This window comes from Dysidea avara, chromosome 4 (genome assembly GCF_963678975.1).
Source record: "Dysidea avara chromosome 4, odDysAvar1.4, whole genome shotgun sequence".
NCBI classification, from domain to species: Eukaryota; Metazoa; Porifera; class Demospongiae; order Dictyoceratida; family Dysideidae; genus Dysidea; species Dysidea avara.
In genome coordinates this window covers 11,101,231-11,164,835 of record NC_089275.1, presented here as the reverse complement: position 1 = coordinate 11,164,835, position 63,605 = coordinate 11,101,231, and the positions used below count along the sequence as shown (strand labels likewise).

The following is a 63,605-nucleotide window of genomic DNA, read 5'->3' as shown; positions in this document are numbered from 1 at the left end:
CAATAAGCATGTGTCCGAATCGCATGACGTTTTGGCGAAAAGTATGGATTTTCGGACTGCAGCTCACAAAGCACAATAAATGCACGGATTTGAATGAAATTTGGCATGAAGCTAGGGTAATCACGCAAGGTTCAGCCCACCAAGTTTCAGCTTATAAATCGATTCTACGCCTCAGTAATTATTAAATCTGTAGGCGCATGTAGGTGTATCGAATATCGGACTTTTATTTCCGCGAAAACTACAACTGCTGATTAAACTTTTGAGCAAATTCACATGATTTCAGCTTCTACACACTATAAAGAGCAAACAAATCACAACTGATTGTTATTTGAGAGCTCATGTATCTTGTGACAGTCTGCAACTGCTCAGCTGACAAACCAGCTATGCACAGAGAGCCTTAAACATCTGCTGCATAGCCACAGCAAACTGTAAAATCTTTATTGGGAATGAGAAATGATACAGCATGCAAGAATTGTGAAGAGATTTTTACTGTGTCTAGGTGACTGTTCTATTAGAGTAGTTCATTTTGCCTGATTGCTTTATTAGAGTATCTTCTCTTTATATTTATAATATGATCAGGATAATCTAATAAAGGTCATATGAGAAACTATAGATTGTTTAACCAACATGAAGTATTCTATTATTTACATTTTAACGTTGTACAGAACTTTACATATGCTACATGCAATGCAGGCCTGAGGCTATACAGCAAAATAATAATTACAATATTATTATAGTCCTGAAGGTGCAGTGTCTATAGCACTGGTAGCCATAAGATAATTTTATTTATAAATTACAATTACCTAACTACAAGTAAAATTATAAGGGGTAGAAAGGAATAAAGGATACAAGTTAAAGAATGGGATAGTTCGTAGGAGCAGGAATCTTGGAGCACTTGAAGTAGGGATCTCAGAGTACTTGAAGAAGGGACAGATGTAGTGGTAAGTGCAAAAATTATTGTTGTCAAAGTTATTAATAAAATGTTCACAAAAATTAGATTGTTGCAAGGGAATAGGATAATTCTGTTTCATAGTGGATCCTTCATTTTGGAAGTTGAAGTCTAATGTCTATTCCAAGTATATAGCTATAGCTATTATTATTATTATAGTGCATATATACATATTAAATTTGAAGAGGTTCCTGAAATTATTACCCTTGAACTAAATGAAATAAGTATGTCCGTCACACTCAGCTATAATTATTATAGATCTTCTCTTTTCTATAAGTAAAACGGAGTTGCTTGTAATCTTATAAGCATTGTTAGATATCAAGGCAAAATAATTTTATACCATCTTCCAGTCCTGGATCCTACTGATTTGAAGGAACCACTTAATGTCCTTTATACTATAACTTTTATAAAGTCATTTTATTTTAAATGTTGATTGAATGATATTAATCATTTTTACCTTGTTAAAGATATTTAATCCAAAACAGCCAAGCTGTAAAAAAAGTGTGCGGCCCTCAAAAAGGCTATGGTGAAAAAAGATGTGAAATCCAAGATGGCGGCCAAGAAATGGCTGTGATGGTAGGTTAATGGTAAAAATTTTAATAACGACAATTCAGGTGAATTTTGGTGCCGCTTGGTCAATTGGCACAAAATTCACCTGAATTGTCGTTATTAAAATTTTTACCATTAACCTACCATCACAGCCATTTCTTGGCCGCCACCTTGGATTTCACATCTTTTTTCACCATAGCCTTTTTGAGGGCCGCACTGTTTTTTTACAGCTTGGCTGTTTTGGATTAGATTTCACTTCTTTTTGTATTTGTATGCCCCAAAGCCGGCCTATGGCCTGCTTTGGGACTTTTTAAACCTATTTTTTTTTCTTTATCACAGGAAGAAGAAAAGGTGAAGCAGATGTACCTTAAATATTTCTGATTTTATTATTAGTAAATGTACAAATTATATATATAATTCATATATTTATTACAGAACTGTCCATGGTGGTTTCTTTGTAACTGAACACTCTTCAAGGTAACTTCTTCTAGCTGTTCTCTCTACAGGGTGATTTGTTTGTAGCTGAATTCTGTACAGGTGATTTTTTTGCTCCTGAGCTCTTTACAGAATGGTTTCTTTGTAGCTGAACTCTCTACAAGGTAACTTCTTCTAACTGATCTCTCTACAGGGAGATTTGTTTGTAGCTGAACTCTCTACAGGTGATTTGTTTGCAGCTGAGCTATCTAGATGATGGTTTCTTTGTAGCTGAACTCTCTACAACGTAATTTCTTCTAGCTGAACTCTCTACATGGTGGTTTCTTTGTAGCTGAACTCTCTACAAGATAACTTCTTCTAACTGATCTTTCTACAGGGCAATTTGTTTGTGACAGAATTTTCTACAGGGTGATTTCTTTGCAGCTGAACTCTCTACATGGTGGTTTCTTTGTACTGTAGCTGAACTCTATACAAGGTAATTTCTTCCAGCTGATCTCTCTAAAGGATGATTTGTTTGTAGCTGAATTCTATACAGGTGATTTGTTTGCAGCTGAGCACTTTACAGAATGGTTTCTTTGTAGCTGAACTCTCTACAAGGTAACTTCTTCTAACTGAACTCTCTACAGGGAGATTTGTTTGCAGCTGAACTCTCTTCATGATGGTTTCTTTGTAGCTGAATTCTCTACAAGGTAACTTCTTCTAGCTGATCTCTCTACAGGGTGATTTGTTTGTAGCTGAACTATCAACAAAGTAACTTCTTCTAGCTAATCTCTCTACAGGGTGATTTATTTGTAGCTGAATTCTGTACAGGTGATTTGTTTGCAGCTGATCTCTTTACAGAATGGTTTCTATGCAGCTGAACTCTTTACAAGGTAACTTCTTCTAGCTGATGTCTCTACAGGGTGATTTGTTTGTAGCTGAATTCTGTACAGGTGATTTGTTTGCAGCTGAGCTCTTTACAGAATGGTTTCTATGTAGCTGAACACTTTACAAGGTAACTTCTTCTAGCTGATGTCTCTACAGGGTCACTAGTTTGTAAATGAATTCTCTACATGGTGGTTTCTTTGTAACTGAACTCTCTACAAGGTAACTTCTTCTAGCTGATCTCTCTACAGGGAGATTTGTTTGTAGCTGAACTCTCTACTGGTGATTTGTTTGAAGCTGAACTCTCTAAATGATGGTTTCTTTGTAGCTGAACTCTACAAGGTGATTTCTTCTAGCTGAATTATCTCTTTCTATAGTTGCATGAATTCTCTACAAGGTAACTTCTTCTAGCTGATCTCTCTACAGGGCGATTTGTTTGTAGCTGAACTCTCTACATTGTGGTTTCTTTGTAGCTGAACTCTACAAGGTGATTTCTTCTAGCTGAATTATCTCTTTCTATAGTTGCATGAATTCTCTACAAGGTAACTTCTTCTAGCTGATCTCTCTACAGGGTGAATTGTTTGTGGCTGATCTCTCTACAGGGTGACTTGTTTGTAGCTGATCTCTATACAGGTTACTTGTTTCTAGCTGATCTCTTGAATTCTCTTCAGGTGACTGCTCTATTAGGATGACTGCTCTATTAGGATGACTGCTCTATTAGAGTATCTCGATCTCGCACTTGCTACACCAAGTTGGATTTCGTGTCATAACTCCGTGGCTTTAAGTCTGATTCTTCTACACCATTGAAGAGCCTTTCTAAGATGATAACTCCATCTCTACAGCGATTTTCAAAGCATTACCCCAAGCGGTTTATCTGGTAGGCGTGGGAAGCAGTCGTTTTTATTAGCTAATCTCGATTGCATAATTGTTACACACTGTTGGTTTTTTCGCTGTATCTTCCTGGTTTTTAGCTCGATGTCTTTCAAACCACAAAAGGTTTGAGGTTCAATAGTTAACCTATTCACCCACCGATTTTCAGCTTCTTCCCATACGCGGTTTACCCTGTAGGCGTGACAACATATTGGTGTTATTTTTCGTGAATAATCGCTCATAACTCTTTGCCTGTTTATCGTATTCCAGCCAACGTTGGTACAGAGATGCACCTTTATACCCCCCCTTTTGTGTGCCAAATTTCAAGGTGATCGGATATGGCGTTCGCGTTTTATAGCAGTTTTTTAAGTGTGCGAAAAGAGGAAGAAGAAAAAACGAAGAAACTAAGCCAATTTTTGAAGTCCCATATCTCGGGAACGCTAGAAACGATTTCGCTCAAATTTGGAATGTGGAGTGCTGAAGTTAGAGGGAGTGTCCACAGCAAAAATCGTCTTGTTTCATCGAGGCAGCACAGAGCTACGGAGGTGCGAAAATTTCGTTTTCTTTCTTCCTGTCAATATACTCACGGGTGTTAAGCGCCGGCTTCTTGGGCCGCACGACACACTACCGTGTGTCTTGCTAATAATGCATGTACATGCAACCATTATTGCACGTGCAAATTTTTGCATTGAATTGCTATTGTGTAATTTTTTTTTAGGTGCATGTGTACATTGTGCTTCCCTGAAAGAAGAATCATTATTGGAATGTGATAATCATTAATTTGTCAGTCAAGTAACCAATAAAGCTGCTTTCATCATATGCATGATGTAATTATAACAAAGCTGCACTGTAAGGTTTTAATTGTACAGTAAGTGTGACAAGCATAAATGACTGCTCAATTGTTTAATGGGCACTTAATGGAGGAAAAGATAAATCTGTATAGATTGATTCTCTCATGAAAGCTATAAATGAATCATCCCTAGCATGTTGCCATTCTCAGTCTTCCTGGCATTGTGTATATCCTAGAAGATTAACTGGCCAATTAAACCATGACATGTCACACATTATTATTCTGCATGGAACTGTAACCAAACATTTTATTGCTGTTGTAAAAGCAGTTTACCCTCTCATATTTATGCTAATACATGCAGGATTTTTTAGCAGGTGTACGACCAAAGGCGAGCTGCATTGTGGAACTACTTTCTACGGGATGTAGTTCAACACTGACAACAATCAACATTGCATGCTCTTCAAACTATACACTTCACATTACATCTCAATCAAATTTTTTAGCTAAATAATTTGGAGTGAATTTATTCATTGCATTTCTGCACTTGTATACATATGCAAACTTATCCTCTTTGAAATAAATGGATAAGGAAAACCAAAATCAGAGTAGTTGAATAGCAATAGAACTATATGTTATATATTGCCATCTTTTCACTGTGTTATATATTGTCAAGCTATATTTTTTATGAGATCTAACCTTGCAATTGTCAAGCGTCTATATATAAAATCTGGAAAATGCCACACATTTATAGGTGCTGGAATGACGAAAGGCATATACCTAATTACTTAGGTGTACATCTATTGTAGTTGCCATGTACATGACTTTATACGGAAGAGTAGCACATAAAAATTCATCAGTTCAGAGCATAACTATACCTAGTTTTAAGTGATTTCATTACCCCTTTCAAATTTATTTAAGTTATATATAGCTACTTACATGGAGCAAGAAAGTATCAAGACCTCAAGTTCCAAAGTCAAGGATCTACCATAAATAGAACACTAGCTCTACAAACTTTAATCTTAGTTGTAAATAGCTAGGTTTCTCCAATGATATACTATTATTTAGTGGCTCCCGTAATTTAAATAAAAGATAAGATATTCTAATAAAGCAGTCAGGAAAAATGAACTACTCTGATAGAACAGTCACCTAGACACAGTAAAAATCTCTTCACAATTCTTGCATGCTGTATCATTTCTCATGTGAGAACATTCCCAATAAAGATTTTACAGTTTGCTGTGGCTGTGCAGCAGGTGTTTAAGGCTCTCTGTGCATACATAGCTGGTTTGTCAGCTGAGCAGTTGCATACTGTCACAAGATACATGACACTGCTTGAAGGTTCTTAGTTTACTAATTTGTTAAGATGCCTTACTGTAGTTATACTGATAGTAAAGTGTCAGTAAACTTAAGTATATGGAACATAATTATTTTACTAAGTTTTAAACTCTTAGTAAAACATCAGTGAACGCGGGTTTACTGAAAAACTACTAAAATAACAAACAATTAACTGTTCCATATACTGGGGATATACTACTGTAGTAAACTAAGATACTTCAAGCAGTGTGAGCTCTCAAATAACAATCAGTTGTGATTTGTTTGCTCTTTATAGTGTGTAGAAGCTGAAATCATGTGAATTTGCTCAAAAGTTTAATCAGCAGTTGTAGTTTTCGCGGAAATAAATGTCCTATATTCGATACACCTACATGCGCCTACAGATTTAATAATTACTGAGGCGTAGAATCGATTTATAAGCTGAAACTTGGTGGGCTGAACCTTGAGTGATTACCCTAGCTTCATGCCAAATTTCATTCAAATCCATGCATATATTGTGCTTTGTGAGCTGCAGTCCGAAAATCCATACTTTTCGCCAAAACGTCATGCGATTCGGACACATGCTTATTGGCTCGCCAAACACACATTCCTTGAAGAAATCCCAAGAAACTTGGTGGGCTAAATGGTGAGGGTCTAAGGTAATAGCAATGCAAAATGCAAGAGAATACGTTGCATAGTTTCTGCGTACGAGTGTCCGAAAATCCCGGGATTCGCTAAGTTCACTCGATTGGATGCCCCGGTATGTCACATCACATTTATAAAATACAAAAGAAGGGAATCAAGGGAGCTAGCAGCGGTAGCATAATCGGTAGCACACTGGACCATCACACTGGGATCCTGGGTTCGATCCCCCTCAAGTCAATATTGCACTTTTTTTTTTTCGCCTTTTTGGTTCACCGTCGGTTTTTTGTCTAAGTTCTGTAGGGTTATGAAATAGGGTGAAAAGAGTGATACCCTGGTGACATGGAATCGAGTGAGCTTAGTAAATCCCGAAAATTCCTGGTGGCCGAACATCGGTGGCTTACTCTATCTAGATCCCACGATTTTACACTTGCTCGGTTTTTGCTTTATAACTTTGTAGCTGTAAGACTTTTGCTGTTCTAACCACCAAAAGGCACTCCTACGATGATCAGCCTATGTACACACGAATTTTCAAGTTATTTTTCGATCTATTCGGTTTATCCTGTAGCCGTGACAAAAGTTTCATCCTTTTTTTACGTGAATATAAACGCTCATAACTCCTTGGATATTTATCAGATTCGTAGCATACTTGGTACGCGAATGTACCTTTATATGCTCTTTACTTGTGCCAAACATCGATACAATGGAGTTACAAGTTTGTGTATTTTTGCAAAGCGTGCGAAAAAAAAATCGGAGTCCCCGTAGCCCCCCTACGGCGAAGAAAAAAACCTAAGAAATTAAAACGAAACTTTGGCCACTCGTATCTCAGAAACGGCTACAGAGATTTCCTTCAAATTTGGTATGTCGCATGGCCTACCTGGCGGGCACCTCTGTAGTGAAACTAGTTCCGATCGGATAAGGGATCATGGAGATACAAAGGTGTGAAGATCGCGTTTTCTTCCTTCCTGTAAATATACTCACGGTGTGGCACGCTGGCTTCTTGGGCCGCACGACACACTACCGTGTGTCTTGATATGTATGTATGTATGTATTATCTATAATATATGTGACCAGATTTTACAAAACCGATCCAAATCGCACATCAGGCAAAATCAAACTAACACCTCCAGTGCATGGATAGCTATACTATTGTACTAGTAGTTTTGACATTCAGTACCACTCAAACTACCCAAGGCTGTTTCAACAGACGTCTTTTCTGGGTGGTCAGCTGGACTGGGAATCACTTGAAAATAGATGAACAAATTTAATCTGTTTTGTTTGAAGTGAAGCATGTGAAATGTTACACTTAAGAAATCCTAGGATTCTTAGGTAGTATGTAATTAATGTGAGCGTTCCATTTCAGGTCTGACTAGATACATTGAAATTACACATGCATCTTGGTCCAAATCATGTTTGCCTGGTGGCTATGGGCATGGTTTCACATGCATAGAAATCTTATAATTGAGATTTGGTTGATCTTGGAGATTTGGCATATAGCCTGATTCAAGGCTAGCAGTCAGACACATCCTTGAATTTGTGCAACAGAAAAAAATCAGCTCACTATTGAACACAGCATTAGTCCGCTGCACCGGCTGCTAATAACTTCATACACTTCAGTGATGTTTGCAGAATATAGCCTCCTTGTGGTCTGCCAAAATATTTGCTCCTCACACACTGCACAAAATTCTTCAAGTTTTAATTCAGCTGGCTCTTTCCTGTTACCAGTCACAGTTCCTGCTTGCTTTATTTGTACACTGACGTATGACTTGAAAAGCCAGCCCAGACTGTTTTCTAACGTCAAAATAAACAAAACAGCTCACATAAAGTGCCCTTCTTGATATATCCGTAGATGAACCATGGATGAACATCACTGATACAGCTCATCCCACAATTAATACTTCGTTACTAATGGCAACCAACAAGAACCCACAATCGATCCTTTAATTCTTTTTATGTTATGTTTAATCACCCACTGGAGGTGCCACTAATGACTTGTAAGGGCAGTTTCAGCAATGGTAAGTTGCAAGCCAGCGTTGAAACCGGGTCGGGTCATCCGGGTCACATTTTCTCCGGGTCATCCGGGTCTGACCCGGTTTACAAATTATCCGGGTCTGACCGTCGGCCCGGATTGGATCACGTGAGAAACGAAATTGTTAGTTTGACGAGGGGGAAACTTATAAACGCTATCGCGTAGCTCTTTCGTGAGCCACGCCCACTTATCGCGATGTAAACATACGCTCAGCCACGCCCACTTATCGCGATGTAAGCACACGCTCAGCCACGCCCATTTATTAGTAAGTGCAGTATGTAGCACGAAAACTGAGGGTATCTATGGTGAGGGTAGCTATTGTTAGTAGGTGATGACTTTTTTTTTTTTTTTTTTGGTCTTCAACCTACAGCTAGACTGAAGTTGCTTCTGGATCCACCCCTGTTTACTCAACACGAATCGAACGCTCAAAAAGGTAGTCTCGCTCGAGACTAGCCGAAACATAGCTTTTGTCGCACGCCTCAACTTTAATTAATCCGGGTCAACCCCGGGTCACATCCGGGTCAGTCGGTCATCCGGGTCAGCAGTAGTGACCCGGTTTCAACGTTGTTGCAAGCTTCAATTGAAGAAAGCGTTCCGTTCCGTTCCGTAGAATAGACCCCACCCTTATTGGCTCGCCAAACACACAGTCCTTGAAGAAATCCTACGAAACTTGGTGGGCTAAATAGTGAGGGTCTAAGGTAATAGCAATGCAAAATGCAAGGGAACACGTTGCATAGTTTCTGCGTACGAGTGTCGCTGTCCGAAAATTCCTGGTGGCCGAACATCGGTGGCTTACTCTACGTTATGTCGAAGCGATCGTACGTGATCGATTTTTCTTCAAGAATTTCGCCTTTGTATGCAGTAAAGAAAGGTGAATAAAGGGAAAACTTACCCAATAATTGATCCCCCTGTTCATGGCGAACACGATGGTGAAAATTGTAGCCCCGTACCTTAACCCGTTGGTAAGTTACAACAGTTTTTGTAAGTGCCTGTAATTTATATTCCCTATACTTGCTGTACAAATCGATTTTTCTGTTGTTGCTACTTTGTAGGGCTGTAACTCCCAAAGTTTAACTCCCAAAGTTATTGGCAAATGAAGCTGAAACTTTGCCAGTGGGTACACTTGGCTAAGTAGATAAAAAATATTTAATAAACAGGAATTCGAAAAAAATGTGATTATATATGTTCTGTTTTCACAGATCGCTATAGCTATATCATTAATCTTTATGTATTCAATTATAGCTTCTCAATTATTAGCTATAAAAACATGTTTTCTTGAAGCCATAGAAGCTTTCTAAGGAAACCATGTCTTGTTTGAAGCCATATCTTAACTTACATAATTGCTGTATACTATAAAAGGACTTGTTGGAGAGCAGAATGCAACATACACACTGGAGAGATTTCTGATAACGTCATTGCTGACTGACTACTTCTACTACTAGCCAGTGGTACTCTGTCTTGCTGATCTGAAGGTATGAACTAGCTATAGTAATAGCATAATTACAGTTAGATCACTATAGAGTTAGTTAGCATCTAGTACATATTCTTTATACAGTTCAACAATGAGATATTATCAGTGCCTAATTCTTGCACTGATCTTTGGCTGTGTCACATTCCAAGATGTTTCTGGTGTTGCAAGAGTTAAAAGATCTGCTGATGAAAATTTACGTGACCCAGGAACTTACATTGTCCGCTTTGAGGACAGTACAACTGATGCACAGTTACATCACTTTGTTAAACAGCTGAATAGGTCTGATAGAAAAGCAAAGTTTGCAGCAAAGATAATAGCAGAGTATCCTAACATCAAATGCTTAACAGCAAGGCTGTCAGAAAGAGCTTTAAAATGGGTGAGAATAAATAGTTATATCGCAGTTATATTAAATAATTTGTTTCAGTACTATATAATATGTTTACTGTAACAACAGTACAAATATAACACTCAAACACGTGTTCCATTGCTAATACATTAGATGGTGTTTTTGGTTGTGTATAACATTATGAAATTGTGTGCAGGTTACAGATTACAAATTGATTTCAGAAGTAAAGAAAAACAAATATTTTATGTTTGTCTCTGAAGTTGATTCTCTCGCATCTACCAATCCAGGATGGCACTTGGATAGAGTAGACCAACAGGCATTGCCACTGGATCAGAAATATACTGCTAGCCAATACACTGGGAAATCAGTTGATGTATATGTACTGAACACTGGTATTCACTATAATCACGGTGTATTCAATGGTAGAGCTCACTATCCAGGCTGTGACCCAATTGACAAGATAGACAGTGAAACACGTAAGGGAGAAGACTGCAATGGCCATGGAACCCATGTAGCTGGTCTTGTTGGTGGAAATGGTACTGGACTAGCCACTAGTGTGACTTTGTTTTCTGTTAGAGTAGCAAACTGTAGAGGCCGAGCTTCTGAGGCATCTCTTCTTGATGGACTAATGTGTGTACATGAACACAGGAAAGGCAGAAATGGAACCAGAACAATTATCCATATATCTCTTGCTGAAACTGAAAGAATGAATTGTGTTGAAAAGTTTGTTAAAGAATTAATAGCTGATGGTGTAGTAGTCACAGCTTCTGCTGGAAATGGGAATCGTGATGACTTTAGGAGAGTAAATTATGACTCCTGTAGAGTTTATCCAGCAAGTTACATGGGTGTTATCAATGTAGCTGCTACTGACATGAATGATAATGCATTGATGGCTGAATTTAAAGGTAGAAGTTTAATCACCAACATGGGATCATGTGTGGATGTGTTTGCTCCCGGTTATAGCATTCTCAGCAGTGACATATGTATCTTTAACAGCTCCTGCTACAACTCTACAGGAGATAAATGTAGTTCATACACATGTCAGAGGTTTCGAACAGGCACTTCACAGAGTTCAGCATTAGTAGCTGGAGCTGTTGCGTTACTACTGGAGAAGTGTCCAAATATAACAAATACAGAAATTAGAAACACACTAAGAATTTCTCTATCCAAAGGCAGAGTCCGATTCTGTAAGGCATACAGATTTCTGAGTGTAAACACTACTCTGATAGCTGCCATAGATGTTGTTGGTACTACACTTAATCGTTTACTGTTCATAGGAAATTTATCTACTACTAATTGTGAAAAGTTTCATGGCCAGCCATTAATTACATCAATCAATTATTAATAATTTTTGTATTTACACTACTTCTGACATCACATCTTTACATGTGTACAAACACTAGTACTTTTTATATTACACACAATTATTACCTCCGATATAAACTGCTGATCAATAATAATTGAGTTGTGGGATTTTGAATAGTCCTATAACACAATTAATTAGTAAGCAATTCTAAGGTATTGATGATTTCTTTTTCAACAACATACCAATGACATGTAGTAGAGTTTTGTACAGCTTCCTCCCTTAGTTTATATGAGTCACTAATAATATCCCATCATCAGGGTGTATACACTAGCTCATTACACTTTAAGTACATTGCCATAGTTATAAACTCACTTAAGCCATGCCATACAAGTATGTAACCAGCTCTGCAAAAACAAGTTTTATAGCCTTTCTGACACCACAGTGTAACTGTAGATTGAACTTTATTTACCTAAAAAGAACTTTTACATACATACATACATACATACATCTATATATACACACATCTCCTATAGATATGATGCATGTTTACTATTCGATCAGTAGACCATGCAAAGTGGAAAATCTAAACTTTGAAAGTCAGACTTTTGGAAAAGCTATAAGACCAGTTTTTGCAGAGATGGTTACATATCAAACTATATACACATTATGAAGCTGCTGAATGGGTAAGGGGCAAGGGTGAATGTGCTAAACATTTCCAGTTAATAATATGTACTGCTGTTGAAATCATAATCAGAATTTCTGTCTTTGTGTTTTGTGTACATAGCACAACTGATGGAGGGAAGGAGACATAAATATGCTGTGCCACTTTGTTTTACAGTGAAGTAACCACTCATTGACTATAACTGCAATCAATAATGTAATATTCATACAGTACTTTCATCTGAAATCAAAACTAAAGTTGCATGATATAATGATGAACATGAATTCAATAAAACGTAACCAAAGGGGACTTAGGTTGATTCATGCCTACAGATCGGAAGATCCTATTTTGTCAACCTGGTCACATATGTATATACATGCCATTGTGTACACATGTCAACTTTCTGACCATGTTATACCACAGATATGATAATGATGATCATGTTAGCTAATATGTGGTTGTTAGTTAATCACAATGTTTCAATTAATGCCCACACTGATAAGATTGTCTTAATCAGTTAAGACTAATGTGATAATTGCATAGTTTACAATGTTAAAAACCTAAACAAGATGTATGTCTGATAACAAGAGAAGATTCTTGAGTATCATCTGCTGGACTGCTTACCTGAAGAGCTACAAGGATGATGAAATACATGAATTCCAGTGAGTAATTTAATTTAATTAACCCTCTCACTGCCAAATTTGTAGAGGCTCTAATCTACTGCTTTTAAACTGTTATAACTTATAAATCATACAATGTAATCATATACCAAATCTAGTCACACAATAGTGGCCAAGTACAGCCAGTGCGGGCACCAACAGACAAGTCTGTATTACACAGCAACCAAGAAAAATGCTGTTTTCACACCTTTGTAGCTCGATAGTGCCTGACTGGAAATTAACTATGTTTACTGTGAAACTCCCTCAGGGTGGGGCATCTACTGTTCAAATTTGAGCTGAATCTGCCAAGCCATCACTGAGACATGCGACTTCAAAATTTGTCTTAGTTTTTTCGTATTCTTCTTTTCACAACACTTAAAAAAATTACTATAACTCGCAGGTGCTTTAGTCTATTTTCTTCAAACTTGGAGGACAGTAAGAATGTAATGCAGCATGTGTACAGTACAAATTTCATATACTGTACATCAGATAAACAACAAGAGAGTTAAACATGTTTTTAAAAACTATGATGGCATTTTTTGTCATGGCTACAGGGTAAACTGCTTAAAGGAAGGACTTGAAAATTGGTCTGTACATGGAGTAACCATCATAATGCAAACCTTTTGTATTTTGAAAAGCAATAGAGTTACAGCTACAAAGTTATAAAGTAAAAACCAAACAAGTGTAAAATCTTGGGATCGAGATACTTTAATAGAGTAGTCACCGCAGGGTAAAAAAGATGCACACAAATGTCACAAAAAACTTACCAAAGATCAAACCAGGGGCCTCCATACCTAACACTTGCATCCTTAACCACTAAACCACTGCTATCTTGGCCAATCACCTCACTTAATTTCTACTTTATAAATGAAAATTCTAGTGATCAAGTTTATAACTTCATAGATCTACCAATGGAAGTACTAGAATATTCTATGTGTGTTCTATAAGAAGTCATCAAAAGTGCATTCTATTAGAGTAGTAGAATAATCTAATCAAAAACAGCCAAATTGTGAAAAAAGAGTATGGCCCTCAAAAGAAATACAGGGTGAAAAAAGATGTGAAATCAAAGGTGGTGGCCAAGAAATGACTGTGATGGTAGCTAGGTTAACAATGTTGGAGCAATTACTTTTCAATAGTAACTAGTTACAAGTTACATATTACTTGCAACTGAGCTATTTAGTTACAGTTACATATTACCCATATAATAAAGTAACTGTAATAATATTATATTACTTTGTGTCCACAACCTTAAGCTGTCACGTGTGAAACTACCACATTATCACGTGACATGATTGCATTGTTGGACAATATGCAAATCTCGGTTATAAGTGAATAAGCAGTGTTGGGCAAGTTACTTTTTAAAGTAACTAGTTACATTTTAAAAGTAACTATAGTTACATATTACTTGTAACTGAACTATTTAGTTACAGTTTCATATTACCCATAAAATAGAGTAACTATAATAGTATTACATATTATATTACTTTGTGTCCACAAACTTAAGCTGTCACGTGTGAAACTACCACTTTATCACGTGACATGATTGCGTTGTTGGACAATGTGCAAATCTTGGTTATAAGTAAGAAGTTGGTAAATAAGCTTCATTCAGTACACTTCATTACTTATAGTAATAATATTATGTAATATTAAATTCGTTACAGTAACTATATTACTTAGGTAACGTGCTACATTTAAGTAAAGTAACTTGAGTTATATTACCTGTTTTTATAGCGTATTTCGTTGTATTACTTAGTTACCACAAAAATAATATTACGTAATGCATTACATAAGTAACGCGTTACTCTCAACACTGTGAATAAGCTTCATTCAGTAGGCTTCATTACTTGAGTCTTCGTTGTGGCTAGGCGTTACTCAGTGGATTACTAACGAGATTTGTAACTTTGTTACTTGTATTATGTAATATTAGACTTGATAACGCGTTACATTTGTAAGTAAAGTAACTTGAGTTATATTACCTGTTTTTTAGCGTATTTCGTTTGCGTTACTTATGTAATGCGTTACATAAAAATTATTACTTTTGTGGTAACAAAGTTACCCTCAACACTGTAGGTTAATGGCAAAAATTTTAATAACACAACAATTCAGGTGAATTTGTGTTGCCTTCTCCAAGTTTTGGCACCAAATTCACCTGAATTGTTGTTATTAACGGCCACTGCTGCCATATGGCGGCATGGCATCATAACTCGCTCGTAGAATAAACTTTAGACTCGCATAACTTGTAAAACGCATTTCGTAGCAAGATGCGCTAGTACTGAAACGGACACACCCATAGAGGTTCCGTTTCTGGGATAACTAGATCCTTCCCGGACTAGCGCACGCAAGGGGTAACCAGCGCCCACGCAAAAACCCAACACGGCATACAAGAGTCCCAATGTTTAAGTATTTCAAAACGCATTTCTGCATTATTTCAATAAATATTTCATGTATTTATATGTATTTATAATTGGATTTCTCAGATAGTGTACAAGAGTCCCAAGGCGTTAGCTATCCCTCGAGCGAGCGTTTATTATGTAACAGCGTAAAGTGTAACCTGTTATAATTAAATTGTTCTTCGACATTAAATCTACTAGCTGATAACAAAGAAAGTGTTATACATCGATGGAGACAGGTAAAGTCGACAGTCGGCTGCTTTATCCCAGACGTGGCATGGTGGACATGAGTGCAGATACGCATGTGCAATAGCAGAAATGGGACAAATTCAAGGACAAATTACGAAGAAACCCGCAGTGCAATGGATCGCACTGTAAGTAAACCGCAAAATAAACTGTATACAATAGTTCTTTGGAGTGTAATACACCTTAGCAAATAGCTAGTTGGGATTCCGTTGTTTGTTCGGGCTGGTTTTTACAGAAATTTAGCATTGGTTGTCTAATAAATAAATAAAATAATAACTTCGTTGTGGTTACTGTTATGTAAGCAAAAACAACACAGTCAACCTCCTTAGTTTAAAGCGACTATTTGGATATATGGTTACTAAGTAGTTCTGTGTACTGGACGGTTAATACGGTGCAATTCAGCAAGGGGTCCTGACGAATTTGGCTGTCAATGGTAGGGTCTGCAACGCGAAAAATCGATATCTTCCAATCAACTACCTAATCACTATTGTCATTATTATTATTATTATTTAATTATTTATGGATGCACATACATAATAATTCAAAAGTAAAGGTTTAGGTTCCAGGCCTTTGTTCATATCCATGTCCTGTAGCTAACTTCCCAGAACTCATCAAGTTTTTGTTTAAATGAAGATATAGTAGGTGCTGAGACTCATAGGCAGCGGAAAGGGGGGCTAAGGGGCTGAAGCCTCCCTCGGTCTGCTGAGGGTATCACACCGAAATTATCTTTCTTGGAGTGGGGCTGAAAACCGTGATAAAGATCGAGATACTCTAATAGAGCAGTCACTCTAATAAAGTATTCAGTGTGTAGCGAGCTATGTAAGGATTTTTATGTAGTTTATCAGCCAGAAATGGTAGCTGGTGAGGTGGTAAGCTCTTGTCAGTTGGTTATGACCTTTTTTTAAAATTTATTTTAAAAAAAATTTTTTTTTAATTTTTTTTGGTCTCATCTTACCAAACTATAGAAATAAGTCTGGGTCAGCTTCCCCTCATATCAACTAGTTCCTCTGCCGCTGCTGAGACTACATTGTATGGTAAGGAATTCCACTCACTAACAACTCTCTGACTAAAGAAGTTTGCTCTCAATTGCAGTCTGGTTGGTTTTTTTAAAAGTTTCAAATAATGGCCTCTTGTGTGGTGTACAGTGCTTAGTGTAAAGAAATTAGACCAGTCAATATTGTAGTAGCTGTTCAATAGTTTATAAGTTTCAATGAGGTCTCCACGTTTCCTTCGATAATACAGGGAGTAGATTCTAAGTTCTCTTAATCTGGAGTCATGTGTTAGGCTAAGTGTAACTTGAATAATACCAACGTGGCAGCCAAGTTTGTCACTTTCTTCCGGTAGAAAACGATACAAATGTCTTAAAATCACGTGATTTTTTGTTGCAGCAGTTCGTAGGGTTCTTCGTATGTTACGATACTGCACTCTCAATATTGTTCAAGTAGTCTATCATCAAGTCAAAGTATTGGTGGTTTGATTTTATTGGTCAGTTTCCGGTGGCAGCACGATCTGTGCAGCTTTTTGGCGACAGACAAAATGTATTTGAAACATTCAAACTTTACGCTGACCTTCCAGGTTATCTTGCTAGTTCCAGCCCCCTAGCACCATCCCAACCAATCTTTCCTCCACCCTCAGCAGGCCTGACTTGGTGTTGGTTGCTAATTTGTTTGTTTGAATTGACAGTACCAACTAATACCCAGCAACATCTTCTTGCTGCTAGAGCTAGAAAGGAAGATCGATATAGCTCCTTGCAATATGCATGACCTCCAGCTTTCTGGGTTAATTGTCAACCTTGTTTCCATTGAAATTGGTTGTTTAGGCCACTTTTCGTCAGAAACAATATATTGCTCAAGTGGCTACTGCTTGTGAAGTGCCAAAGAAAACTGTAAGATCCTTGTTTGAGCAGGCAGCTCGCATTGCTGTGTACTGTTCTTACAGGATTTTTAATTCTAGAGCCTCCCCAGACTGGGATCTATTAGACCACCTTAGGTAAACTTTAAGTATTACATATATATATAGATAGATATTCTTTGGTGCATTGTAATTTAATTTTAGTTAATGTAAGTCTTGCCAGGGCTCCTGTACTGATCCATCAGTACATCGTACCCCTGTATGCTTGTAATGTATTTTGTTTTAATCATTAATACGTTTATTCTCCTCTCTTGCTCTGGAGCACAGGACAAGCAGAGCAGCAACTGCGCCGAGAGTCAGCAATGACCAGTACTAGGTAAAGTACCTGCATTCGGAATATGGTTATAATTGAAGCTTGTTAGCCATCTGGCTGAGCCATCTATATGCTGAAACTCGATCGACCAAAATGACACGATTTTTGCAAACAAATACCAGAATGGTTGATACATCAGTGAGACAGTTTCCAACAGCAAGGATGCAAAGCTTATAAACACCTAACAATACAGCTATCTCGCCCAGTAAACGCATAGCTGCATAGAACAATCAAATGCATGAAATAGACGCTCACGTGATCAACATTCAAATCGCGGAAATACACATGAAATCACCGGCTTTCATTTCTGAATAAGAACCATGCAGCGTGCTCCTTTTGTAAATATTTGTTTTAATTGTTCACTCAGGCGTGTGGTCTGGGCCAGTGCGGGTGTGTTTTATGCTGTGATGGCATCATAGGAAGAGTCTCAGGCTGGTGGGCTAATCGAGATGCTGAACCTAATGCACACAAACTGATTGTTACTTGATTCCAAGTGATTTTAATGTCATTGGAATAGATCATGATTGTATTTCCGAGATTTCAATATTGATCACGTGAGTGCCTATTTCATGCATTGGATTGCTCTATGCGTTTAGCTACTGGGTGAGATAGCCGTATTGTTAGTAGGGCTGAGCGATAGTGAATTTTTCACTGTCCGAACAATATTAAGACACTGTTCACGATAGACGATAGTAAAACGATAGTGATAATTCACCTATTTCCTATTAGTTGCCTTCAAAGAGAGTTGTAAGGAGAGATGTACCCATGCATGTATTTTGCATAAGATATTAAACAGCCTTTTAGGCTGATTCTTGTTCCAAAAAGTGATTATTTTAAAATATTTTGCAGATATTTCTCCGTATTTTACTTGTTCGATAGTAAATTTTCAAGCGATATAAGCGATACCGATAGTGATGCTATCCCGATATTCCGATATGCACATACTATCCCCCAGAGTTAGGTGTTTATAAGCTTCGTATCCTTGCTGTTGGAGACTGTCTCACTGATGTATCAACCATTCTGGTATTTGTTTGCAAAAATTGCGTCATTCATTACCAAACAACTCTGTATAAATATGGACATGTGCATTTGTATGCGAAACACCCTAATATAGTGCACACCATTACAGTCTGATTTGTTTGTACTCTGCCATTATCTTTAACTTTGTATATCCAACCTAAGTTACATTCCATAGCATAGCTAAAACTTTGTGGCTAACCATGTTAATTAACCACAGGCTATTAACACTATTAAAGCACTATAAGTAGCAAGCACAGTGTGAGTGTGAATGTGTGTGTGTGTGTGTGTGTGTGTGTGTGTGTGTGTGTGTGTGTGTGTGTGTGTGTGTGTGTGTGTGTGTGTGTGTGTGTGTGTGTGTGTGTGTGTGTGTGTGTGTGTGTGTGTGTGTGTGTGTGTGTGGCCGAGTTTCAGCATATAGATGGCTCAGCCTCTATCGCTATAATTTCAAAACTACACACCACAGAAGGCTGAAACTTTGGTGGTCCATTCCTTGGACACCGCTGATAATGCTGGGTGAATAAAAAAATTTTTTTATTGTGCAAACAAGTCGGGTCTTTACTGAGACGGTCACAAATCACCCTACCTTGTTGGAGAGTTCAGCTATGAAAAAGTCACCTTGTAGACAGCTCAGCTACAACAAATCAGTCTGAAGAGAGTACAGCCACATTGGAAGTGACTCTGTAGAGAGTTCAGCTACAAACAAATTACCTTGTAAAGATTTCTGGTCTACATGTAGGAGAGAGGACATGTGATAATTTTCAAACAGTATTAAATTTAGTAAAAAATAAACAAAACATTACTATAAAAACATCCATATAATTCAGCTCTTGATGTCTTCCTCCTTTCTGCAGTAAAGAAAAAGACAAGTAAAAGAAATGCCAAAGCTGGCCATAGGCTGGCTTTGGAGTACACAAATACAAAAGTGATATTTAATCAAAAGCAGCCAAGCTGTTAAAAAAGGGTGTGGCCCCCCAAAAAAGCCAGGGTGAAAAAAGATGTGAAATCCAAGGTGGCAGCCAAGAAATGACTGTGATGGTAGGTTAACCCATTGATAGAGTCCGCAACGCAAAAAATCGATATCCTCCAATCAACTACCTAACTATTGTCATGTGTTAGGCTAAGTGTAATTTGAATAACACCAGCATGGCAGCCAAGTTTGTCACTTCTGGTAGAAAACGATACAAATATCATAAAATCACGTGATTTTTCGTTGCAGCAGTTCGTAGCCCGCAAACCGAAAAATCGATATCTTCAAATCGACTTACAAACTACAGTCATGTGTAGGGGTAGGTCTAATCAAGAAAGCACTAGAGTGGCAGCAAATTTCATCCATCTCTTCTAGTGAAAATAACGCGAAACACCTTGAATTCGATCGATTTTTAGCCGTCGTAATTTGCAATGTTATTCTTTTGGGCCAAAACTCTCTCCCAAGCTTTAAGAGGTTGTCCACTCTTACTATGGAGTATAAGTAGTTTATTATAATTAATTAATATTTGGTGGTGGCGTCACGCACATCGCCAATCGGCGAAAAAACAAGACGTTTCGTGATCTGGAGCACAGCAGACTTGCAGGAAATACTGCAACATTTACTGCAGCGATCACCTCCAAGTCAAGCATCTGTGTGCAGAATATGGTGTGGATTAAACTTTGTTGACCATCTGGCTGAGACCAGCCTCACCCGATTTAGCGAAAAATTCCTCCATGATCCAACAAATACTGCAGTCTCGTGCAAATTAACACCTTTAGGTGTGCTGAAGTATGGAAATGATTGCTCAGAGCAAGTATAAACTTACAGAGATGGCTTGATTACTGACGGTAAATTTTACAGTTAGCCAATAACGAAATTTATTGTGCAAAACTAAACCTCTTGTAATGAAAGTTTTTCGGCACTCAGCATAATATTGCTGACTTGATAGGATTATAAAACACTGTAAGATGATCATTTCTGTAGCAAGGATGGAGTCCAGAGGTCTTGAGTACATGGCCAGATATAGCTATAGCTATAGATAGCTATGTACATGCAGGTCATGTAGCATAGTCATAATCATGCACACCTTTTGATATTTAAATCAGAGCTTATAATTATCTGATCATCTATTTTCATGTGATACTCAGATGCAGTAGCATGCAAGGTCAGATGGTATGCTCCCCAGATGAGTTTTTACATGCCTTGAAATCACATCTGCATGAAAAACTATCACACAAAGCCGTGATATTTCCTGGTAGCTAATTTTGTACTAAAGTATCAACTTATTCAGTCTCAATCATATCTATAGTAGCTATTATCATATCCTGTGCAAGACATTAAAACATATATTATAGTATTACCAAGAGTTCATAATATAAAGTAGTAAATATTGTATATTATAAACTCTTGGTATTACTTCCATGACACAAAATCTCTAAAAATGAAGTTTAGTTATTTGGAAGAAATTTAATTTGATTTTAATTGTTATAATGAGATGCCAATCAGATGATTTGCTGGAACTTGAAAATTGACATAGTTATAAATTAGATCAAACATTTAATAAGAACAGTAGTCACATATCACTGAATTTAAAGTAAATATCATGATGACTTTGTTGTATTAATATTCTTCACAAAATTCAAATAGTTGAAAATTTGTCCTACACTGGGTCCTGATTTTGAAGAGTATGAGGCAAAATTTTAATAGTTTGAAAATTACATGGAATGTATAAGAGTGGCCCACACTGATATAGGATACACAAAAAGTACATACGTTAAACTGTTGACTTGAAGATTGCTTTCAGGTGTATATCTCAACTTTTGATTTTATTTTACTTTTCCTCACAGTAGTTGGCAGAACCACTTTTCCCTACCATCAACTGAATTGGAGCAAACCCTTGGTTTCTGCTTTTGATAGCTACTATAATTATTGCTAATACTTTCCCCATGCATATAAGTGGGCTCAGCATATATACATACCAAATAGTACATTGCATATCAAAATGAAAATGCTATGTCTAGACTATACCTTTTAGCCCTGTTGAGTATGAGGAAGATATTTTTCAGAAAAAGGCACTATGATTTTACTATATAGCATGTAATATACCAACAGTAAATTATATAGGTCAATTTATACCAATGCAACATAGCTATACTATGTATAACTTGAAGGAAACTCTCCAATAGAGCAGTCAGATATTCTTATAGAACCGTCAGAAATTATAATGTTGATACTTTTAAATCTTTACTATTATAGTTACATGTAATTAAGTTTATTAACGTTTAGTTTGTTAACTAATCATGTACATTATACTCGTGATTTAGGTTTGTACATTATACAATAATAATTGATTTTTCATACATAACGTCACTGAAATTGATCAACAAATTGCAAAAATGATTATTTAACTGCGCTCAGAGTAGTTGTCAAGTGTATTCCACAATATATTTTGTAAAATTATATATTAGCTATGAGAGGCTTGGTTTTGTGCAATAAATCGCTTTTCGCATGCCGTAATCGATTAAAGTGTTCGTAATCTAGCAGTCGATGGAAGTTTATACTTGTGCTGTGTAATCATTTTCATAATTCAACACACTTAAAGGTACTTATGTGTACTAGACTGCAGTATTTGTTGGATCATGGAGGAATCTCTAAATCTTGCGAGGCTGGTCTCAACCAGATGGTCAACAAACTTCAATCAACACCATATTCTGCATACAGGTACTTGACTTGGAGGTGATCACTGCAGTAAATGTTGCAGTATTTCCTGCAAGTCTGCTATGCTCCAGATCATGAAATGTCTTTTTTTTTGCCGATCGGAAATGTGCGCGATGCCACTACCAAATATTGATTAATTATATTAAACTACCTATACTCCATAGTAAGAGTGGACAACCTCTTAAAGCTTGAGAGAGAGTTTTGGCCCCAAAAAATAACATTGCAAATTACGACAGCTAAAAATCGATCGAATTCAAGGTATTTCACGTTATTTTCACTAGAAGAGATGGATGAAATTTGCTGCCACTCTAGTGTTTTCTTGATTAGACCTACCCCTACACATGACTATAGTTTGTAAGTCGATTTGAAGATATCAATTTTTTGGTTTGTGGACCCTATGACGTAGGGTTCTTCGTATGCCACGATATTCACTCTCAACATTGTTCAAGTAGTCTATCATCACGTCAAAGTATTGGTGGTTTGATTTTATTGGTCAATTTCCGGTGGCAGCATGATCTGTGTAGCTACATTTGGTGACAGACAAAATGTTTCTTGCTCTGGAGCACAGGACAAGCAGAGCAGCAACTGCGCCGTGGGTCAGCAATGACCAGTACTAGGTAAAGTACCTGCATGCGGAATATGGTTATAATTGAAGTTTGTTAGCCATCTCAGTAGCAGTAACTGTTAGTAAAGCAAGAAGACGTCTGGGTCTAATTAGTAAGTGCTTTATTAACTTAAGTCCTCAAACCTTTTCTTACTTATACAAGTCTATTGTAAGACCATGTCTTGAGTATGGCAACATCATATGGGGTCCTAATTACAATACAAAGTAGACAAAGATGCAATCGAAAAGGTCCAACATCTACCTTATGAAGAACGTCTAAAATTCCTCAAATTACCTACTTTAAAGTATCGGAGACTTCGTGGGGACATGATTATGACCTACAACATATTAAATGGACATCTAAATGTGAATGAAACTACTTTTTTACAAGAGCATGGACAGCAATTAGAGGGCACTCTTGCAAACTGTTCAAGCAATTTGCTTTTAGAGAGGTTCGACAGAATTATTTTTCTCACCGTGTAGTGAACAACTGGAACTCCCTTCCTAGTGGTAGCTACTGTGGAGGCTCAATCAACTGATGAATTCAAGAAGTTGTTTGACAACTTGAACAATGACATTATGTTTAGCATAGATTTATTGTAACATAGGATCAGAATTTACAGGCTTTGCTTTTTTAATTCCTGTATAATAATAACAATAATAAGAGCAAGGTAATCGATTTGTACAGTGACTATATACTGAACATAAACTACAGGTACTTACATTCGCAGCCATAACTTCCGTTTGGATTAGTCTACAATGTTGCAATTTGGCTTAAAACGTTCACCATGGATCAGGACATCAGCCAAGGTATAGTATTAGCCCTGTAGGCACTTGCGAATATGGATATGAAGGTGGTTTGTTAGAAGAAACAATGACAATCTTGTTGACGTTTATCGTATCGTAAACAAACGCACGTGACACACATACCGTTGGAGCTAGAGAAGCGAAACAAAGATTTTTCGAACTGTCTATGAACAGGCGAATAAGATGGTATATAGTTTTAAATAATTTGAGTCTTCCTTCTTTGAGTACTGGCCCGATAAAAACTTGCATAGTTTTTTTTGTAGCATGCGTAATTTTACGAATTATTTTTAAATTTCAATTTTCTCAATCGCATGCTTGTGCGAACAAGTCGAGTTTTTCAGTTGCTGAGACAATCACATTTGTTTGCAGCTAAACTCTCTACCGGGCGATTTGTTTGTAGCTGAACTTTCTACAGGGTGACTTTGTTGTAGCTGAAATCTCTTCAGGGTGAATACTGAATTCTCCATGGGTTTGTAGCTGAACAGGGTGACTTGTTGGTAGCAGAACACTCTACAGGGTGACTTGTTTAATAATACTGAACTTTCCATACAAAGTTTGTTTGTAGCTAAACTGTCTACAGGGTGACTTGTTTGTAGCTGAACTCTCTGAGAAGTGACTTTTTCTGTAGCTGAAAGCTCTCCAGGGTGACTTGTTTAATACTGAATAGTTTTGCAGGCTGATTAGTTGGTTATATATATATCTCTACAGGGTGACTTGTTTGCAGGGCAGGGGTGACGTGTTTGTAGGGATGACTCGTTTGTGGCTGAACCTTCCAAATGGGAATTTATCTGTAGCTGAGCTCTCTACAGGGTGATTTTTTGAAGCTGAACTTTCCACGTAGTGATTTATTTGTAGCTGAACTCTTTAACTGGTGACTTGTTTCTAGCGGAATACTCTACAGGATGACATGTTTGTGGCTGAACTCTACAGGGTGACTTGCACTGAACTCTCTCTTGGTTGACTTTTTAAAGCTGCATTCTACAGGTGATTTGCTTGTGGCTGAACTCTCCAGAGGGCGATTTATTTGTAGCTGAACTCTTTACACTGTGACTTGTTTATTACTGAACTCTTTACAAGGTGATTTGTTTGTAGCTGAACTCTCTACACAGTGACTTGTTTGTGGCTGACCTCTCACAGGATGACCTGTTTGTAGCTGAACTCTCCACAGGGTAATTTTTTTGCAGCTTATCTCTCTTCAGGGTGACTTGTTTGTAACTGAACTCTCTACAGGGTGACTTGATTGTATAGATGAACTCTCTATTGGGTGAATTGTTGTTAGCTGAACTCTACATGGTGACTTGACTGTAGCTGAATGTTCTAATAGAGTGGCTTATTATGGAGCTGAATGTTCTATTAGGGTGACTGCACTATTAGAGTATCTCGATTGCGCACTTGTTAGACCTACAGCTAGTTCATTTTCGTGGTGACTGTAACTCAGTGGTTTTAATCTGATTCCTTGTAAACCACTAAAAGATTGTTCTAAACTATATTAATCTACCTCTCTACCTATTTTCAGCTGATTCCATTTACTAGTTTGTCTGGTACGGATGGCAAGTAATGTTTTTTTATTAGCAAAACTAAATCGTGCGCTTTTACATATGGTTGGTGTTTTTATTATTATAACTCCATGACTGTTTGACTACTTCTTTCAAGCCGGCCTTAAAAGGTTTGCACTAGCTATACGCTGTTCACTTCATTTACAGACCGATTTTCAAGTCATATTCTTTCAAGCGGTTTACCCTGTGGCCATGACAAAAGCTACTATCGCATTTTTCGAAAATCGCTTATAACTCCCTGCATGGTTATTCATCCGATGTGTACGAAATTTGGACTGTAAATGTGCTGTATTACGTTCGTACTGCCCTCCAAATTTGAAGAAAATTGATGCCCGAGTTATAGCATAGATAAGGCCACTCCAAATAAACTTTCCCGTCCTGGAGTCAAGCATATTTGCATGCGGGCGGGCGGTCCATTTCCATTATTTCATTATAAGATTGGCAGCTCTTTCAAGCCAGTATTTGCCTGGCACAACCATAAAAGCATGCTTATTAATAAGCTTGTTCCTTCCTTTTTAAATTGCAAAAATAACACAAACGTGAATCATAGCACTGCTGACATGTGAGCTTTACTGAGCCTGTCAGTATGCAAGAATAACCGGAAAATAATAGAAGAATACGGAATAATGGAATAGTTAGAGCTGACAGTAACCAGATGCGGGCGGTGGACAGGAAACAGAGAATTTATTTGGAGTGGCCTAATATGTAAGGTATATATTATCTATGGTAACAGTTACCATCACAGGTAGGAAGGGTAGCTATACCCAACACACATAGCGTGGGTACTGACACACAAGTACACACCTTCTTAATCAATGTTATCCACATTCGTACTGTTACCAGCGGTGTTTGCTGTATCATCACCTTCGCCATCGTTGCTTCTGTAAACTTTATAACTGGAATATGTTATTATTATTACTATCAATTTTATCTAAAGAAAGGGTACACAAAAGGCTTGTAGCCTGTACAAGGCGGGTGGTCCCCAAAACACATACACAGTACAAAAAGCAATACAGAAACATTGACTAAAAAAATTGACTATCCACAAGCAAACAAAAACAACAAACGAGCAAACAAAAGCAACTATACAAAAAGTAATACTAAGTGAGAGACATCAGTTAAACAAGTAACATTGGAGCCGTGATCTAAATAAGCATGATGGTAAGGACAAAATTTCATATGGGATTGAGTTACAAACAAATGGTGTGTTCACGTAGAAGGAATATCTAAATGCATTGATGGAAGAAGATCGAGTCTGCAGTCAGTGGATGAGATTGTGTAGAGTTAGTGTTAAGATTAAATGTTAAGATTAAAGTGGTGACAGGAATTGATTGGAGTTTGTTTATGCATAATGGAGTGCACCATAATGACACTCTGGTATTGTCGTCGCGATGCCAGCGTAGGCCACTTCAGTTCCTTCAAGCAGTCATCAGTGTTCTTACTCCACCTGTACAAAGTGGAGTCATATCTACTCTTAATCCATCGAGCAGCTCTACGTTGAACAGACTCTAACAAGTTGATATTCTTGGTGGTATGGGGGGACCACACAGTGTAGCCATATTCCAGACTGGGTCTCACTAAAGCCTTGTATGCCAACGATTTTGCAGCATCAGTGCAGCCATACATAGCACGACGCAGCCTATTTAAAACATAGTGAGGCTTTCTGAACAATTTTCTGACAATGATCTGTCCAGTTCAATTTAGAGTTGATCAAAACCCCCAAATACTTTATCTTAGTGACCCACCTAATGGATTGCAGTCCAATAGAATATGTAAAGGAAACTGGTGTTCTCTTATTTGTGATATTAATAGCTTCACATTTATGAGGGTTAAGATTTAATTGCCAATGAAGAGACCAGTTGTAAATGCGGGACAAATCATCTTGGAGCTTTAAACAACCGTCCTGTGTAGATACTTTAGCGTAAAGTGAAACATCATCAGCAAATACTCTAATAGAAGAAGACTGAACCACAGATGTGATATCATTTATATATACGATGAACAACAGTGGCCCCAAGATGGAGCCCTGGGGAACACCAGATAAGACTGGAAGCCATTCAGAAAACTTGCCATTGATAACAACTCTTTGAAAACGAGAGGTTAGAAATTGATCTATCCATTGTAATAAATCACCAGTGATGCTTATGCTCTCCAGCTTTAGTAATAGATGTTGATGTGGTACACTGTCAAAAGCTTTGACAAAGTCTAACAGTAAACAGTGACAACTGTCACAACAGTCTAGTGTTTCTGCCCAATCATTAGCAGCTTCAATAAGCAGATGGGATGTAGAGTGACCCTTGCGAAAACCATATTGGTTGGAATTAAGTAACCCACTTTTAGTTAAGATGTCTGTTAAACTCGACAAAATAATTTGTTCCATTGTCTTTATAACTAATGATGTTAAACTAATCGGGCGATAATTAGAAACAATATTCTTCTTGTTACGCTTGAAAACTGTAACAACATTACCTGTTACCCAGTCTTGTGGTAATTTTCCAGTGCGCACGGACAAATTGAACAGGTAGGCTAAAGGGGTAGCAATGAACTCTGCACAATGTTTCAATAAAAAACCTGGTAAAAAATCAGGCACACAAGCCTTAGAGGCATTGATATTACATAGATGGTCATAAACAGTAGCTGGTGAAAAATTGACGGAGTCAATAATAGAAGGTGAAAAATCAATAGATGACTTCACTGTGTTAAAGTGAGTCATACTGTATCTTCTTTAGTAAACATTGAATAAAAATATTTGTTAAAAACTTCAGCCTTTTCAGCATCGTCAGTGATGGTAGCATTATGATCAGTTAGAGCAGGAATAGGGTCATGCCTACCTTTGCTGGAGTTTACCCAATTCAAGAACTTCCTCGAGTCATTGGAATAGTTTTTGCACAGTGACTCAGTAAAATGTTTAGTATCCATTCTAGTTTTACTCCGTACCTGATTACTGACACGTCGATACTTACAGATCAAGAACTGGGAAGGAGAGGGTGACGACTTAATTTTAGAATATAATCAACGCTTCTGTCTGATTAGGTGAACAGTGTCATATGAAAACCAGTGCTTTAACTTTTTGCGTCACCATTTCAATTGCGGCACAGCAACATCTACAGCCCCAAAAAACAAATCTTTAAACAACATCCAGGATTCTTCAACAGTATCACATTGTTCAATAAGATTCCATGGAATATGAGATAATGTTTTGTTCAACAATACTAGATTGGCCTTTTTATAATTGTAGAGACTTCTGCTACAAGGTTCTTGTGGTGTAGAAAGGATGTTAAGGTTAAAATGTATTGCATCATGATCAGTAGATGGTAAATTGTCAACTACCTCTGTGTTAACAACAAGGTCAGGACAGTTGGTAAAAACAAGGTCAAGGATGTTATCCTGACGAGTAGGATCTGATACTAACTGATACAAAAAGTTGTCTCTAACAAACTGACACAGACTGTTAGCCACCAGGGTGGAAACTGTTGGTGACACTAAAGCCCAGGCAATATTAGGAACATTGAAGTCTCCACAGAGAATGATTGGAGAATTTGGCACTGATAGTAAACAGTTGCTTAAGGCATTCACACTCTCAACAGTAGCAGAAGGTGGTCTGTAATAGACTCCAAAGAGAAAGGAATTGTTGGATCCAGAAATTTCAATCAACAAGAGTTCATCACAAAGTTGATTCAAGTCATCTCTACACAAAACCTTCAGATGGTTTTGAACAATAATAAGTACACCTCCTCCATGTCAAGTACGATCCTTGCGAAAAATCACATAAAACCTTTTGGACACACCTCAGTATCTGAGATTGAGGAATCCAAAAATGTTTCTGTTATAGCAAGTATGTCAACACTGATAGAACATATAAGGGCAAATAAGTCATGCCGTTTTGGTAAAATACTTCTGGCATTAAGACATAAACATGAAAGGCCGTGGTGCTTAGTGGAGCACTCACTGGAATAGACATTATTCATACATGCTGTGCAAAACCAAGCGTTTTTTAGGGACATCTGAATCATCTCATCATAAAGTGAGTCGGACAAAGATGGATCACACGAGTCATGAACCCACTTGTCGCACGAGTCACAGCAGACAGCTTTATCATTATCCAAAACATTTATCCCACAAACGGAACAGGGAAAATCAATAGTGGGTCCAGGATTCAGCTGTACATCACCGCAGAGTAGCAATAAATACAGGTGAAATGATTTATGATTCCGTTTAATCATCACAACGCGAACAGAATTTGAAAAATCTACAAATAGCAGTTGTTGAAGCAAACCAAGCGGATCTCCATCACAATATACGCCTTGAGTTTCTGTATTAATAACAGTAAACCGAAGAAAGACAAAATTCATCACTAGAGCAAAAACTAAGAAAACGGCATTTTCTTAGTCCTGTAAAACACACACTTGTCTGTTACACGCCTAGCTACACTGGCTGTACTTGGCCGCAAGACACACTATCATGGGTCTTGATATTACCAAATATTGAAGTAAACCATGCAATAGATCGGTCAATGGAAGTTCTAGATGTTCTAGTACATTCTTTGTATGTGTGTTCTATTAGAAGTCCTCAAAAAAATGTGCACTCTAATAGAGTACTACAATAATATTACCAAATATTGTAATAAAACATACAATACATTTTTATAAGTCTGTGTTCAATCCCCAGCTGGTTACAGATCTTAAGATTTTAACGGTTCAACAGTGTCAGATTGGTGAGAAATAAAAATTTCAACCATGCTGTTATACTGTTAATGTACAGGGCACTGCAAATTATCACAATTGGGGTGTAGGAAGACTGCTCAAGAAGCTGGCATAGAATTGGCAGTGCATTTTCCAGGTTAGGTTGAGTTGTCATGTATTGGTTACTCCATGTTCTATATAGGTATCCATGCAAAGGAACAATATAGAATACACTTGTATAACATTCTTTAATGTATTATTCAGTACACATTGTTCTAATTTAGTTGGAATATACATACATTTAAGTAGAGCCAGGACAGCTATTAAGGGGTATAACTAGAAGGTAATAGAATATACATACATTTAAGTAGAGCCAGGACAGCTATTAAGCGGTATAACTAGAAGGTAATAGGATTATGGGCCTCTTGTGGTGCTCAAAACAGATCATAAATGGAGCCTGATGGGCATGCCTGGACAGGCTTGTGATAGAGGTCTCCTCTGATATGCAGGCATGTCGTGTTTGTGATTTCAAGCTCCAATAATTCCTGTCAACTACTGAGAGTTCCAGAGACATTTTGGGGATAACCCAACTGTAATGTTCTTATCGTCATATAATCAACCCAACACAACACATTTACAACAAGCTGTACAGCAATCAAGCATGAAAAGATTCAGGTCTACAAGAATGTGCTAGCACGTGATACAAGAACTAACAATGTGATGTAATGCATAATGGTGTATGCATCAATTACTACATTCCTCCCCAACTAGTTTTGGACATTGTCACTGTGATGAGGATTTGGCTTTCTGAGCCGAGATGAACGACGAAGTGGAACAATTTGTTCTGTCTCTGAAACTGAAGTTGGAGAGTTAGTAGTTTCTGTAATATCAGGTGATAGAGTAGTAAGTGGAACAATGTCATCAGAGTCTGTGTCTGGATATGTCTCTTGTACTGTCCTGATTCTAATGTGGTCTACATGTCTGCACCAGGTACGGCCATCACTTAGTTTCACTACATATGATACCGGGCCAGTCTGTTTTTCAATTGTACCAGCTAACCACTCTGGATGACCATTATTGTTATAGACATACACTGACATACCCACCTGCAATTCACGTTGCTTGGAGTGAACATCATGGTTCTCTTTCTGCTTGGCTTGTTTACAATGTACCCTACTAGCCATGTCTGGTCTTAAGAGGTCAAATGGTGTCCGTAACTTCCTTCCAAACAAAAGCTCTGCAGGTGAAACCTTAGTTGTTGACTGGGGTGTCATTCTGTAGCGAGAAAGAAGTCGAACTACCCTTGACTCAATAGTACCACCAGTAATGTTCTTCAAGCCATCCTCCACTATCTGAACATACCGTTCTGCTAACCCATTAGAAGCTGGATGGTAAGCAGTGGTCCTGATATGTTTGATACCATTTTGTTTAACAAAAGCTTGGAATTCTTGACTTGTAAATGCAGATCCATTGTCACTGACAATTACTTCAGATATGCCTAGCATCGCAAAAGTCACTTGTAGCTTGTCAATAGTCACAGCTGAGGTCGATGAAGTAGTGACATGGACATCTAACCATTTTGAATGGCTGTCTACCATAACTAAGAACATACGTCCTTCAAGCGGTCCGGAATAGTCAATGTGGATTCTAGACCACGGTCTATCTGGCTATTCCCAAGGGTGCAATGGTGCTAAGGGTGGCTTCTTCTGGTTTGTCTGACATGGATCACAATGCTTTACTTTCTGTTCAATCTCAGCATCCAACCCAGGCCACAAAAAGTAACTGCAGGCCAAGCTCTTCATTCTCTCCATTCCTGGGTGTGCCACGTGCAATTCATCAAGTAACTGTTTTCTTCCCTGTGGTGGAATGACTACCCGGTTAACCCATAATATACAATTCTCCTCAACACTCAACTCTTTAGAGCGGTTCTGGAATGGTTTAAGTTCAGCAAGTACTTGTTTAGGCCAACCATGTAACACATACTGCATTACCTTAGACAACACTGGGTCAAACTGTGTCCAGATTTTAATTTGTTTAGCAGAAACTGGTGTACTGGCTAACTGTTCCATTACTAAGATAGTCTCGGCAGGTTGTGGTACTGATGTAGGCATATCTGGAAGTGGTAGTCTGCTACAAGCATTTGCATTAGCCTGTTCAGGACCAGGTCGGTACTGTATCTTGTAGTCATATGAACTCAACATTAAAGACCAATGCTGTAGACGTGCTGAAGCCATTGTTGGTATAGCCTTGTAAGCATTAAAAATATGCATTAGTGGTTTGTGGTCAGAGTAGATCACAAAATGTCTACCATGATATTGATGAAAATGTTTAAGTCCAAAGATTATTGCCAATGCTTCTTTGTCTAGCTGTGAGTAACGTCGCTCTGCTGGGGCTAATGTTCTGGATGCGAACGCGATTGGTCTTTCTATGCCTTGTGCAAGACGATGAGACAACACTGCACCAACTCCGTATGGAGAGGCATCACAACTGAGCAGCAGTTCACAGTCAGGGTCATAATGGACTAATAGTGCATCAGACGTTATCTGTTTCTTTACTGATTGAAAGCAGGGGCGGATCCAGGGGGGTTCCAAGGGTTCCATGGAATCCCCCTTTTGAAAGAGCCTCTCTTACTCGAGATACTCTAATAGACCAGTCAAATCGATATACTCTAATAGAACAGTCACAGTAGTCTTTTGAGGGGCAGTGTAGCAAGTTATGAATCTAGATATAAATAAGGAAATATAGTTGGTAAAGGTATCTATGGTGAGGGACAGCTGTTGTCAGCAGGTGATGACCTTTTTTTTGGGTCTTCAACTTACACTAGTCTAAAATTGCAATTCCAAAAATGGAACCCCCCTTTTTAATAGTCTGGATCCGCCCCTGGAAAGGATTTCTTTTGTTCAGCTCCCCAGTTCCAATTGGTGTTTTGTTGAGCAAACTGTACAAGGGTGCCAAGGTGGTAGCCAGACTACTCAGAAATTTACCATAATAATTAACTAGCCCTAGAAAGGCTTTCAATTCTGACAATGATTTTGGGGGTGGGGCATCTAGGATTGCTCTGACTTTGGAAGTTGTGGGTTTCAAGCCATCAGGTGTTATGTGGGTGACTCAAATATTCAATTTCAGTTAGGAGGAATGCACATTTTTGACGTTTCAATTTTAAACCAGCTGATTCTAGTCTAGTCAGGACTTCACTAAGATGTTCTAGGTGTTCTGTATCATTCTGTTTTACCAGTCACCAATATGTCATCAAGGTATACGCTTACATTAGGTACTCCCTGCAGTAAAGTCTCAATTGTTCTCTGAAAAATAGCCGGTACGGCAAAGATACCAAAAGGTAAACGGTTAGACCTATAGAGCCCTTTGTATGTGTTAATAGTTGTCAACGTTTTAGACTCATCATCCAATAGCAATTGCTGATATGCTTGTGATAGGTCCAATTTTGTAAAAGCTTTCCATCCAGACAATGCAGAAAACAATTCTTCAATTTTGAGTAACGGATAAACATCAGGTTTTTTATTAACGGTGAGCTTATAGTCCCCACATAATCATATGGACCCATCCTGTTTAAGAACAGGGACTATAGGGACAGCCCATTCAGAAAATGTGACCTTTTCAATCACCCCAGAAGCTTCAAGGCGATCTAACTCAGCTGCTGCCTTTTTCTGCATTGCCAGGGGTACAGGTCGTGCTTTACAGAGCTTAGCTTGTACACTAGCATCTACTTGCAATGTAACCTTTGTACCCTGAAGAGTGCCCAACTCATCAGAAAACAACATGCTGTGTTTATGTAACATGTCTGAAAGGGTTTGGTTAACCTTCACATTGTAAATGGTTTGCCAATCTAATTTTAAATGGCTTAGCCAATCCCTTCCCAGTAGGTTAGGGCCATCACCTGAGACCACAATTAAAGTAAGCTGTTTGTTCTGATTGTGGTGAGACACTGTGACTTCAATAGCACCCAAAATGGAAATTCTTTTACCAGTGTAGGTCTGTAAGGCCCCTATTCGGTGATTATTAGTTTCTCATCCAGCCTTTCTAATTATTATGATGCGGGCAGGAGGGTATTACCATTATGCCATTATTGTATAATATTAACACACTGATGTAGAGACCTTGTCCAAATTGTCTTTCTTTCTTACTACAAACATTTCCTTCACCAGCTGATTCTACTTTTCGTGATTGCCAACTGTTTTTCGACAGTCAACTGAAAGCCTGCTTTGATGAAGTCGATAGAGCACGATTGCAACTGGCACTGCAGCAATTTGCTAAGGAAACAACAGTTCTCCTGGTGATATATAGCGAATTGTAGTGTTCATCAACAAAAAATAACGGTTTGGTATCACGTGTTCTTCTGAGCATGCGCAGAGTAAATAATGGCTTACCATACGGTAGCTTAAGAAGGATGCAGGCGGTGGATGAGAAACTAATAATCACCAAATAGGGGCCTAACTGAACATTAGTGGATTTCATGGGAGGTCTTTTCTCACCATTCCACACAGTTTTGTAGGTGTTCTCACTTATTAGTGAAACAGAAGCACCACACTGTTAAAATGAAGAGTAACCACAAATCTCAAGGAGTTTACCAGTGTAGGGAGGATTTAACACTCCTGGAGAGTAACCATTACTCTAAAGGAGTAACTGGGGAGTAACACATGCTCTGAAGGTGGTGTCACTTACTCTTCAGAATAATGGTTATTCTCTTCAGAGTGTTGGTTACTCTCCATGGGGTGTTAAATCCTCCCTACACTGGGAACTCTTCAGAGTGGTGGTAACTCTTTATTTTTAACAGTGCAGTATCCACCTCCATGGTCAAATCACTACCATGCACATTTACACTCACTTTAAATGGATCTGTTCCTGAATGCTGGGTGTTGCTCAGATTAAACAATGTATACTCTTCCAGTTGTGATTGATCTTGCTGATTCTGTTGATTTCCCTCACTTTTAGTTTCCAACTCGGGTTCAATTGCTGTGACTTGGTTCGTTGGTTTAGGTGGTTTGCTTGTACCAGTTTTGCTGTTACTCTGTGTTGTATGTTTAGTGACCTTCTTACGGCTTTTCAGTACAAGCTTTGGCAATGTGGCCCTTCTTTGAGCACTTGTGACATGTCGCCTCTTTGTAAGGGCAACTAGCAGCTAAATGTGTTCCGCCACAACGATAACAGGTAACACTTGTTAACAAGACATTGTTAGGTGTGCCCTGAGGAATCATAGATTTGGAGTCCTTCTCCGCGGTTTCAGAGGCTTGAGCTATCTGCACTGCTTTAGCAAAGGTCAAATTCGGTTCTGCCAATAGCCTGCGTTGAAGTCGGATGTCCCCTATTCCACAAACAAGTCTGTCTCTCAGGAGATCTTCGAGCATATAGATCGCCGTAAGCACAATGTCAGTGAATGAGTTGAAAGAGCACGCAACTCTGCTACATAAGCTGCAACGGTCTCGCCTTGCTGACGGATTCGAGTGTTAGGACTCGAGTGTTAAACTTGTAACCGCGCTGGCCAATGGTCGAAGGAGTAGGAGCAAAATGTGCTTTCGCTTTGGCTAACAGGTCCTTGTAGTCCACTTCATTGGGCTTTGTAGGTGCCACCAAACTGCGAATTAACTTGTAAGTAGCCGCTCCACTTTCACTCAAGAGAATTGCCCTCTTTTTCTCGGCCTCCTTCCGGCACGTCGTGTGCTATACAATAGTTCTCGAGATAGTCGACGTAGTCTTCCCATTCCGTTGGTTCGCCAGAGAATGTTCCAATGCCCATTCTTGCAGCCATCATTCCAGTTTTTGAATCCTTGTCGCTAGTGGCGGAGGAAGTAGTTGATATGAGGGGGGGCTCCGCTGAGCTGACCCAGACTTATTTCTATAGTTTGGTAAGGTGAGACCCCCCCCCCCAAAAAAAAAGGTCACAACCAACTGACAAGAGCTTTCCACCTCACCAGCTACCATTTGTAGCTGATAAACTACATAAAGATCCTTTCATAGCTCGCTACACACTGACTACTCTATTAGAGTGACTGCTCTATTAGAGTATCTCGATCTTTATCACGGTTTTCAGCCCCACTCCAACAAAGATAATTTCGGTGTGATATCATTCTGAGGGGGGCCTAAGCCCCCCCTCAGCAGACCGAGGGGGGGGGGGGGGGGGGGGCTTTAGCCCCCTAGCCCCCCCCTTTCCGCCGCCTATGCTTGTCGCCAAATGTAATCAGTTCTTATCGTCATATAATCAACCCAACACAACACATTTACAACAAGCTGTACAGCAATCAAGCATGAAAAGATTCAGGTCTACAAGAATGTGCTAGCACGTGATACAAGAACTAATAATGTGATGTAATGCATACAGTCTATTTCAGGTTGGTTGTCCACGTAAGCCAAATGCAAAAATATCACGTGAATAGAAATAACCAATGAAATTTCACGCCAGGCGGACGGCGCTAGTTTAAACTGAAGGCTACTGATCTCATTGGCTACTTTCAAGCACGTGACTTTTAACACTTCGTTTCTCTAGTCAACCAACCGGAAATAGACTGTAATGGTGTATGCATCAATTACTACGCCAACCACCCTTCGGAAGGAAGAAATACGTATACATAGTGAACACTGTCCATGTCACATTAACCCGAAGTTAATGGAGAGATGCTGGCACTTTTTTGGGGTTGCTTTGAAGTGAGTGCATAAACGTTTAGAATGCTACCAAGGGGGGTAGCTAGTCAGTGGTGGACTGTTGTATTAGAGCATTAGATTTTTGCTACAAGTAGTGACCAATAATAATAGGACGTGGCACCCCTTCCAAAAATGGTCAACAGACCTTCAGAAAAAATTGGTGTTTGTTATCTGCTTCATAATGATTTCTTCAAAATTTGATACTCAGCTACCCTACTATCATGATTTAATATAACTTATATCAACCATGTACATGTAGTACAAGTACATGCACATGTGTGCATGCAGCATGCCAATTCCTCCTTCCCCAGCATGCACACACACACACACACACACACACACACACACACACACACACACACACGCACAACATCCTTCCCACACCCAAGCAAAAACAGCAGTATGATTAATTTTAATATCATTCAAGTGGTGTTACACTGCATCCCAGATTGTAGCAATTAAACAATTATACAGTTTTGCAGTATCATGTATAACCTTTTAATCAGGACACTTGAAAATGAGGACATTTACATAGCACTAATCTGGACACTTGGTAGTGGTTCCAAAGTGTGTATATATTATATTATATTCAATTAGCTTCTCAAGTATTAGCACTTTGCTATAAAAACATGTTTTCTTGAAGCCATAGAAGCTTTCTAAGGAAACCATGTCTCTGTGAAGCCATATCTTAACTTACATAATTGTTGTATACTATAAAAGAACTTGTTGGAGAGCAGAATGCATCATACACACTGAAGAGATTTCTGATAATGTCATTGCTGATTGACTGCCTCTACTACTAATCAGTGGTACTATTTTGCTGATCTGAAGGTATGAACTATTAACATGCAGTTTATATAGATAGATCACAATAGAGTTAACTGGCATCTAGTACATATTCTTTATACAGTTCAACAATGAGATATTATCAGTGCCTAATTCTTGCACTGATCTTTGGCTGTGTCGTATTCCAAGATGTTTCTGGTGTTGCAAGAGTTAAAAGATCTGCTGATGAAAATTTACGTGACCCAGGAACTTACATTGTCCACTTTGAGGACAGTACAACTGATGCACAGTTACATCACTTTGTTAAACAGCTGAATAGGTCTGATAGAAAAGCAAAGTTTGCAGCAAAGATAATAGCAGAGTATCCTAACATCAAATGCTTAACAGCAAGGCTGTCAGAAAGAGCTTTAAAATGGGTGAGAATAAATAGTTATATCGCAGTTATATTAAATAATTTGTTTCAGTACTATATAATAATAATATTATGTTTACTGTAACAACAGTACAAATATAACACTCAAACACGTGTTCCATTGCTAATACATTAGATGGTGTATTTGGTTGTGTATAACATTATGAAATTGTGTGCAGGTTACACATCGCAAATTGGTTTCGGAAGTAAAGGAAAATGAATATGTTATATTTGTATCTGAAGTTTATTCTTTTGCATCTGTCAAGCCAGGATGGCACTTGGATAGAGTAGACCAACAAGTATTACCACTGGATCAGAAATATACTGCTAGCCAATGCACTGGGAAATCAGTTGATGTATATGTACTGGACACTGGTATTCACTATAATCACAGTGTATTCAATGGTAGAGCTCACTATCCAGGCTGTGATCCAATTGACAAGATATACAATGAAACACGTGAAGGAGAAGACTGCAATGGCCACGGAACTCATGTAGCTGGTCTTGTTGGTGGAAATGGTACTGGACTAGCCACTAGTGTGACTTTGTTTTCTGTTAGAGTAGCAAACTGCAGAGGGTATGCTTCTGAGGCATCACTCCTTGATGGACTAATATGTGTATGTGAACACAGGAAAGGCAGAAATGGAACCAGAGCAATTATTAATATATCTCTTGCCGGAACTGAAAAAATGTATAGTGTTAGCAAATGTGTCCAAGAATTAATAGCTGATGGTGTAGTAGTCACAGCTTCTGCTGGAAATGGGGATCGTGATGACTTTAAGGAAGTAAATTATGACTCCTGTGAAGTTTATCCAGCAGGTTACGATGGTGTTATCAATGTAGCTGCCACTGGCATGGAGGATCATGCATTGATGGGTGAATTTGATAACAAAAGTTTAACGTTTAACTTGGGACCATGTGTGGATGTGTTTGCTCCAGGCTACAGCATTCTCAGCAGTGACATATGTATCTCTAACAGCTCCTGCTACAACTCTACAGGAGATAAATGTAACTCATACACATGTCAGAGGTTTCGAACAGGCACTTCACAGAGTTCAGCATTAGTAGCTGGAGCTGTTGCCTTACTACTAGAGAAGTGTCCAAATATAACAAATACAGAAATTAGAAACATGCTAAGAACTTTTCTATCCAGAGGCAGAGTCCGATTCTGTAAAGCATACAAATTTCTGAGTGAAGACACTACTCTGACAGCTGTCAATGATGTTGTTGGTACTACACTTAATCGTTTACTATTCATAGGATTTTTACCTTATAATATTATACATTGTGAAATGTTTCATGGCCAGCCATTAATTACATCAATCAATTATTAACAAATTTTGTATTTACACTACTTCATACAGGCTAATCACATCTTTACATGTGTACAAACGCTAGTACTTTTTATATTACACACAATTATTGCCTCAGATGTAAACCACTGATCAATAATAATCGAGGTGTGAGATTTTGAATAGTCCTATAACGCAATTAATTAGTAAGCAATTCTAAGGTATTGATGATCTCTTTTTCAACAACATACCAATGACACGTAGTCAAGTTTTGTACAGCTTCCTCCCTTAGTTTATATGAGTCACTAATAATATCCCATCATCAGGTTGTGTATACTAGCTCATTACACTTTAAACTTAGTACTTCAAATTGTTTAATTTGTTAGTAAATTGAAGCCATGCCATACAATTATGTAACAAGCTCAGCAAAAACAAGTTTTATAGCCTTTCTGACACCACAGTGTAACTTTAGATCGAAAATATATTTACCTAAAACAGCTTTTACATATATATGCACATCTGCTATATATGATGCATGTTTAGTATTCGATCAGTAGACCATGCAAAACGTAAAATCTAAACTTTGAAAGTCAGACTTTTGGTAAAGCTATAAGACCAGTTTTTGCAAAAACAGTTACATATCAAGCTATATACACATTATGAAGCTGCTGAATGGGTAAGGGGCAAGGGTGATTTGTACTCAGTAACAGACTTAAACAACTTTATTAGCAAAGTTATAGTATTAGACTGTAGATATTTTATTTAATTATGTACTTTATATGCGCACACACACGCACACCCTCAGTTTGAGGCTTGTGCATAATCAAACATTAAATTAAGGGTGAATGTTCTAAACATTTCTAGTTAATAATGTGCACTGCTGTTGAAATCATAATCATAATTTCTGTCTTGATATTTGTGTTTTGTGTACCTAACACAATTGATGGAGGGAAGGAGACATAATATGTGACCGGGCCTGTGAAAACAGGGCATGTGGGCACAAACTACACCCCATCACTCTACAGATCATATTTTGGTAATGGAAAATTATATTTGCATTCTGTAACTTGCATCATAAAGCCAATTAAATACTTACTAATAGCTGAAAAGTGCAATGCCATAGCATAATGTGCCAAAACGTTATGAGTAATGAAAGTGTGCAAAAGTAGGCAAAAATCGTGTGCCCACATGCCCTATTATCGCAGGCCCAGTCACATATGCTGCACCACTTTGTTTGACAATCAAGTAAACAACTCATTGACTACAATCACAATCAATAATGTAATATTCATACAGTGCATTCATCTGAAATCAAAACTAAAGTTGCATGATGTAATAATGAGCATGAATTCAATAAAACGTAATCAGAGGGGACTTGTACCACCTTGGGTGATACATGCCAACTTTCTGACTATGTTATGCCACAAATATAATAATGATGATCATGTTTGGTAATATGTGGTTGTTAGTTAATCACAATGTTTCAATTAATGCCCACACTGATAAGATTGTCTTAATCAATTAAGACTAATGTCATAATGACATAAGTTACAATGTTAAAAACCTAAACAAGATAATATATGTCTGAAGATTCTTGAGTATCATCTGCTGGACTGCTTACTTGAAGAGCTACAAAGATGATGAAATACATGAATTCCAGTGAGTAATTTAATTTAATTAATTAACCCTCTCACTGCCAAATTTGTAGAGGCTCCAATCTACTGTATTTAAACTGTTATAACTTATAAACCATACAATGTAATCATATATCAAATCTAGACACCTGGTAGTGCATTGTGTGGCCAAGTATAGCCAGTGCAGGCACCGACAGACAAATCTGTATTATACAGCAACCAAGAAAATATTTTAACGCATTCGTAGCTCGATAGTACCTGACCGGAAATTAACCATTTTTGCTGTGCAGACTCTTCCCTCGGGGTGGGGCACCTCCGCCTGACCTCCTGTTTCAAATTTGAGCTGAATCTGCCAAGCCATCACTGAGACATGTGACTTCAAAATTTGTCTTAGTTTTTTGTATCCTTCTTTTGCAACACTTAGAAAAATTGCTATAACTTTAGTCGATTTTCTTCAAATTTGGAGGACAGTAAAAAATTAATGCAGCATGTGTACAGTACAATTTCATACACATCAAATAAAGAACAAGGTAGTTATACACGTTTTCAAAAAAATGTGATAGCGATATTTTGTCATAGTTATACGGTAAACTGCTTGAAGGAATGAGTTGAAAATTGGTCTGTACATGGAGTAACCATCGTAGTGCAAACCTTTTATGGTTTTAAAGGCAATAGAGTTACAGCTACAAAGTTACGTATAAAGCAAAAACCAAACAAACAAGTGTAAAATCTCGGGATCGAGATACTTCACTAGAGCGGTCACCACGGGGCACAAAAATGTCACAAAAGAAACTTACCAAAGATCAAACCAGGGACCTCCATACCTAACACCAGCATCCTTAACCACTAAACCACTGCTACCTTGGCTGATGACCTCACTTATTTCTACTTTATAAATGAAAATTCTAGTGATTAAATTTATAACTTCATAGATCTACCTATAGAAGTACTACAATATTCTGTGTGTTCTATAAGTCCTCAAAAAATGCACTCTACTAGAGTAGTAGAATAATCTAATCAAAATCAGCCAAGTTGTGAAAAAGGGTGCAACCCCCAAAAAATCCAGGGTGAAAAAAGATGTGAAAATTTTTAATAACAACAATTCAGGTGAATTTGTGTTGCCTTCTCCAAGTTTTGGCACCAAATTCACCTGAATTGCTGTTATTTAAAATTTTTGTCACTAACCTACCATCACAATCATTTCTTGGCTGCTACCTTTGATTTCACATCTTTTTTCACCCTGGCTTTTTGGGGGGCCGCACCCTTTTTTTCCTCAGCTTGACTGTTTTTGATCAGATATCAGTATTTGTATACTCCAAAGCCAGCTTGTGGTCAGCTTTGGAATTCTTTTACTTGTCTTTTTCTTTACTGCAGAAAGGAGGAAGACATCAAGAGCTGAATTCTGTGGATATTTTTTATAATGATGTAATTTTTTTTTACAAAATTTAATACTGTATGAAATTTATCACATGTCCTCTCTCCTACAGGTAGACCAGAAATCTCTACACAGTAATCTGTTTGTACCTAAACTCTCTACAGAGTGACTTCCAATGTGGCTGTACTCCCTTCAGATTGATTTGTTGTAGCTGAATTGCAAGGTGACTTGTTTGTAGCTGAACTCTCCAACAGGGTGATTTATTTGCAGCTAAACTCTCTACCTGGCGACTTGTTTGTAGCTAAACTCTCTAAAGAGTGACTTTATTGTAGCTGAATTCTCTACAGGGTGACTTTATTGTAGCTGAAATCTCTTCATCAGGGTGACTTGTTTAATACTGAATTCTCTACGGGTTTGTAGCTGAACAGGGTGACTTGTTGGTAGCTGAACAATCTACAAGGTGGCTTGTTCAATAATACTGGACTCTCCACAGGATGTTTGTTTATAGCTAAACTCTCTACAGGGTGACTTGTTTGTAGCTGAACTCTCTACTGGATGACTTAATTTGTAGCTGTACTCGCTAAAGAGTGACTTTTGTAGCTGAAATCTCTCCAGGGTGACTTGTTTAATACTGAATTCTTTACAGGGTGATTATAGTTGGTTATGTAGCTGAACGTTCTACAGCATGACTTGTTTGTAGGGGTGACTTGTTTGTGGCTGAACCTTCTAAATGGGAACTTGTTTGTGGCTGAACTCTCTACAGGGTGATTTTTTGTAGCTGAACTTCGACATAGTGATTTATTTGTAGCTGAACTCTTTATCTGCATGGTGACTTGTTTGTAGCTGAATACTCTACCAGGTGACTTGTTTGTGGCTGAACGCTCTATTGAGTGGCTTATTTGTGGCCGAACTTCCACAGAGTGAACTTTCACAGGGTGATTTGTTTGTAGCTGAACTCTTTATCTGGTGACTTGTTTGTAGCTGAGTACTCTACCAGGTGACTTGTTTGTGGCAGAACTCTACAGGGTGACCTGGACTCTCTCTTGGTTGACATTTTAAAGCTTAACTCTACCAGGTGACTTGTTTGTGGCAGAACTCTACAGGGTGACCTGGACTCTCTCTTGGTTGACATTTTAAAGCTGAACTCTACAGGTGACTTGCTTGTGGCTGAACTCTCCAGCGAGTGATTTATTTGTAACTGAACTCTTTACACTGTGACTTGTTTACAAAGTGATTTGTTTGTAGCTGAACTCTCTACATGGTGACTTGTTTGTAGCTGAGAACTCTACTGGGTGATTTTTTTAGCTGAATTCTACAAGTGACTTGTTTGTGGCTGACCTCTCTACAGGGTGACTTGTTTGTAGCTGAACTCTACAGGGTGACTTGTTTAATACTGAATACTTTTGCAGGGTGATTAGTTGGTTATGTAGCTGAACTTTCTACAGGGTGACTTGTTTGTAGGGGTGACTTGTTTGTGGTTGAACCTTCCAAATGGGAATTTGTTTGTGGCTGTGCTCTCTACAGGGTGATTTTTTGTAGCTGAACTTTCCACGTAGTGATTTATTTGTAACTGAACTCTTTAACTGGTGACTTGTTTCTAGCTGAATACTCTACACTCTACAGAATGACATGTTTGTGGCTGAGCTCTACAGGGTGACTTGCACTGAACTCTCTCTTGGTTGACTTTTTAAAGCTGAACTCTACAGGTGACTTGCTTGTGGCTGAACTCTCCAGAGGATGATTTGTTTGCAGCTGAACTCTTTACACTGTGACTTGTTTATTACTGAACTCTTTACATGGTGATTTGTTAGTAGCTGAACTCTTTACACTGTGACTTGTTTATTGCTGAATTCTTTACAAGGTGGTTTGTTTGTACTCCAATTGGTAATTATGTTTCTGGTCCACCGTCCATATCCTTAACGTGAAATTTCAGAAATACATGGGTAAAATGCCCGCATCAGCTTTTTGAAAAATCTGGATTTCGGAAAAAAATATTTGGCTACAAATATTTGGCTACAAGTATGCTAAATCTAACTATCTAGCTAAGTGTCATAAGAAATGGGCAAAGTGCATAGTACGGATCGATATACTCTAATAGAACTGTCAGTAAATCAAAAATACTGTAAATGAGCAGTCACTTCATTGTTGCTTTGTTGCTGAATTCTGCCCGCCGGTACCTGAAACTGATTTTCAAAGGACCAGAAACATAATTGCCAATTGGAGTGGCCTGACTCTCTACACAGTGACTTGTTTGTGGCTGACCTCTCCACAGGATGACTTGTTTGTAGCTGAATTCTCCACAGGGTAATTTTTTTGCAGCTTATCTCTCTTCAGGGTGACTTGTTTGTAGTTGAACTCTCCACAGGATGACTTGTTTGTAACTGAACTCTCTACAGGGTGACTTGCTTGTAGATGAGCTCTCTATTGGGTGACTTGTTGTTAGCTGAACTCTACATGGTGATTTTACTGTAGCTGAATGTTCTAATAGAGTGGCTTATTATGGAGCTGAATGTTCTATTAGGGTGACTGTACTATTAGAGTACCTCGATCGCGCACTTGTTAGACCTAGTTCATTTTCGTGGTGTAACTCGGTGGTTTTAATCTGATTCCTAGTAAACCACTAAAAGATTGTTCTAAACTAGCTATATTAATCTACCTCTCTACCTATTTTCAGCTGATTCCATTTACTAGTTTGTCTGGTAGCTATACGGATGGCACGTAATACTTTTTTATTAACAAAACTCAACCGTGCGCTTTTTACACACGGTTGGTGTTTTGTTATAACTCAATTGTTTGACTGTTTCTTTCATCGCATTTTTCGAAAATCGCTTATAATAGGCCTGTCAAGTCACACGCATTCAACCTTTTTCTCACGCTCACACGCACACAGTCATCAATCTCACGCAATTCAAAAGTCTTCTCAGCAATGGATTCTCCTTGGCGATAGCAATGAAACTTTCGAGGTGTGTATTATTTAGAGCAATGGGTACCGGTGTCACGTGATCCGTAGATTCAAATGTGGACGCAGTTTCACGACAGACGAACTGTAGAACTTGTATAGGTATTTATTATGATGTAATATTATTAGTTAGTATATTGTACGCATGCGTGTACATGTGAAGAGTTGCGATTGTGGTACCGGAGTTTTCAAGTCCGTTGTCCTATTATAATTGCGCATGCGCTAAAACCTACTAACCGAAGGGCCATTCACTGGTGATAAAGGAGTCACAACAACACAGTGAGTAATAGTTTTACCACATTTACAATCATCCATCATAATAGGGCACACACAGTTACCTGATCTCACTTGAATCTGCCATTTCTTTCGCACTGCTAAGCGCATGCGCCAAAATACATAGGACAACGGACTTGAAAACCCCGGTATTGACACGAGTTTCATAGTGTGCGTAGTGTATCCGAATCCTTCCCTGTCTCGTCCATCCTTGGTCGAACCTCGCGATTGGCGTACCCCATCTTAACCCGCCATATTTTTGGTGCTGTGACAGGTACGTCATCTATACTATCATAACCCCGCTACACGCAGTCGATTTCAAGTTGCTTGCGAATGCATTTGAACAATTTTGCACACGTGATTGCTCGAACACGTGAGCTGTTTTCTTTCAAGCGAGCTCTTTTAATAACGCAGCTACATTTTTCTCCTTAGATCGTTAGAGGCATAGGGGCATAGTGAGGTAGTTATTCAACATATTAAAGCACTGCACGTAAGCATCCACATGATCACGTTCGAAAATCACGTGTGCGAATCGTTCAATTGCATTCGCAAGCAACCCTCTGAAATCGCCATGTAGCACGAAGTAGTGAGCAGGAACAGAACCAGAAATTATCAGACAGGAGACTTCATAGTTTTGGGTGACCTCAAAATGTCAGTATTTTTATTCCCTCAGTTTTCTGATAGTTGTCTGATGTCGAAATTAGTTGCACGTGATCCAGTGGCCTGGGATGGTGAAACGATTGCTGACGGAAATGAATCTGCATTGAACGTTCAGAGATGTCTATGGAAAAAGGATTGTATACAGTTCTCAGTGAATGGGATTATGCTAGTGCACGTAAAACCAGCCAGAAAGTACAATTTATCTAGGTAGGATTAGCTAGTTCACTAGTTCAGATACCACACTCATAATATATTATTCTGCAATATACCCACACGTAGCTGTAGCTAGTTATAGAATAGCTAGCCACAGTACAGTGTGAATGTATTGGTTAACAATTTTGTTATAACTAGCACAGGGAAACCATGCTGATATAGTGACATGGAATCCTAGGCTGCTGGTTATAAATTTGATAGTTGGTTGCATGATGCGGCTCCATCATGGTCATAGCTTGGAAGAATCTCACTCATTCTGGATTGCTCGACTTGACAGCCCTGCAGTGATGGCTTGGCAGATTTAGCTAAAATTTGAAATGGGTGATACCCCATCCCGAGAGAGTTTCCACAGCAAAAATGGTTAATTTCCATCCAGCCATCAACGAGCTATGAATGCGTGAAAACAGTATTTTTTTGGTTCCTGTAAAATACACACTTGTCTGTTACATGCCTGCACTAGCTGTACTTGGCCATATGACACACTATCATGGGTCTTGATATTACCAAATATTGAAGTAAACCATGCAATAGATCTGTCAATGGAAGTTCTAGATGTTTTAGAACATTCTTTGTATGTGTGCTCTATTAGAAGTCCTCAAAAAAATGTGCACTCTTACAATAGAGTATTGCAATAATATTACCAAATATTGAAGTAAAGCTCTCCTATCAACTGTTAGCTTTTCACCCCAAGAAGTGTTTGCTCAATTAAGTTCGATTGACATCTCTAAGGCTTGTGGTCCTGATGCAATACCTGGTTTTTTGTTGAAGGCTAGTGCAGAATTCATTTCCTCTCCACTAAGGTTTCTTTTCACAAAATCTTTGCACACTGCTACCTTACCAAAGGACTGGGTCACTGCAAATATTGTTCCTGTTTTTAAACAGGATGATTGTTCAGTTGTTAAGAATTATCGCCCCATTAGTCTTACATCATTGGTTATCAAGGCAATGGAAAGGATTATCTACTCCAACATTGCGTCTGTTTTGGAATCTCACAATAGAATCAGCCCCTGTCAGTTTGGGTTCCGTAAGGGTTGTTCAACTTCTCATTCATTGTTGTTCAACTTCTCATTCATTGTTACAGGTTGTACATGATTGGGCAAAGACACTTAATTCTCAGAGCAGTTCTCATTGTTTACTGTTGGATTTTGCAAAAAGCATTTGACAGTGTACCTCATCAGCATCTTTTGCTAAAGTTAGAATGTTTGGGGATTCATGGTGACCTATTAAAGTGGCTCAACTGTTATATCTTACTAATCATTTTCAACACATGATGATAAGTGGACAGTTCTCTGAGTGGCTACCTGTATCGTCTGGAGTCCCTCAAGGGTCTATTTTAGGACCTCTGCTATTTATACTGTACATTGATGATCTCCATGCTGTAGTTAAGTCATCCTCTTTGAAAATATATGCTGATGATGTTGCTTTGTATGCTGAAGTGTCCTCCTATGAAGATTGTATTGAGTTACAAGATGATTTAAATCGTGTTCATGCATGGTCTCTTATGTGGCAATTGACCCTCAGTACAAGCAAATGTGAGGCCTTGAATATTACTAATAAACGTTCTCCTGTTTCTTTTGTTTATACAATTGGTTCTGTTTCAGTTGCCTGGAAAAGTAAAGTGAAATATTTTGGTGATCATTAGGTTGAAATAGAATGATCACTGTCAGCATTGTACACAAAGTAACTCAATCTCTGAATCGTTTGTGAAGGACTATGTATGGATGTACAGACAGAGCTAAAGCAACAGCTTATTTAACTCTTGTTAGGCCTTCTCTTGAATGTTGTAATGTTGTATGGACTCTCTACACTGCTAAGAACATTAACTTGATAGAGTCAGTACAATGTAGAGCTGCAAGGTGGATAAAAAGTTATTTTGACCCATTAACTTTTCAGTGGACTAAATCCAGTGATGAATGTTTGAGGGAGCTTGAATGGCCATCTTTGGAGCAGAGACATAATTATGCTTGTGTTACAATGTTATACGCTATTTTAAATAAATTCACTCCAATCAAATTTTCTGATTATTTTCAAATAAATGATCTTCCAACCCAGTCTCACCCTTTGACAATTCGTTGTTTACCCTCCTCTATCAATGCTTTCCGCCATTCATTTTTGTCAATTCAATATTTATGTGGAATTCGATCCCTTTTGATTTGTTGACAACTTCTGTTAATCATTTTAAGCTAAAACTGAAATGTTTTTTGTTTTTAAATTCTAATTAATTTTCTGTAACTTTCATCTTATTGATTGCATGTGTGTTTCTTTGTTTTTGTAGCTGTTTGTTTGGTATAGTTGTATGTTGTGTGTAATTTTTGTGGGGAAGCACCCTGTACAGGCTTGTGCCTTTTGTGTGACTCCTGTCATTGACAGAAATTGATAATAAATAATAAAATAAATAAAGCATACAATACATTTTTATAAGTCTGTCTTCAATCTCCAGCTGGTTACAGATGTTAAGATTTTAACAGTTGAACAGTGTCAGGTTAATAAAAAATAAAAATTTCTACCTTGTTGTTATGCCGTTAATGTACAGAGCACTACAAATTATTACAATGCAGGGTGTTGGAAAACTGCTCAAGAAGCTGGCATAGAATTGGCAGTGCATTTTCCAAGTTAGGATGGGTTGTCATGTATTGGTTACTCTACAGGGGCAGATCTAGGACTTTTTGAAAAGGGGGGCTAAGCTTGACAGGGACATAGATAACTAGCCAGACATTAGAAGATACCAAGCCTTCTCACAAGGCCCTAGTGGTAAGATTCATGTAGTATCCTTGATCAAATTAGCTGTTTGGAATAATGACAAAATTAGTGTGCAAAACACACTAGCATGAGAAGCATGCCAACCTAGGTGGTATGCCCTCCCTGGAAATTTTGAATATTAGGCCCTCTAAAGGTGAATCTGAGCAGTTTTTCAGTGGAAAATTATGGAATTTCAGTTTATATCATTAAATTTTACTTTTCCATTAAATCAATACTGATTGCAATATGCATTGAGTAGCTACCATGCATGCATGATAATCTTTTCATTTGTAGCTACCAAGCATTTAGATATAGCTAGCTATATACCATAATGCATCAGCTCCTCTTAGCCATGCTCTAATCAGCTAAATCTGTGAGGCAGAAACATGTATAGCTACGTAGTAGTGGTGTTGAATGTCACAATTATTAGTATGCATGCTCCTATAGCCTAGTGACACTTTGTTAGCCTTAACACCAATAAAGTGTACTGAAAAGCAGAATGCAATGAAGGGTACTAATAGCCATCAGGGGCAGAGGAAGTAGTTGATATGACAGGGGACTGGGCTTACCCAGACTTATGGAAATGATCTACATTGTCTCTGGTTTGGTAAGGTGAGACCCAAAAAAAAAAGGTCACAACCACCTCACCAGCTATGCATTTATAGCTCATAAACTACATAAAATCCTTACATAGCTTGCTACACACTGCTCTAAGACTGTGACTGCTTTATTAGAGTGACTGCTCTATTAGAGTATTTTGATCTTTACCACGGTTTTCAGCCCCACTCCAAGGATAATTTCAGCGTTATATCACTCTAGGGTGGGCTAAGCCCCCCCTCAGCAGACCGAGGGGGGCCTCAGCCCCCTAGCTTCTCCCTTTCCGCAGCCTATGTTACTCTATGTTCTATGTAGGTAGCCATGCAAGGGAACAATTTTTAACATTCTTTAATGTATTATTCAGTACATATTGTTCTAATTTAGTTGGAATATACATACATTTAACTAGAGCCAGGACAGCTATTAAGGGGTATAGCTAAAAGGGTAATAGGATTATGGGCCTCTTGTGGTGCTCAAAACAGATCATAAATGGAGCCTGAGAGCCCGATGGGCATGCCTGGACAAGCTTGTGATAAAGGTCTCCTCTGATATGCAGGTATTTTGTGTTTGTGATTCCAAGCTCCGATAGATCCTGTAAAGTACTGAGAGTTCCAGAGACATTTTGTGGATAACCCAACCACCCTTTGGAAGAAAGAAATACAATAATGAGCACTGCCCATGTCACATTAACCCGAAGTTAAAGGAGAGATGCTGGCACTTTTTTGGGGTTGCTTTGAAGTGAGTGCATAAACGTTTGGAATGCTACCAAGGGGGTAGTTAGCTAGTCAGTGGTTGAATGCTGTATTAGAGTATTTAGATTTTTGCTACAAGTAGTGACCAATGATGATAGGACGTGGCACCCCTTCCAAAAATGGTCAACAAACCTTCAGAAAAAATTGGTGCTGTTATCTGCTTCATAATGATTTCTTCAAAATTTGATACTAATTTACCCTACTATCATGATTATATTTGTGACCAGGCCTGCGAAAACAGGGCACGTGGGTACAAACTACACCTCGCCACTCTACAAGTCATATCTCAGTTCTGGAACAGACTGAATATTTGCATTCTGTATCTTGCATCATAATGCCAATTAAATGCTTACTAAGAGCTGAAAATTGGATTGCCATAGCATAATGGTACAAACAGTTATTAGTAATGCAACTTCAAAAAAGTAGGCAAAAATAATGTGCCCACATGCCCTATATTCGCAGGCCCAGTCACAATTAGTGCTTGCCACACATCAACTACTCATGTGCACAAAGTAATATAATTTATATATATCGACCATGCAGTACAAGTACATGCACACTGTGCATGCATAATGCCAGTTCCTCCTTCCCCAGCATGCACACACACACAACATCCTTCCCACATCCAAGTAAAAGCAGTAGTATAATTAATTTTAATATCATTCAAGTGGTGTTACGCTGCATCCCAGATTGTAGCAATTAAACAATTATGCAGTTTTGCTGTAACATGTATAACCTTTTAATCAGGACACTTGAAAATGAGAACACTTACATAGCACTACCGTAAGTTCTCTAAAAATTCGGCCCCTCTATTTATTCGGCACCCATATTCAACAGTGAAATAATTTCCTCTAATAAAAAATTTGGCACGTTTCCTATTTTTGCGATGGATACTGATAGTGACGAGAACGTCAGATTGTCTAGTCTTAATATCGACAATACAAATTATACTGTGACGAGTGGTCGATCAACTAAAATTAGTGGTGATTACCATCTAATGATAGGCCGAAATTTGGCGAGACGAAAATTATTGATTTAAAAATATGCCGAATTTTTAGAGAACTTACGATAATCTGGACACTTGGTAGTGGTTCCAAAGTATATATATATATCATTAAATTTTTACATATTCAATTAGCTTCTCAAGTATTAGCACTTAGCTATAAAAACATGTTTTCTTGAAGCCATAGAAGCTTTCTAAGGAAACCATGTTTTCTTGAAGCCATATCTTAACTTACATAGTTGCTGTATACTATGAAAGGACTTGTTGGAGAGCAGAATGCATCATACACATTGAAGAGATTTCTGATAACATCATTGCTGATTGACTGCCTCTGCTACTAGTCAGTCAGCAGATCTTTTAACCCTTACAACATCAGAAACATCTTGGAATGTGACACAACCAAAGATCAGTGCAAGAATTAGGCACTAATAATATCTCATTGTTAAACTACAAAGAATATGTACTAGATGCCAGCTAACTCTATAGTGATCTAACTATATAAGCTGTTACAGTCATACTTTTAGATCAGCAAGATAGTACCACGATGAAAAGTTACGTGACCCAGGAACTTACATCATCCACTTTGAGGACAGTACAACTGATGCACAGTTACATCACTTTGTTAAGCAGCTTAATAGGTCTGACAGAAAAGCAAAGTTTGAAGCAAAGATAATCGCAGAGTATCCTAACATCAAATGCTTAACAGCAAGGTTGTCATGCAGAAAGAGCTTTAAAATGGTTGAGAATAAATCGTTATATCGCAGTTATATTAAATAATTTATTGTTTCAGTACTATATAGCTAATATGTTTACTGTATCAGCAGTACAAATATAACACTCAAACACATGTTCCATTGCTTAGATGGTGTTTTTGGTTGTGTATAACATTATGACATTGTGTGCAGGTTACACATCACAAATAATTGGTTTCAGAAATAAAGGAAAATGAATATGTTATATTTGTCTCTGAAGTTGATTCTTTTGCATCTGTCAAGCCAGGATGGCACTTGGATAGAGTAGACCAACAGGCGTTACCACTGGACCAGAAATATACTGCTAGCCAATACACTGGGAAATCAGTTGATGTATATGTACTGGACACTGGTATTCACTATAATCACAGTGTATTCAATGGTAGAGCTCACTATCCAGGCTGTGATCAAATTGATAAGATATACAATGAAACATGTGAAGGAGAAGACTGCAATGGTCATGGAACTCATGTAGCTGGTCTTGTTGGTGGAAATGATACTGGACTAGCCACTGGTGTGACTTTGTTTTCTGTTAGAGTAGCAAACTGTAGAGGGTATGCTTCTGAGGCATCTCTCCTTGATGGACTAATGTGTGTATATGAGCACAGGAAAGGCAGAAATGGAACCAGGGCAATTATTAGTATGTCTCGTGCTGGAACTAAAAGGAGGAATAGTGTTAGCAAATCTGTCAAAGAATTAATAGCTGATGGTGTAGTAGTCACAGCTTCTACTGGAAATGGGAATTGTGATGGCTTTAAGATGGCAAATTATGACTCCTGTAGAGTTTATCCAGCAAGTTACATGGGTGTTATCAATGTAGCTGCTACTGACATGAATGATAATGCATTGATGGGTGAATTTAAAGGTGGAAGCTTAACCACCAACATGGGATCATGTGTGGATGTGTTTGCTCCCGGCTATAGTATTCTCAGCAGTGACATATGTATCTCTAATAGTTCCTGCTACAACTCTACAAGAGATAAATGTAGCTCATACACATGTCAGAGGTTTCGAACAGGTACTTCACGGAGTTCAGCATTAGTAGCTGGAGCTGTTGCCTTACTACTAGAGAAGTGTCCAAATATAACAAATACAGAAATTAGAAACATGCTAAGAACTTTTCTATCCAGAGGCAGAGTCCGATTCTGTAAGGCATACAAATTTCTGAGTGAATACACTACTCTGACAGCTGTCAATGATGTTGTTGGCACTACACTTAATTGTCTACTGTTCATAGGAACCTTACCTTATATAGGCATGAGGCTATTATGCTCCAAAAATTGAGCATTATGCTTTTGAGCAGTGCTCAAAAAATCACCTATTATGCTTTTGAGAATTGCCCATTATTCCCAAAATTATGCCACCATAATTGGCTAATAATGCCAGTTTATTCCTGTATCAGCCCATTTTCATTGATGTTTAAGCTTCAAATAGTCTTGAATTTTTAGCTGGTTGCTGTATTAGAGTATTTCATATCAATGTGACTGCTTTATTAGAGTAAATAAAATTCGGTGACTGTTCTATTATAGTTTCTGACTGTTCTATTAGAGTTTCTGACTGCTCTATTAGAGTATCTCGATCTTTTTTAACGATATTATGCAATCTGCAGATTTTCCTACTGTTAAAGCTTTATAATCACCTAAATATGCTAGCATAATTCCTGATTCCCACACATACCTATTATGCCCGAAATTATGCTGGCATAATCGCCGCATCCCTAACCTTATATATATTGTGAAATGTTTCATGGCCAGCCATTAATTACATCAATTTATTATTAACAACTTTTGTATTTACACTACTTCATATATACAGGCTAGTCACATATTACACACAATTATTGCCTCCAATGTAAACTGCTGATCAATAATAATTGAGGGATGGGATTTTGAATAGCCCTATAACACGATCAATTAGTAAGCAATTCTAAGGTATTGATAATTTCTTTTTCAACAACATACCAATGACATGTAATAGAATTTTGTACAGCTTCCTTCCTTAGTTTATATGAGTCACTAATTCAGAAATAATATCCCATCATCAGGTTGTATACACTAGCTCATTACACTTTAATTACATTGCTATATTTTAAGTACTTCAAATTGTTTAATTTGTTAGTAAATTGAAACCATGCCATACAATTACATAACAAGCTCTGCAAAAACAAGTTTTATAGTCTTTCTGATACCACAGTATAACTTTAGATTGAAAATTTATTTACCTAAAAACAGCTTTTATACATATATATATATATATATCTAATCAAAAACAGCCAAGCTGTAGTGCGGCCCTTGAAAAGGCTATGGTGAAAAAAGATGTGAAATCCAAGGTGGCGGCCAAGAAATGGCTGTGATGGTAGGTTAATGGTAAAAATTTTAATAACAACACTTCAGGTGAATTTGGTGCCGCTTGGTCAATTAATTGGCACAAAATTCACCTGAATTGTCGTTATTAAAATTTTTACCATTAACCTACCATCACAGCCATTTCTTGGCTGCCACCTTGGATTTCACATCTTTTTTCACCATAGCCTTTTCAAGGGCCGCACTCCTTTTTTTACAGCTTGGCTGTTTTTGATTAGATTTCACTTCTTTTTGTATTTGTATACCCCAAAGCCGGCCTATGGCCAGCTTTGGGGCTTTTTAACTTATATATTTTTCTTTACCACAGGAAAAAGAAAAAGATGAAGCAGATTTTATAAATACTTTAACTCATTCTGATTTTATCAGTAAATGTACAAATTATATATATAATGCATATATCAAGAGTTCATAATATAAAAAGAGATCATATATTTATTACATGTCAATTAATCCCCACAGGATAATTTACAGCTAACCTCTCTACTGGGTGACTTGAAATGTAGCTGAACTCTCTACAGGGTGATCTGCTTGTACGTAGATGAACTCTTTACAGGATTCTCTCTACAGGGTGACTTGACTCTAGCTGAACTCTCTGCAGGGCAGGGGCGGATCTAGGATTTATAAAAGGGGGGGGGGGGGGGGGGGCTAACTCAAGGTACTAATCTCTTGGGTAGAGGTGTGTGAAGTACATTTCCCAGCATGCGAAGCATGCTGGAACTAGGGGGGTCTGGGGGCATGCCCCCCCAGGAAAATTTTGAAAAATAGATGCTAAAATACTGCAATTTGGAGACATTTCCACATAAAATTCATAATATTTTCTGCCCATAGATATTTTATATACTGCCTTTAGATTATAGGTATGGCTCTCTGAAGCATTTTGCTAATGGAAAAGTTTGGGTAGATACAGACAACCAAATACATGATGCACCCCTCTCACAATTGCACAACGCTGAATAGGTACATGTTAGAATAATAATGTTGAAAGTGGAAAATTTTGAAATTTGAACAATACAAGATTGAATCTGAGAGCACTTTCAATGGAAATTGTGTACCTGAATTAAGTATTGCCATACATATTATTAACTACACAAGTTGTTGAATGAAGCCTTTTAAACAGACCAATGCACTTCATTGTATGTATAGGTGCAGGCAGATTTGGAAAAATTCCGTAACAGAATCAACTACATGTTTCCAGTGAATGCTCTATTAGAGTAGTTAGCTGACTGCTCTATTAGAGTACCTCGATCTTGTACACCTCCAATGCTGATACGGGTCCTTGTTGCATAAACTTTAGCATAAATCCACTGATAATATCTTGGAAAGATGTTTATAAGGTGGTTTTATGAGTATTTGTATTATTAGTGATCATATAATTATCCTAAGACAAAATTTCATTATAATACTCAGCATATTGATCAAGTAAAGCCTAAATATGAAGGGGGGGGCTTCAGCCCCCAAAGCCCCCCCCCCCCCCCCCCTGGATCCGCCCCTGCAGGGTTATCTGTTTGTAGTTGAATTCTCTACAGGGTGATTTGTTTGCAGCTGAACTCTCTACAAGGTAACTTCTTCTAGCTGATCTGTCTACAGGGTGACTTGTTTCTAGCTGGTCTCTCTACAGGGCGATTTGTTTGTAGCTGAATTCTCTACAGGGTGATGTGTTTGCAGCTGAACTCTCTACATGGTGGTTGCTTTGTAGCTGAACTCTCTAAAAGGTGACTTCTTCTAGCTGAACTCTCTACAGCGTGATCTTTTCATAGCTGAACTCTCTACAGGATGATTTGTTTGCAGCTGAACTCTCTACATGATGATTTCTTTGTAGCTGAACTCTCTACAGGGTGATTTGTTTGTAGCTGAAATCCCTACAAGGTAACTTCTTCTAGCTGATCTTTCTACAGGGCGATTTGTTTGTAGCTGAGTTCTCTACAGGGTGTTTGTTTGCAGCTGAATTCTCTACATGGTGGTTTCTTTATAGCTGAACTCTCTACAAGGTGACTTCTTCTAGCTGAACTCTCTACAGGGTGATTTATTTGTAGCTGAACTCTCTACAGGTGATTTGTTTGTAGCTGAACTCTCTACAAGGTGATACTTCTAGGTGATCTCTCTACAGGATGACTTGTTTCTAACTGAACTCTCAACAGGGTGATCTGTTCATAGCTGAACTTTCAACTGGGTGATTTGTTTGCAGCTGAACTCTCTACATGGTGGTTTCTTTGTAGCTGAACTCTCTACAAGGTAATTTCTTCTAGCTGAACTCTCTACAGGGTGACTTGTTTCTAGCTGATCTCTCTACAGGGTGATCTGTTCATAGCTGAACTTTCTACAGGGTGATTTGTTTGCAGCTGAACTCTCTACATGGTAGTTTCTTTGGTGACTTGTTTCTAGCTGATCTCTCTACAGGGTGACTTGTTTGTAGCTGAACTCTCTACAGGTGATTTGTTTGTAGCTGAACTCTCTACATGGTGGTTTCGTTGTAGCTGAACTCTCTACAAGGTAACTTCTTCTAGCTGATCTTTTGACAGGGCATATGTGACCCTATTTTGGAAAACCATACATCTAGGCACATGCAAAATTTGTGGGAATTCTCAATTGAAAATTTCAGTGATTTTTTTAAATTAATTTTTTTACACTTTCTGATAAAGCAACTATTAAGCCTTCTTGCTGTGAAATTTCACACCCATAGCTTCTTTTATCTAGGAGATATACTGAATTATATCAGACCATGTAGTAGTTTCACAATGCGTGGGACAACAATTAACTTACAAATTGGGTGATTTGTTCATTCCCAGAACCAAACATTTTCCTGTCTTTACACAATATTACAAGTGATTTCATTGAGAAAAAGCACAAAGAACACATGATTAAACTCTCAAGAATCTCTTTTCTTTAATTTTAGATTGTAAGAATGGTGATCTTTGTCAACAAAGTGATTTGTCATCAATTTGTCACATCTGATCACTATTCAGTTCTATAAACTGATAATGAAAAGTTAGTTTGTAATGTATTAGACAGTAAATTGGCCATATCTTTGGAATGCTTCAATGTATCGTCACAAAATTTTCACACAAGGTAGATAACCACTCAGTGCTTCATTGTAGCTATAATAAACAAAATTGGCCAATGTGCCCAGATGTATGGTTTTCCAAAATAGGGTCACATATTTGTTTGTAGCTGAGTTCTCTACAGGGTGATTTGTTTGCAGCTGAACTCTCTACATGGGAGTTTCATTGTAGCTGAACTCTCTACAATGTGACTTCTTCTAGCTGAACTCTATACAGGGTGACTTGTTTCTAGCTGATCTCTCTACAGGGTGACTTGTTTCTAGCTGAACTCTCTACAGGTGATTTGTTTGCAGCTGAACTCTCTGCATGGTGGTTTCTTTGTAGCTGAACTCTCTACAAGGTAACTCCTTCTAGCTGATCTTTCTACAGGGTGATTTGTTTGTAGCTGAATTCTCTACAGGGTGATTTATTTGCAGCTGAACTCTCTACAAGGTGACTTCTTCTAGCTGAACTCTCTACAGAGTGATAGATTTTTTTTGCAGCTGAACTCTCTACATGGTGGTTTCTTTGTAACTGAACTCTCTACAGGGTGATTTGTTTGTAGCTGAACTCTCTACAGGGTGATCTGTTCGTAGCTGAACTCCCTACAAGGTAACTTCTTCTAGCTGATCTTTCTACAGGGCGATTTGTTCGTAGCTGAATTCTCTACAGGGTGATTTGGTTGCAGCTGAACTCTCTACATGGGAGTTTCATTGTAGCTGAACTCTCTACAATGTGACTTCTTCTAGCTGAACTCTCTACAGGGTGACTTGTTTCTAGCTGATCTCTCTACAGGGTGACTTGTTTGTAGCTGAACTCTCTACAGGTGATTTGTTTGTAGCTGAACTTTCTACAAGGTGATACTTCTAGCTGATCTCTCTACAGAATGACTTGTTTCTAACTGAACTCTCAACAGGGTGATCTGTTCATAGCTGAACTTTCTACTGGGTGATTTGTTTGCAGCTTAACTCTCTACATGGTGATTTCTTTGTAGCTGAACTCTCTACAAGGTAACTTCTTCTAGCTGATCTTTTTACAGGGCATGTTTGTTTGTAGCTTAGTTCTCTACAGGGTGATTTGTTTGCAGCTGAACTCTCTACATGATGGTTTCTTTGTAGCTGAACTCTCTACTAGGTGACTTCTTCTAGCTGATACAGGGTGACTTGTTTCTAGATGAACTCTCTACAGGGTGACTTGCATGTAGCTGAATTGTCTATCAGATTAACTGTTTGTAGCTGAATTCCGTACAGAATATCCTGCAATGTACTATAATTCTGTAATGGAGTAAGTTATAAACGTAGCTGAATGCTCTATTAGGGTGACTGTTCTATTAGAGTATCTCGATCTCGCATTTGCTACACGTAGTTGCCTTTTGAATCATAACTCAGTGGTTTGTAATCCGATTCTTCTGTACTACTGCAAGGACTTTCTATGATGATTATTCCAGCTACACACTGATTTTCAGCTCATTGCTCTAAGCGGTTTGCCTGGTAGATGTGAAAACTAATAGTTTTTTATTCATAAAAATCGATCGCGTAATTTTGACACAGGTTGGGTTTTGTGTCATATCTCCATGGTCTTTATCTCAATTCCTTTCAAACCACAAAAAGGCACTCCTACGATGGTTACTCCATCTACATATAAATTTTCAACTCATTCCTCCAAGGGGTTTACCCTGTAGGCGTGACAGACCTTCGACCTTATTTTACGCACATAATCGGTCATAACTCCGTGTATGTTCATCGGATTCCTACCAAAGTTGGTACAGAGATCCGCCTTAATGAGCCCTTCAATTGTGCCAAATTTCAGCCCTATCCGAGTACGAATTCGTGTTTTATGTAAATATTTTAATAACGATAATTCAGGTGAATTTGGTGCCGTTTGGTCTTGGCACAAAATTCACCTGAATTGTCATTATTAAAATTTTTACCATTAACCTACCATCACAGCCATTTCTTGGCTGCCACCTTGGATTTCACATCTTTTTTCACCATAGCCTGTCTGAGGGCCGCACTTTTTTTACAGCTTGGCTGTTTTGGATTAGATTTCACTTCTTTTTGTATTTGTATATAGGCCTTTTTTTAACCTATCATTTTTTCTTTACCACAGGAAGAAGAAAAGATGAAGCAGGGTGATTTCTTTGTAGCTGACCTCTCTACAAGGTTATCCTTCTAGCTGATCTCTCTACCGGATGACTTGTTTCTAGCTGATCTCTCTACAGGGTGACTTGTTTGTAGCTGAACTCTCTACAGGGTGGTTTGTTTGTAGCTGAATTTTCTATAGGGCGATTTGTTTGCAGCTGAACTCTCTACATGGTAGTTTCTTTGTAGCTGAACTATCTACAATGTAACTTCTTCTAGCTGAACTCTCTACAGGGTGACTTGTTTCTAGCTGATCTCTCTACAAGGTGACTTGTTTCTAGCTGAACTCTCTACAGGATGATTTGTTTCTAGCTGAACTCTCTACAAGGTAACTTCTTCTAGCTGATCTTTCTACAGGGTGATTTGTTTGTAGCTGAATTCTCTACAGGGTGACTTGTTTCTAGCTGATCTCTGTACAGGGTGACTTGTTCCTAGCTGAACTCTCTACAGGTTATTTATTTGCAGCTGAATTCTCTACAAGGTGACTTCTTCTAGCTGATCTCTCTACAAGATGACTTGTTTCTAACTGAACTCTCTACAGTGTGATCTGTTCATAGCGGAGCTTTCTACTGGGTGATTTGTTTGCAGCTGAACTCTTTGCATGATTGTTTCTTTGTAAATGAACTCTCTACAAGGTAACTTCTTCTAGCTGATCTCTTTACAGGGCAATTTGTTTGAGCTGAACTCTCTACATGATGGTTTCTTTGCAGCTGAACTCTCTATTAGGTACCTTCTTCTGGCTGATCTGACTACAGGGTGACTTGTTTGTAGCTGAATTCCCTACAGAATAACTTGCAATGTAATATAATTGAGTAAATTATAAATGCAGCTGAATGCTTTATTAGGGTGACTGTTCTATTAGAGTATCTCGATCTCGCATTTGCTACACGTAGTTGCCTTTCGAATCATAACTCAGTGGTTTGTAATCCGATTCTTCTGTACTACTGCAAGGACTTTCTATGATGATTATTCCAGCTACACACTGATTTTCAGCTCATTGCTCTAAGCGGTTTGCCTGGTAGATGTGAAAACTAATAGTTTTTTTATTCATAAAAATCGATCGCGTAATTGTGACACAGTTTGGGTTTTGTGTCATATCTCCATGGTCTTTATCTCAATTCCCTTCAAACCACAAAAAGGCACTCCTACGATGGTTACTCCATCTACATATAAATTTTCAACTCATTCCTCCAAGGGGTTTACCCTGTAGGCGTGACAGATCTTCGACCTTATTTTACGCAAATAATCGGTAATAACTCCGTGAATGTTCATCGGATTCCTACCAAAGTTGGTACAGAGATCCGCCTTAATGAGCCCTTTAAGTGTGCCAAATTTCAGTCCGATCCGAGCACGCATTCGTGTTTTATGGCGGATTTTGCGAAGTGTGTGAAATGAAAAAGTAGAAGAAAAAAAAACCAAGAAATTAAAACGAAATTTTGTTCGCTCGTATCTCGGAAATGGCTGGAGCGATTTTCTTCATATTTGGTGTGTAGACTCCCCTTGCTGGCCGGCACCTCTCTAGCAAATTTGGTTCCAATCGGATAAGGGATCACAGAGCTACATAGGTGTGAAAATTGCGTTTTCTTTCTTTCTGTTAATATACTCACGGGTGGCATGCCGGCTTCTTGGGCCGCACGACACACTACCGTGTGTCTTGATATACACACCTGCTATATATGATTCATGTTTAGTATTCAATCAGTAGACCATACAAACGGGAAATCTAAACTTTGAAAGTCAGACTTTTGGAAAAGCTATAAGACCAGTTTTTGCAGAGACGTACGGTTACATATCAAACTATACACGTTATGAAGCTGAATGGGTGACAAGGGGCAAGGGTGATTTGTACTCAATAACAGACTTGAACAACTTTACAGTAGAGCATTCAAATGTTTGAATGAAAAACTGCGGATTACTCGAATGTTTCTAATATTTAAAACCTACAATCAAAAAAATTCACATATAGAATCTAAGGAGTAAGACCTATTGTCGTGAGGATTCCATTCACTTACTTTTTGAAATATAGACAGTAAAGTGAGTGTAAACAGCAGCAAAGTAGTAGTTTTATCACTTTAATCAACCTCATACCTGGCGTGTTAGCTGTTGTGTCACTTTTGGCTTCATATGCACCTGACTGTACAGCATATGGCGGATCCAGGATGGGGCATTTTGTTCAATAATCCATTGTTCTATCTCAAGAGTACTCCCACTGCTGTTGAAATCATAATCAGTCTTTACATGATATTTGTGTTTTGTGTACATAGCACAATTGATGGAGGGAAGGAGACATAATATGCTACACCACTTTTAGTCAAGTAAACCACTCATTGACTATAACCACAATTGATGTCATATTCATACAGTAGTTTCATCTGAAATCAAAACTAAAGTTGCATGATGCAATGATGAGCATGAATTCAATAAAATGTAACCAAAGGGGACTTGTACCATCTTGAGTGATTAGTGATTCATATCTACAGATTGAAGATCCCATCTGGTCACATACTAATCAGGGGCGGATCCAGAGTTTGGAAAGAGGGGGGGCACCTTGCTGAAAAACAGTTGAAGACCAAAAAAAAAAAAAAAAGTCCACAACAATAATAACTAGTTATCCTTTACCAAATATATCACGTCTATGTAAAATAAAATCCTATTTATAACTTCATAGGTAAGCTACTCTGCCTCATGAACATTGTGACTGCTTTATTAGAGTATCTCGATCTTGTATGCAATTTCTTGAAGGGGGGGGGGGGGGGGGGGGGGCATTTGCCCCAAATGCCCCATCCTGGATCCGCCATTGCTAATGTACAGTACATGCCATTGTGTACACCTGTCAACTTTCTGACCATGTTATACCACAAGTATGATAATGGTAATCATGTTAGCTAATATGTGGTTGTTAGTTAATCACAATGTTTTGATTAATACCCACACTGATAAGATTGTCTTAATTTAATGTCATAATTACATAGTTTACAATGTTAAAAACCCAAACAAGATATATGTCTGATATCAGGGGAAGATTCTTGAGTATCATTATCTGGACTGTTTACTTGAAGAGCTACAAGGATGATGAAATACATGAATTCCAGTGAGTAATTTAATTTAATTAATTAATAATTTATATAATTATCCCTCTCACTACCAAATTTATAGAGGCTCCAATCTACTGCTTTTAAACTGTTATAAACCATACAATGTAATCATACTAGACATATTAAAAATTTAAAATAAGAAATAGGGATCGCTGAAAAAAGCCACGAAACAAGAAGGGATCGCTGGGATGGTAATGTGAACCACAAATCCCTATTTTGACTCTTTATACTCAAATGGAGCATTTATAGAGTCAAAATAGGGATCTGTGGTTTACATTACCACCCCAGCGATCCCTTCTTGTTTCGTGGCTTTTTTCAGTGATCCCTATTTCTTATTTTAAATTTTTAATATGTCTAGTTTGTGTACTTTTTTCCAAATCCATTTATGAATTATAAGTTAATTGGCACATTAGTGTAGTTAGCTAACAGAGATTCCTTGGTTTAAAAGGCTAACTCATTAGATATGTTAATGCAATATTAATTTTGTAATCTATGATAAAGACTGTATTTTCATCCTGATTCATTTGTACACACACAAAATATAAGGCAGGATACATTAATTCCTAGTCTATACTCAGTGTTTGAGCCATCATCGTCACACTTGGTGCCATTGCTGAAAACACACTGCTATCTGAGCTACTTACCTGTCAGAAGAATTACTGATTGTGCACCTATCATACAGGGATACAGTGTTGATGGCAGCACAGGAGACTTGAAGAAGAACAAGATGTCTTAGGTGTTCATTCTAACAGAAGGACAAGAATGAAACTCTAT

General features: G+C 38.1%; 3 protein-coding genes across 3 annotated transcripts; 2 read left to right on the top strand and 1 right to left on the bottom strand.

Moving 5' to 3' along the window:
* Nucleotides 1-8,405: 8,405 nt before the first annotated feature.
* LOC136253010 (extracellular serine proteinase-like) lies at nt 8,406-11,866 on the top strand. The gene is made up of 4 exons (XM_066045598.1): nt 8,406-8,422; nt 9,796-9,908; nt 9,992-10,283; nt 10,450-11,866. Exons 3-4 carry the CDS (start codon nt 9,999-10,001, stop codon nt 11,596-11,598), a joined length of 1,434 nt encoding a protein of 477 aa, XP_065901670.1. The 5' UTR covers nt 8,406-8,422; nt 9,796-9,908; nt 9,992-9,998; the 3' UTR covers nt 11,599-11,866.
* Nucleotides 11,867-33,641: 21,775 nt separating this feature from the next.
* LOC136253549 (uncharacterized) lies at nt 33,642-35,456 on the bottom strand. Its single transcript, XM_066046217.1, has 4 exons — nt 35,280-35,456; nt 34,937-35,230; nt 34,479-34,638; nt 33,642-33,988 (listed from the first exon to the last, which is right to left on the bottom strand). Exons 1-4 carry the CDS (start codon nt 35,454-35,456, stop codon nt 33,642-33,644), a joined length of 978 nt encoding a protein of 325 aa, XP_065902289.1.
* A 2,047-nt stretch (nt 35,457-37,503) lies between these two features.
* On the top strand, nt 37,504-39,505 carry LOC136253282 (extracellular serine proteinase-like). The gene is made up of 3 exons (XM_066045919.1): nt 37,504-37,578; nt 37,658-37,949; nt 38,125-39,505. Exons 2-3 carry the CDS (start codon nt 37,665-37,667, stop codon nt 39,277-39,279), a joined length of 1,440 nt encoding a protein of 479 aa, XP_065901991.1. The 5' UTR covers nt 37,504-37,578; nt 37,658-37,664; the 3' UTR covers nt 39,280-39,505.
* Nucleotides 39,506-63,605: the final 24,100 nt, after the last annotated feature.

Excerpts from the sequence above, each read along its gene's own strand:
- LOC136253549 (XM_066046217.1), bottom strand. The coding sequence starts at position 35,456 with ATGCTCGAAGATCTCCTGAGAGACAGACTTGTTTGTGGAATAGGGGAC. Across the intron at positions 35,231-35,279 it reads CTCAGGGCACACCTAACAAT|CTGCTAGTTGCCCTTACAAA; the intron begins GTCTTGTTAACA and ends GAACACATTTAG. Across the intron at positions 33,989-34,478 it reads CCTTCTTAAGCTACCGTATG|GTGATGGCCCTAACCTACTG; the intron begins GTAAGCCATTAT and ends TTGTGGTCTCAG.
- LOC136253010 (XM_066045598.1), top strand. The coding sequence starts at position 9,999 with ATGAGATATTATCAGTGCCTAATTCTTGCACTGATCTTTGGCTGTGTC. Across the intron at positions 10,284-10,449 it reads CAGAAAGAGCTTTAAAATGG|GTTACAGATTACAAATTGAT; the intron begins GTGAGAATAAAT and ends AATTGTGTGCAG.
- LOC136253282 (XM_066045919.1), top strand. The coding sequence starts at position 37,665 with ATGAGATATTATCAGTGCCTAATTCTTGCACTGATCTTTGGCTGTGTC. Across the intron at positions 37,950-38,124 it reads CAGAAAGAGCTTTAAAATGG|GTTACACATCGCAAATTGGT; the intron begins GTGAGAATAAAT and ends AATTGTGTGCAG.